At 36.6% G+C, this 71,354-nt stretch overlaps 5 protein-coding genes, 1 long non-coding RNA gene and 2 pseudogenes across 10 annotated transcripts; 5 read left to right on the top strand and 3 right to left on the bottom strand.

Moving 5' to 3' along the window:
• Positions 1-4,112: 4,112 nt before the first annotated feature.
• Positions 4,113-9,805, top strand: LOC113761686 (tRNA-specific adenosine deaminase TAD1-like). 5 transcript variants are annotated; one of them, XM_027304775.1, is made up of 11 exons: positions 4,113-4,369; positions 4,477-4,597; positions 5,105-5,295; positions 5,388-5,516; positions 6,446-6,559; positions 7,421-7,590; positions 7,671-7,747; positions 7,833-7,952; positions 8,224-8,311; positions 9,180-9,293; positions 9,568-9,805. In XM_027304775.1, exons 1-11 carry the CDS (start codon positions 4,141-4,143, stop codon positions 9,613-9,615), a joined length of 1,401 nt encoding a protein of 466 aa, XP_027160576.1. In that variant the 5' UTR covers positions 4,113-4,140; the 3' UTR covers positions 9,616-9,805. The 5 variants fall into 5 exon arrangements, with proteins under 5 accessions (XP_027160576.1, XP_027160577.1, XP_027160580.1 ...); XM_027304776.1 differs by having other exon boundaries at positions 7,421-7,581; XM_027304779.1 differs by having other exon boundaries at positions 6,461-6,559.
• Positions 9,806-12,007: 2,202 nt separating this feature from the next.
• On the top strand, positions 12,008-16,497 carry LOC113761685 (protein O-glucosyltransferase 1-like). Its single transcript, XM_027304774.1, has 6 exons — positions 12,008-12,711; positions 12,876-13,471; positions 13,856-14,048; positions 14,803-14,867; positions 15,401-15,611; positions 16,007-16,497. Exons 1-6 carry the CDS (start codon positions 12,526-12,528, stop codon positions 16,370-16,372), a joined length of 1,617 nt encoding a protein of 538 aa, XP_027160575.1. The 5' UTR covers positions 12,008-12,525; the 3' UTR covers positions 16,373-16,497.
• A 2,237-nt stretch (positions 16,498-18,734) lies between these two features.
• On the top strand, positions 18,735-26,739 carry LOC113760342 (annotated as a pseudogene).
• A 1,780-nt stretch (positions 26,740-28,519) lies between these two features.
• Positions 28,520-31,937, top strand: LOC113760343 (protein O-glucosyltransferase 1-like). The gene is made up of 6 exons (XM_027302894.1): positions 28,520-28,938; positions 29,077-29,269; positions 29,842-29,906; positions 29,991-30,201; positions 30,395-30,764; positions 31,264-31,937. Exons 1-5 carry the CDS (start codon positions 28,520-28,522, stop codon positions 30,743-30,745), a joined length of 1,239 nt encoding a protein of 412 aa, XP_027158695.1. The 3' UTR covers positions 30,746-30,764; positions 31,264-31,937.
• A 403-nt stretch (positions 31,938-32,340) lies between these two features.
• Positions 32,341-34,964, bottom strand: LOC113763254 (actin-depolymerizing factor 7-like). The gene is made up of 3 exons (XM_027307011.1): positions 34,913-34,964; positions 33,291-33,556; positions 32,341-32,785 (listed from the first exon to the last, which is right to left on the bottom strand). The coding sequence occupies exons 1-3, from the start codon at positions 34,913-34,915 to the stop codon at positions 32,635-32,637; spliced, it is 420 nt and encodes a 139-aa protein (XP_027162812.1). The 5' UTR covers positions 34,916-34,964; the 3' UTR covers positions 32,341-32,634.
• Positions 34,965-38,753: 3,789 nt separating this feature from the next.
• LOC113760663 (FT-interacting protein 7-like) lies at positions 38,754-44,053 on the top strand. The gene is made up of 2 exons (XM_027303336.1): positions 38,754-38,912; positions 40,505-44,053. Exon 2 carries the CDS (start codon positions 40,594-40,596, stop codon positions 43,606-43,608), a length of 3,015 nt encoding a protein of 1,004 aa, XP_027159137.1. The 5' UTR covers positions 38,754-38,912; positions 40,505-40,593; the 3' UTR covers positions 43,609-44,053.
• Positions 44,054-50,161: 6,108 nt separating this feature from the next.
• On the bottom strand, positions 50,162-59,283 carry LOC113760656. Its single transcript, XR_003467088.1, has 4 exons — positions 57,886-59,283; positions 57,604-57,693; positions 51,816-51,865; positions 50,162-50,507 (listed from the first exon to the last, which is right to left on the bottom strand). It is a non-coding gene; the product is annotated as an uncharacterized LOC113760656 (long non-coding RNA).
• A 9,010-nt stretch (positions 59,284-68,293) lies between these two features.
• Positions 68,294-71,354, bottom strand: part of LOC113760344 — a 3,754-nt pseudogene continuing 693 nt past the window's right edge.

Here is a 71,354-nt window from a genome sequence, read left to right on the forward strand (position 1 = left end):
TTACAGCCAAGTGGCTGTCTGACAGGTATGTAGAGAGGATAAGATCAAATAACAATCTGCCAACAAGAGAGTTAAGGTAAACAGTCCATGAAGACTACCAGGCAGAAGTATCTAAGCATGTTGCAGCTAAGGCCAAGACACTAGCTATAGAGAAGATCAAGGGGTCAGCTGAGTCACAATACAAGAAAATATGACAATATTGTGAAGAAATTAAAAGGACTCATCCTGGCAGTACAATGGAGGTTATGTTCACTCCATTTAGAGAACCTGGATGTAATCCAAGGTTCATGAGGATGTACTGCTGCCTTGGCCCACTGAAGAAAGGCTTTAAAGATGGGTGCAGACCTATTTTGTGTTTGGATGGATGTCATATTAAAGGTAGATACCCAGGCCAGCTGTTGACAGCTATTGCAGTGGATCCCAACAATGGCTTTTGGCCAGTTGCATGGGCAGCTGTTGAAAAGGAGGCCACGGAGCAATGGAGATGGTTCCTAACCCTCTTGAGTGGCGACCTGGAAATACAGAACCAGGGACATTATACTTTCATGTCTGACCAGCAGAAGGTAAAAGCTTAATGAGAGCTCTAAAACTTTTATTCTATGGTAAAAATAAGCCCCTTAACTTTGTATAGCAGAATTTAAGCCCCTTAACTTTTAGTGTAGGTAAAAACAAGCCCCTGAACTTTTAATATAGCATACTTGTTGCCCTCAAACTCACCACTTGGCTTGGATATCTAACTTATACCTGTTGTGATATTTTTTGTAGGGTCTGGACAGAGCACTCGCAGAGGTTCTACCAAATTCTGAACACAGATACTGTGTTCAACACATGTATAGGAATTTCAAGAAGAAACATCCAGGATTAGGTTTAAAGGATCGATTGTGGCATATAGCAAGCACCACAACAGTTGAACATTTCAACCAAGCCTTGGATGACCTTGAAGCCTATGACAAAGAAGCACATGCATGGGTGAAGAAGGGACCACACCCTCGACATTGGTGTAAGGCCTTTTTTTCCAAACATACACAGTGTGATATGTTGGTTAATAACCTGTGTGAATCATTTAATGCCCATATTTTAGAGGCTAGGGACCAGCCTATTATTTCTATGATGGAGGCTATTAGGGAATACCTGATGGAAAGGATCCAAAAGAGAAGGGCAGCAATGGAAAAATACAAGTTAGATGGTGGACCACTCATTAGAGAAATTGTGGAAGAAAGGGTCAAACGTGCAGCACAATGGGAAATAACATGGAATTCAGGCTCAGGTTATCAAGCAAAAGGGCCACGGGGAGCCCAATTTGCTGTTGACCTTGACAAAAATGAGTGCACCTGCAATTTGTGGGCCTTGAGTGGCATTCCATGTTCCCATGCAATTGCTGCTCTACATAGAGCTAAAAAGGATCCCTACAAAATGTTGGCTAAATGCTATCATAGGGAGGTATTTTTTACCATCTATGATAATGTGTTGCAGCCTATTAATGGAGATATTCAGTGGCCACAGTCAAACATGCTGGAGTTGGACCCACCAGCAAGTGTCACTCAACCTGGTAAGCTAAAGAAAGCTAGAAAGAGAGATGTTACAGAAGGAAAAGATCATGGCAAAAGGTTGCGAAAGAGGGTTGTAATCCACTGTAGAAAGTGTGGAGGGATTGGACATAATGCTAAAACTTGCAAGAATCCTCCTAAGTCATCTACTGAACAGCAACCTTCTCAACAACCACCACCTACTGGACAACCATGTAATCAGCAGCAGCACGAAGCACCAACAAAAAGACAACGTGTGCGTTTGCACTTCATTATAACTTTCAGCCTGTTTGTGACCTTTTTTTGTGATCTGAAATGCTTTCTTTAATATGTAGGTAAGCAAGAATCAGGGACAAAGAAATCAGCAAAAAACTCAGCAGCAGCCAACACATCAACCTCAGTCCCAGCCTTCTCAGCAGCCACCAACACATCAACCTCAGTCCCAGCAATCCACCTCAAGACCACCAGTTCATAGGCACAAGAGAAGTACATCAAAAAGGCCACTGACAGAAGCAGACAAAGGTTTTATTAATCTCAACTATGCTTATTTGGGTAAAGATCCACCTTTCAATGTTGGAAATTGGCAGGGAAGAGGTGGAGGAAGAGGAAGAGGCAGGGGAAGGGGAAGAGGAAAGGGTCCATCTGGAACAAGTGCTTGAAGTATTGCTGGACCTGCAAATATTTTTGTGTGATTTTGTTGACTGTAAATGAATGTAACTAGAATGTTGAAACTATAAATGATATTTTTTTGAATAGGCTTTTGTGGGGAATCAAAGCATGTGCATGTGCTTGGTATCTAGCAGTATGGACACATGTCACTGCTTTTTGTGTATTTGTTTGTTTCCTATGAAAGTGATTGTTGACTGTATTTACAAGCAAACATCATTGTAATTTCCTTTTGCTAATTATATTCTAATGTTATGCAGTTGCTATCTTATATTTGTATGGTTTGGTATAGCAGTTTTTGTTGACTAGATAAATCAAATACATCTAACAAAGCCCATGACATGCGAATTGGGATAAATAATTCTCATCACATTACTTGCCGAAAATTACAGTTAGCATTGATTGGGTTCAACCACGCTTTTACACTAATCTGTGGGTACAACAAAGACTTGTTTAAGCTAAACAATACAATATACTTCTCCCTAACCATCTGCATCATACACCATAGATCCATTTGCTCCATCCATGGTCCTCAAAACTGGCAGTACCGATGGCAATATGTTACACTTACACACTGCCCTTCATGTATCGTCTTCAATTTGCATAATCCCATTACATTTATTCCCAATTTGGAGCATCCCAAGAGAGACTCCACCTGCAATTTTTTTCTCTGTAAGCACCATTATTACAGCAACCAACCAACTTACCACAAAAACCCTTACAAGGAACTTATTCAACCATTTTTGCCACCGCAGCTGCTTCTCTGTTTCTCTCAATTTTGCCTTCAACTTGGCAGCTTTTGCCTCGGATCTCGCGGCTGCAGTTTCAAATTCGTCTTTTTGCTTTTCTGTTGCATTGATCCTCCTTAGAAGGCCTGGTATCAGCTCAATAGAACGACGGCACATCTCGTCGTCAATCCAATTCCAATACCCGCAGCCACCAACTTCTTCTGAGCAAACGGCGTACCTTTTTCCTGGATTTCTATCAGTCCAAGAAGTAATCATCTTCGTGACTTTACCACAACGACAAGTACGAAGCAGAGGACCGCGATATTTGCGCATTTTTTCCTTCCCTTCACAAAGCTTTTACCTTCTCCCCCCTTTTTTTTTCCTTTCAGACTTCTCTCTTGCTTCAATGTCGATGATTTTCCGGCCTGATTTGCCACTCCTTGTTGCTTCAATCTCGATGATACAGAAACCTGACAGTGCTGATTCTCTCTTGCTCTTCTCCCTCCGCAAAGATCCTTAAGGGAAGATGAAAATGGGTAAGGAAAATGTAGGAAAGATTTTCTCTTGCCACTCCATTGTTGCTTCCATTGTTGCTGTGAAGTTTCGACTAGCAGTTGGGTTGGGTTGGGTTCGAAAAATGGAAAGGAGGGAGGAGTTGTGCCCTTTTTGTTTAGAATATGCGGACAAAAATGCCCTTTGAAGAAGCACACTTGCATTCGTGTGAATTGGTCCTCCGGTTGCAAAACCGGAGAAACTGGCTAAAAGGGCCACGGTTTCCCACTTTTACAAGTTCAAGGGCTTAAAGTCATCAAAAAATAGATGAGGGGCTTAGGTTGTGTTTGGATTGCATTTTCCGTGATTTTTCATGGAAAAATTACTGTAGTGATTTGATGTATGTGAGGGAAAAAGGTAATAGGGAAATGTGATCACGGAAAACGACGTAATTTTTTGACGGAAACCGGCAATCCAAACAAGGCCTTAATTTTACCTAGACAAATAATTAAAGGGCCAATTGGATAATTTGCCCTTTAACTTTTATACACAACGTATATTCAGAAATCGAGATGAGAAGAAATAAAAAAACATAAAATGGTGGGAAATTTTTTGACTTTCTGTCTCACAAAGGTCAAAGGGTCGTTTGCGAGACAACAAACAAAAGGCTTTAACCGGCCAAAACGACAGCAGACCGAGTTCGCAATTCTGTCGTATCATCACTGCTGATGGATTCTGCTGGGCTGCAATTGATTCAACAACAGCTAACCTCCTCAACGACGTCGTCTTTGTCTCCGTCTCCTTCTTCTTCCCAATCCCAGCCCGAGGTGAAACAATGGGGTGAGAAAGTATCAGAAGCAGTATTATCTGCATATAATTCTCTTTCCAAAAAGGGCAAGCCTCAGGGTCGCGAAGTCACGGTCTTGGCCGCTTTTCTCATCTCTTCCCCGCTCAAAGGTCCCCTTGTTCAAAATTCCTCCTTTTTTCCCCTGTAATTCTGATTTTTATTCTGGCCCAACGAACGGTTTAAAAAATTTTAGCTAAAAGTTTTGTTTTTGATGTAGAATTGGGAGTGGTGGCGCTGGGAACGGGGACCAAGTGTATAGGGCGGTCTCGGCGGAGTTCAAAAGGTGACGTTGTCAATGATTCTCATGCTGAAGTTATAGCAAGAAGAGCTCTGTTGAGGTAATTGTATTTGGGAATTTCTTGATTTGTATATGTAAGTAATTGCTAAATTTGTTTAGAGAATTAATCTTTTTGCATTTTTAGTTAGTGTTCTGTTGATACAGCAGTTTGAAGTGGGGACAATGATATGATTAGTATGAAGATGGATTGTTTGGGGAAGGTGGTGGTTGAAGGAGACTAAAAAGTTTTTGCTGCCTCTGTTTTTTAAATTATGCTTCCGAGATTTATTATCCTGCCTTTTCGTACAATACTGTGTTTGTCTGTCGTGTTGTCGCGATGACTTCATCTAAAATGACTTTCCTTTGAGTGCTGTAAGTTCTTGAATCAAAAGTGTCGTCAAATCCTGTAATGTTCATCTAAAACAAACTTGCTTCGGGAAAGGATTGTGATTTTAGAACTTCCACTTGCATCCAGAGAAGCATAAAGGTAGATGGCATGATGCAAAACCTGTGAACTAGTTACTCTTTGTGATTGAGTTAATTGAGGTGTGAACCACAATCCTACCAGGTACTTTTATTCAGAAATAGAGAGTCTTACTGAGTTGTACAAGAAGTGTAGAGATAGTAGTGGAAGGATACCATTAGAAGGTGATGACATTGCGACGCCGCTTTCCTGTGTGGAGAAAAATGGATTTAGTCCCAAAAAATTCAAAATGAAGCAGGGCTGGAAATTGCATTTATACGTATCACAATCACCTTGTAGGTATTAGCATGCTTGGGATTCCTTCTATAATTGCTAGAAGTAGACTTTTTCACTTTTAACCATTTGGTTGCTCTGTGCTTCTTTGCAGGTGGAGAGGCCTCTGCCAGTTCTGAGACTTCGCAGGATACTATTTCAAGTGGAGAGATTTCATCATGCTTTTTTGGAAGAGTTAGTAATGTAATAGTGGGAGTGGATGAACCTAATGCAGGACATAATGGTAACATTAACTAATTATCGTTAGTTCTTGGAACTATATACTATGAGCCCATATAGTGATTTTGGCATTTTCTCATGGATATATTAGTCCTCTCTGCAATTTCTATAAGTTTGGAGCGCAAGTGGTTGGTTCTTTGATCTCCGTTTGGATTAGCTGTTTTTGGGGGTGTTTTTGAAATATTTTATTGTAGCAGTGTATATGAAAGACTTTTACTATAAATGTTTTTTGAAATATTTGATATATTGTATGGATGAGATTTTTTTGAGTTGTTTTTGTTTGTGTATTTCTGTAGCATTATATTTGAAAAACTTATTTTTGAAAAATAGGCCAATCCAAATGGTTATGTGTAACTGGTCAATGATCCATTAATATAATTGGCACCTGGTTATTAGGCAGTAATCATATCACCATTCATCAGAAAATCTTATAGTACTCTGCAAAAAAGATGTAGAAACTTTCTTTAAATAAGTAGCAAATGGAGAACGGGGAGCATGGCAATGATGAAATAGGGCGTTTTCAGGCTGTTTTAAAGCAAAAAAGCTATGGGTCAAACAGGAGAACTGGAACATTTGTTCAAGTTATGGTCCGTTGGAGATTCTTAATTATGTTATTTGACTTGTAAAGACAATAAATTTATATAATTTAGCTGTACCAACTAAGGCCACTTCCAAAGCGGGCCATTTGTACTATGAATTTAATTCCAAAAGGATTCTGATAGGGGAAACAACGGGCTTGCATAAAGAAAGGAAACTTCTATAGAGTATCAATGATTATGAACAAATTTGACTCAGGAGAAACAACATATTTGAACTACCTTGTCATCTCTGTTTTATTCACTATGATATCCTGTAATAGAAAAGCAGTTTTTGTATTTTTGCTTCTCTCTCTTTCCAGTCTTGACGGAGTATTTTCTTTGGTTTATCCTCCAGGTAATTTTTCTGAAGTTACAGGCACGGTTCAGAGGAAGCCTGGTCGTGGAGATGCAACGTTGTCGGTTAGCTGCTCTGATAAGATTGCCCGTTGGAATGTTGTGGGAGTTCAAGGTTTGTTTTTATCTTGTATTCAGCTTTAATTACCATGACAAAATTTTTAATTACCATAGAGGTTTATATTGTGACTGTGATTTACTTGGGTAATAATCAAAGAGCTTCCCTCTACTTCTCAAACACGTTCCTCTTGTTTCCTCAATACCTTGAAGAAGAGATTTGGCCTGATTTAATTTAACTTAATTTATATCTTTTGACTTAATTTAATTGTTTTATTGGTCAGTTATTGTAATTCCTGTAATTTATTTGCTATTATGTTTTGATAGCTGTATGGTAACTCATGATGTCCTGGCTTGATCTGACCTTATTCTCCTTTTCTTGTGGTCAAACACTTGTGAACTGGACCATTCATTCCTTGCTTGATGTATTTTTTATTATGGTTGTTTTCTGATGCTCCCCCAATGCTGGCACTCCCCTTTTGACACAGTTATTTTTGTATAATGAATGAAAATGTTATTTTATTTCATTCAAATTGAATTAAGCATTTTGATCTTATTCATCAGAAGGAAGATTTAAGAATTGAATAAATTCAAAAACCTTGTTTGGGGACTCTGGTTTTTCTGTTTCTTTGAGTTTGTGACTTGGTTTTATTCACTGTTGTAGGGTAAGGAATGGTGTTTGAATCTTGTTTCTTATTTTAGATGGTACTTTGGCTATTTTGTTGCAACAATAATGATGTAATTCAGCAACTATTTTCTTATTTGCTGTTTTACTTGATCTTAGATTAGGGGGACTTATATTCTTTAGGGATTAGTCTCTTTGGTTTTTTCTTTGATTGGATCTGGACGTTCTTTACAATCTATTAATTGGTTGCTGGTTTTAAGTTGTTCAGTACTTATGTCCTTATTGCTGCTGCAGGTTCTTTGCTTTCTTACTACATGGAACCAGTTTATGTATCTTCTATTACCATTGGCCTATCCCATGTAAATACTGAAATTTCTGTGATGGAAGATAACTTGAGAAGAGCTTTACATGAAAGGATCCTGCCATTGGCCGACAAGTTAATAGATCCATTTCAGGTAAACAAGGTATGTATTCAGCATCTAATCTCTCTCTTTTGTTACATATGGTTTTTTTCTGGTCAACTCAACCTTATTGTAATTGGCAGCCTGTATTTTGCATTGCTGGAGTGCCCCCTAGGGAGTTTCAGCATTCGGAGGCAGCTCTGAGCACTCTAACTTGCGGGTAACCTTGACTGGCGTCTTCCAATTCTTAGTCAATAGATCAATAAATAATTCAATTTTTTGATGTGTGTATTCCCGATTGGCAGATACTCAATATGTTGGAATAGGTCTGGCTTACATGAAGTCATACTTGGGACCACTGGAAGAAAGCAGGGCACATCTGCAAAAGGAGCAATATACCCTTCTACAGAGTCCAATTTATGCAAGTAAGAAACCATTAGTTACTTTCAGAAGTCGAGGAAAAAGTTGGAGCATCACTGCCAGTAGTTACCTTGTTCTGATGGAATTTGACATTAAAAATAGATCTGCATGTAAAAACAGTACTTAGTAGTTATAATGTGAGAGGCCCACATTATCTTTGCTTCCACCTCTTTGTGAAGCTAATATCTGTGCAGAATTGATAAGATATCGTGGTGCTAATAAGTTTTTTTTTTTTTTTGTATTTATTGCTCATAGGTTTGCTTAATGTCTTCTTAGGAAGCGCTTGTTGGACTCATTCTTGTCCCTAGCAGATCAGTGGGCTGCTGAATATGCAGTCAATAAGAAATCCTATCGAGAACTCAAGGTCAGTTGATTAAGTGCATTACTGAAGATTTTTCTTGATTGCTTTTGTTGCATTTCCCTACTAACACTTTTTATCGTATTCAAGGCATAGATGTCACCTTGTCTGTGTCACAAGGGAGAAGATGCCTCTCAAACTCCAATTTCTTTCCTTTCAAGTTGTAATCAAAGAAAACCTGCACAATTTTAGCAGGCAATTTATTGTTCCATAAGGTTTTGCTGCCATAACTGGTGCCTTGTACCATGAAGAATCTTTCTATAGAATTAATACTGACAACTCTTACTCTTTCTTTATTTGCTACACATTACTAAATTTTGAGCCCCTGTCACCTTCAGATTTATTTCCTGGTGTTTATCTGAAATAGTTTCCGGCGGTCCTTGAGATATCCAGATAGTTTTGCAGTTAGGAAATAATTCTTCCTCAATGTATTTTGCTGGCTATTCTACTCTCTGTATGCGGGATCTGTTTGCACAAACTCATGAACTGATGGCTAAGATCATCATTTCACAGCTTCAAGTTTTCACCTTCTCTGTTGAATATTAAGGACTCTTTTATCTTCTATTAACCCATTTGGTTAGTATTTCAGTGTTCTTTCCATTTTCAAAAATTTCAGGATTTTAGTGATCTGTTTAACTTGGTTGCCCATAGCCCACTGTAGTGCCATTGCTGCATGACTCTCTTTCCTTGTCCTGAGTCAGATGTAGTGACCTGACAAAATAAACATTTTCTTCTTGGAAGGTGACATTGTTAGAGCGTGTATGAACATATAAGACTATTAATTAGTACTTTTCTGTGGAAGCTTTTATGCATCTTATGGATTTATTATTGTTGATACTTATTCTTTTTTTTGTATTTTTTTTTTATTTTGCAGGATAGAGCTTCTGACTACAGTTTCACTTCGAAGATTTTTAAAGGAAGCCCCTATTTTTCAAACTGGTCTGTTAAACCTCGGGAGTTTGAGTCCTTCATAGTGCAGGATAACGAGGTTAGTTCATGAGACTGACTTTTTACCATCCACTTCTAAGGTTACACTTGGGAAATTGAACAAAAAACAAAAAAAAGATTTTACTACAAGGCCTTGTGGTGATGATGGAAGGGGATATGTGTAATTAAATATAATGTTGAGGGAAAATCTACATAGGTTAATTCAATTTTTTTTTTTTGGGGTGGAAGAAAAGGTATAATGTTGAGCTCAACTCAATTTCGCTTTGTTGATTTTGTTCGATTAGATCTTAGAGCTTTGATTTTTATTTCTACAGGGACCTACTAGTGAAGGAAAAAGTGGAATGGTGAAGAAGAAAAACTGAGGATCCCTTGTGGCTCAATTTTGTGTCATTCCTTCCATTTCTTCTGTCCAAAATTACATGTGAATGATTGAGAGCAAATTGGAATATGATTTATCAATTTTGAACCGTCTCTTCAATCATTAATGCTGTATTGAGGGGGAACTAATTATGGATGGACTCATTATAATCTGCTAGTCAATTTCACTAATAACCGAAGATTTTTTTTTTTTTTGGTTATTTAAAGCCTTTACTGCTTTACTTGAGCTCTATGTAAATGTGGTGCATTCACATGTATTATTCTTCTCTTCCACGGAAACACCACGATGATCATCAGGGGTCATTCTTTATTGTCCTGGTTAATGCAACTTTGGAAGTGACTTCCATTCCAGCCGTTAAAAGCCTTCTTCTGGATTATCCAAGGCCAGTAAAGTATCATAACTGGTCTCTTGTTTTTCCTCGCACACATGCGTGGGGTGCTTTTTAGTGGCGTAAACGAGTTTAATCAAGTTGAATACTACAATGTTCAAATTTGTTTAATTAATATAACGAATCTGAAAATTTGTTTAAATTTAACTTGTTTAGTTGTCAAATCGGATGTGAAATCAAATAAAGATATATTATATGCTATTCATACTGTTTAGGTGAAATCAGATAGATATGTACATGGATTTTTAAAAAAAAAGACTATTCGTACACATGGTCAATGAGAGATGAAAAAATTCATTTTGTGAAATGTGAGGGATAAAAACATTTATTTTGTGAAATGTGAGGGACGAAAAAATTCATTTTGTGAAATGTAAGGGATTATAGATGGATTATGTAAATTTTAATTCGATAATTTTGTCCCTAAATAATGCTCGCATGCAAGGCACGTAACGAATTTTGATAAAAAAAAAACTAGTCGAAAACCTAAGTAATGATCAAATTTGACCAACCTGAATTTATAAATGACATAAAATTATAATTTTAAAAGTGAGAGACAAAAAAAGTCATTTTACAAAAATGTGAGGAATGTTTCAAAAGATTTTTCCGAAAGTTTCAGCTCAGATAAGCTCCTATCAAATTGAGTTCGATTCGAGTATCGAATATCTTGATTCATCTTTTAATTCTAAAGTTTTGTTTTGATCACATTAGCGACTGAAACCATTTCTTCTTCTTCACCTCCCTAGTTTCTCAGTTATTCTATCAATTTGAGTTTCCAAAAGGGCTTTCCAAAAGTCAAGCCTCCACACCTTTTTAATGTTTATTTCTTATGTGTTGACGAGGTACACTATGGTCCTAAAAGGAATTTACATGCTGACGCTGATTTTGATTCGTTTGCACAAACTCTATGGTCCTGAGCTTGCGTATGTTGACCGCAACTCAAGACTAATCTGATAGGTGGTGAAACAATCAAATGCAACGGCTGCAAAATTTTAATGTTTCAGCTCCTAATACAATGCATAGGCTTCGGGTAACAAAGGAAATAAAACAGAACAAAAATAAACGTTAAAAAAAAAGAGATTGGTTGGTGTCAATCATTGATTTGGTGTTTTGAAAAGAAGATAAAGGAAAGAATAAGCATAATTTGGAAAACAATATTGAGTGTATTTGGATTGTCAATTATTTTACTTTATTTACATCTTATTTACACACACTGATTTGCTTGCATCATCAACACATTTTCCGATCACATTTTTATCTCATGTACATCATATCCAAAAGGTGCTACAATACTTTTTCACAAAATTATCTCAAATAATTTATAATCCCAAAAAAAAAAAAATAATACGTGTACATTTTAGTTTTTATTCAAGAAATCTAAGCATTAAATGCATAATCTGTCTCTTCAGCAAAAGAAAGGAGATTGGAGTCAAAATTTCATTTTTGGAAGGAAAACGAAAGAAATAGTACTAAATATCATGGATTGGACCACAATAGACGTGATGTTAACTCCACGGCTTATGGTGGATGAATCTTGATCGTCAAATGCATAATAGTAGTATAATACTACATCTCTTCAACGACTCCTTTCTCTGCCTTCATTTCACATCCCTGCCAACCTAATGAGAACCATAGGATTTCTTACCTTCAATTTTCGTTGAGACACCTAAATATACCCCTAGCATTTCTTTACTAAAAGAAATATTAGTGAGATGGGATGCACATGCTGAACACTATAATATTCCCCACCAAAAAAAGAGCACCAAGAGCATCAATTCGGGCTGTGAAATAATATAACCAAGAATATATACACAGAATTAATCTTATACACTGACACTGTATACGTCTACATGGTTAGATATATGTTATATGTGCAAATATCCGAAGTGTTAGTATATATACTATGAGCGTATACAATATTAATCTCTCTCTATATATATTGTATATATATATAGAGGGGGGGGGGGGGGGTTTGTAGACCTTAATTAGTAGTTTGTACGAGGAAAAAATCTCTTAAACCAGAGGAGGATATTTACTAGGATGCTGACACTGAAAGAAAAACTCTAGAACACTCCGATATTAACTATGACTAATTAAATTTCCCAGTCTCTATTGGATGAACGACTTTTGATCTATATTCTGGTCTTCAGTTCTGTGTCTAGCAGCTACGTTTTCCATGAGAAGAACGCTCATGCAGATTTTCGCCGCCAATTGTTGATACCAGAGGAAGCATTCCAACGTGAACTGAACTTGACTTTAGGGACAAGGGAAAGAAACCTCCTCTTCCTGTTCTAAGCCTCTTCAACTTCACATGATCCACCAATCTTTATTTCCGCCCCTGCCTGCGGGGACAGAAAACCTCATTTCTCTCCATAGTCAACTAGGGAGGAAATTTAAAGATTGTAATAGCAACCGATAATTAGAGGCTATCGAGAAAAATCTCCGGCCTACATAACTGGGCTTTCTAGGATTCTTCGGCTTGAAGCAGACAGACGCAGCAGGTCAAGCATGAAAGCTGAGGATGAGAAATTGATGAATATTTTCTGGCTCAGGCCTGCTTTTCAGAAAAACTCATGGAGAGCAGGAGGATGGTGCTCGTCGTCAAGCAAGACTTTGGCGTTGACAACCACTGTGCTTGTGCTCTTGATCGTATTAGTCGTTTCATCCTTAGCTTTCGCGGGTTGGATTGATCTAGTGAGTACATACCATATCCTTTCCTTTTTGCTCCAGGACCTCATTTCACGAGCCCCCCTCCTTTTGATTGGGTGTTTGATTTATTTATACCAAATTTACTAGCCTATTTTCATGCCATCATTTATAGCCAATTAATGAAGCCATGATTTATGAACTTTTTGCAGGGTAAATATTCTGGAATTTCCTATGAAAATGCCCTGAATTTGTTTGTCAGGACGCCCAGTTCTCCTCCTACTCTGCCACCGCCTCTGCCTCCGCCTCCTCCTCCGCCTCCTCTGGAGTTTCCTCTCAACTGCACTGCATGGAAGCAGAACAAGACATGCCCAAACAATTATCCCATCAACTATGAACCCACGAATCTCGACCCTTCATCGAACACGACGTGCCCTGATTATTTTCGATGGATTCACGAAGATTTAAGGCACTGGAAAGGGACGGGGATCACAAGGGAGATGTTGGAGGGAGCAAGAAGGCATGCTCACTTCAGGCTGGTGATCCTGGACGGGAAGGTCTATGCAGAGAAGTACAGGGAATCAATCCAGACCAGAGCTTTGTTCACCATGTGGGGGATCGTACAACTCGCGAGATGGTACCCTGGAAGATTGCCTGATCTCGAGCTGTTGTTTGACTGCAATGATCGGCCGGTAATTCCATCAAAGGCCTTTCGTGGACCCAACGCTGGTCCTCCACCTTTGTTCCGGTATTGTTCGGATTGGTCGAATTTGGATATTGTCTTCCCAGATTGGTCATTTTGGGGCTGGTAATTCTTGAATAGTCCATTCTCAGTTGCCATCTCAAATTCAAATGTGCTAATAATTTTCTTTGTTCTGTTTTCTTGACCTTAATTTTGTGTGAGTTGGAAATTAGACAATGTGACGTGGTCAGTTAGTGTAATGCTTAAGAAAACTAGAAAAGTCAAGCCGAATGACCCGCATTAATTGAATCAAGAAACAGTAGAACTTGCACCAAGTGTGTAGTAGTATTAAACTATATTATAAAACAAATTTCGAGTTATTTCAATCTTGGCTAAATAAATTAAATTAAATTTTTATTGTATACAGCTATTTTAATTGTATTTTTCTTTTCCATTGAGAGTAAAATTTTTGATCAGGCAGATTAATTGGGAATTTTGTTTTTGAGGTAGGGCTGAGACGCACATAAGGCCATGGAGAAGTTTGTTGAAGGACATAAGAGAAGGCAACAAGAGGATCAAGTGGAAGGATAGGGTACCCTATGCGTATTGGAAAGGGAACCCTCATGTGGCTCCATGGAGGGGTGACCTCATGAGATGTAACGTTACAGAAAAGGAAGATTGGAATGCTCGTCTGTATGTCCAGGTACCGAATTGTTACTCAGTCTGGTAGTGGCATTATGCAATGATTAAGGGTTTGATTAACTGAACTTGAATTTTTTTTGTCAATCTCTGGTACATATGTATATATAGGGTCAACTAGTGCAAGTGAACACTCGTCAAGGCAAGTTCATCATTGAGAATTATTCATGTGTTAATTGTTTTTTTTTTTGAAAACGTAGAAATTAAGTTGAAAAAAGTGTATAAATTGGAAGAGGAAGTATAATTGTGAATCTATATATTCACATAGTAGTACACTAGAGTATTAATTAGAAAAAAAATTAACCGTGTGTATGAATTGTAAGAGAAAGCATAATTATGAGTCTGTGTATACAGGATCAACGAGTGCAAATAGATACTCGCTAATACGAGTTCAACGTCTGGAATAAATTTAAAAACTGTATAAATTGTAAGAAAGAACATAATTATGAATGTATGTATTTGCATGGTAATATACTAAGGAGTGTTTAGCAAGCACCAAAAAGAAAAACGACCCATGTGTATATTTCCGATTCTATAGGCACTCTGAACTTTTTATTAAGGAAAATGGGAAAAAAAAAAAAAAAAAGAGAGAAAGGTTTCAAGTCAAACCAATCTCTTGTATCATTTCATGTCCTGTTCTGTTGTGTAATGCAGATTAATGAACAGAGGCAACCATTTGGGCTTTTCTAATGTAGAAAGAGGACAACCATTGACGTCCAAATCAATTTTCTAACCAAATTCTATATTGTTTCTCTCAGGACTGGATCAAAGAAGGACAAACGGGATATAACCAATCAAATCTTGAAGACCAATGCACTCACAGGTGAATCTCAAAATCCTGAACGTTGAACTCACTCTGCATTTTCTTAAGAGTCTGTCTCTATCGGATTGAATGTTAATTGATTCTTCATAAGTATGTTTTACTTCAATTTGTATTTTATGTTATATAGCATCTCACTCCTATGTTTCAACTACATCCGGCTCGTCTTTGACCGTCGTTTAAAAGTTGAATGGAACTTCCCATAGCTGTTAAAAAAAAAATGCAACTATATGACTTTTATTTATATATAAAAAAAAAGAGATTTTTGAAGTCTTTTTCCTTTTTCGAATGATTGTATTGGTGACGATTTATAAAAATCCCTGCAAGTAACTTCCCGTCTGCAGGGCATGATGTCTGCAGGGCATGATGTGCTTATTCATGGTGGTGATCGGAATCGAATCTATCCAAATTTTTTTCTGGAAAAAAAAAAGAATACGTTACATAGTGCTATTGTTGTAAGCTTCTTTTCTGCAAGTAGCTTAATTTATTAGGTCTAAACAATTGATAATGGGATTTTTTTTTTCCATGTAATGCAGATACAAAATTTATATAGAAGGATGGGCATGGTCCGTGAGTGAAAAATACATCTTCGCATGCGACTCACCGGTGATGCTAATAACTCCCCGTTTCTATGATTTCTTTATAAGGGGCATGGTGCCGCAGCGCCACTATTGGCCAGTTAGGGACAATGATAAATGTAGATCTCTTAAATTTGCTGTTGAGTATGGCAACAATCACGCAGAAAAGGTACACTTTTCCCCTCATAGTTTTGGAGATAGCTATTAATTACTACAATTAGAAGAAAATGAAAATGAAAATCTAATATGCCGCATAATCCCCTTTTAAGATCCACAAATAATATGAGTTAGGTAAGAGTTGAAAAGATTTTCATAAATATAGTAATAGAATAATTTTGTATTGTTAGTGTATATACTTAGAATTAGTTTTTTTTTTTTTAACACGAACAGTTGCCATGACTGTCGTCAGCAAAAGTTGTAATTCAGATTCAAATTTAGATTAATTTTTTATGCATATAAATTCGCTAGTGCATGTATTGTCGGTGTAAGAAATATCAATCCATATAATTAGGCTAATTTCTACACATGGAATATCAATTAACGCTTGGATGCATGCATATACAGGCAGAGGCCATTGGAGCAGCAGGAGCTCGCTTTATACACGAGGATATGAAGATGGAATACGTTTATGACTACATATTCCATTTACTCAATGAATATGCGAAGCTCTTGAAGTTTAAGCCTACCATTCCTCCAAATGCAATGGAACTTTGTGCAGAAGCCCTGGCATGCCCTGCAGATGGAAACTGGAGGAAGTTCATGGAAGAATCCTTGGAGAAATCTCCCAGTCTTCACACAAATCCTTGCACATTGCCTCCACCCTATAGCCCTGAAGCTCTAAAAGCTTTTAATGACGAAAAGTTTAAGTTAACCAAGGAAGTCGAGAACCGGGAAAATGAATACTGGGACAAGCTAACCAACCGTCAATGAGGTTTAGTTGTATGATTTGTCAGCTAATTTTTTGTTGATTTATATTTTTCTCCTGTTATTAATGACGATCAGATTAGTCATTCAATTATTTTGTACTAGTCTTAAATTATTTTTTGTATTTGCATAATCCAATCTGTCCTCCTCTCTTCTTTTCCTAATTTACTTCCAACTCTATCAATCTAGTCATCACATTAGGTTGTTCTAACATTGAAGCTAGTGAAGGTGCATGACGACCGAACTGTTAGGTTGTTCTTGAAAATTCGGGATTCGGTATTGACTTTTTGATGTCGCATTTACCTTTTTGCGACGTAGTATTCACTTGGAATAATTTACTTTTAATTTCCGTGAATAATTTGACTCGATAAATATTGAGACGCGTGGAAGTTTGGCATACTTCTAGATTTTGATCCAAGTAGGGCTGCCATTGAATCGAATCTAGTTCGAATGCTCGAGCTCAACTCAAGTAAAAATGCTCGAGTTCGAGCTCGTCAAATTCTATAAAGTTGAGTTCGAGTTCGAATTCGAACTTATTTTATCTTGAATTTGACTAAATCGAAATCAGTCGAGTTTAATCGAGATTAATAGTTAATTGAATTCAATCGAGTTTTCAACCTCAACTTTTTTTTTAGTAAATTTCATAATTTTACAGTAAATAAGTAAAAATTATATTATAGATACACTACTCAATGAAACTCAACAGGTACTAGAGTTTTGATTTTTGCCACTCGAACTCGACTCGATTATCTTATTAAGTAGATCAAACTTGATTCAAACTCGATTAACACCAAGTTTAAGTCGAACATTTGATCAAGTTACTTTGTGAACTCGAATCGAGTAGCATGATTAATTTACTCCCCTAGATCAAATTATCTTATATGATTTATGCAATACTTCTTCCATTCAATTGGAAAACTTATTTTACTCAAAAGGAGTTCTTAATGGCTTTCTCTTATTTGTTAATGGTATTTTCCTTGATAATTTATGTTAATTAGACAAAAATATCCTTCATTTCCGTAAATTTACAGCAACCCATTTAATGATATTGATTTTCATTCAAATGTGTTAAAGAAAAGGTCAATTATAGTGCCATTGACAAGCACCTTGTATCTTGGTTTCAAACCTTTCCTTTAAACTTATTCTAGATTTTCACTCTTTCTAAATGCTCATTAGAGTTAAACTACAATATTGCTCAATCAACCAATACATCATAGTATATACAAGTGCTCTGAATAAAAAGATTCAATTTGGATGCAATGTTGTATTGGTTCACAAAGAGTTGAACTCAAATAACTCCATTCACGATTACATTAATAAAAAGTAGGCAGTGAGAGCTGCTAGCGGACTGTCCTCCAATAAATTGTGATTGAATTTCTGGAGATTTTTGAAGAGTTTGCTTACCCTATAAGCCATAGTCCAGTACTACAATTTAGGGTATCACTCTAGACTACCCTATATATTATACAGCAAGGAAAGCAATTAATACTTCACCATATTCACCAACTTCCGTTCTATCAAGGACTTCCTCAACTGCAATTCATACACATTTTTTGTACGCATGCATGCACATCAAATTATCAATCGAGACCAGGGCTTTGTGATACTACATATCAGACACTTTTGTATCGGAATTACAGGGCTATAGGTTCACTAGAATTGTGGAATTCTTTCAAGTACAAGAAGCAGGAGGCTCGAGCATGAGTTTCCAGGATGAGAAGTTGAAGAATATCTTCTGGCTAAGGCCTGCATATCAAAGACACTCATGGGGAATAAAATTGCACCCGTTGAAAAATGGCTCTACTCTTACTCTGACCACCACTGCACTTCTTCTCCTCCTTTCTGTCTTAGTCGTCTCACTCTTAGGTTTGGCGGGTTGGATTCATCATTTTGTGAGTTTATACTTCTTCCCACTCAATTCCAACTTAACTAAAGTGTATAATTAAAAATCGTAATTTTATTTATGAAGTCTGCACCAATGACGGAAGTGTATCTTGCTCGTTGCAAAACTTATCTCATATACCTACATGATATATATATTTTTTCATTTTAGGTTTTAACTGTTCTAAAATTTTCATCATTTTCGAAAAGTCCACACTATAATTCTTATCAGCTTTCACTTGCATCATTACTTTGATTGTATATTTCGTGGTTTGAGGGTAGATTAATGAGGGATTGGATATATACTATTACAATCGGACGTACGTTTAATTATTGACTAAAATTTTCATGCATTTTTTGAAAAATTTTATTTACTTATGTGTTGATTAATTTTCAGGATGACTTTTCAAGCATTTCCTACGAAAATGCACTCAAATTGTTCGAGAAAACCACGAGATTCCATCCTCCTCCTCTTGAGCACCCTCTTGACTGCATTGCATGGGATCAGAAGAACAAGACGTGCTCAAGTAAATATCCCACCACTTACGAACCAATGAATGATCACTACCCTTCCTCAAATCCGACATGCCCAGATTATTTTCGATGGATTCATGAAGATCTAAAGCCCTGGAAGGGGACAGGAATCACTAGGGATATGGTGGAGAGAGCAAGAGAGCCTGCACACTTTAGACTGGTGATCCTAGACGGGAAGGTCTATGTAGAGAAGATTAAGGAATCAATGCCAACCAGAGAATCATTCACTATGTGGGGAATTTTGCAGCTTCTGAGGCTGTACCCCGGAAGACTGCCTGATCTTGAATTGATGTTTGACTGTGACGATCGGCCGGTCATCCCATCCAAGGACTATCGTGGACCCAATGCTGGTCCTCCGGCTTTGTTCCGGTATTGCTCCGATTCACAGAATCTGGATATTGTCTTCCCAGATTGGACGTTTTGGGGCTGGTAATTCATTTACTCCACATTGAATTAATCTCCATATTTTCTTGTTCCAAAATCTTATAATGATGGTAATTAGTACTAATTCAGAGGGCCGCCAAAATTTGATCACTATATCAATTAATGAAGGAAGGATTTCTTGTCTGCCCATATTGACAAATTTTTCTGGTATTCTATCTGAAAACGCTTGTACTAACAATAAAAGATTTTTTTTTTGGTTGTAAAATATTGCGAGTATAGGAAGCTATGCTTTAAAAACAGGATAGGTTAAAACAAAAAGTTTTTTCCAGTAATACATGCAACTAACATCCAGCTATCTTTCTTCAATTGTGTACTTAGCTTTAATTTTGATTTCTAAGATAACGAGAAGAAGACTTTGCATGATTTCATTTTGAGGCAAAGGCTTTGTTAGTCAATGGCTTTTAAGGCCAAATTCAATTAATACTGAGATTTGTCCTCTTGGTAGACCAAGACTTCTCAGTGATTATATTTCTGCCCTTCTAGAGTGTACAAGTATTGATGCAGTACTCATGCACATAAGGCATAACACAATCACTTGAAACTTTTTTCATTGAAGACTGGATCCTTATTCAGGTTTTAATCGAGCAGCATAACCCTCATTAATTCTATGTTTCAAAGAACGAAAATTCCAATTGTCATGTAGGGTAGGGTAGAACTAACTATGGAAAATCAAAGCCAAAGCATTAACTCCAATTGAGACATAGGGCTACTTGAAGTGTATAGGGTATCCAATTTTCCTTTTTCTCCAAGAGATCTTGGGGTTCAAAAAATGCGTGATTAAACAAATTCAAGTAAAAATTTCATCTTGGGTAGGCCTGAGACGAATATAAGGCCATGGAGAAATATCCTAAAGGACATTGAAGAAGGGAACAAGAAAATCAGATGGAAGGATAGAGAACCCTATGCTTATTGGAGAGGAAACCCGCATGTGGCTCCTTGGCGGGCCGAGCTTATGACATGCAACGTTACGGGCAAGGATGATTGGAATACTCGCTTATTTTTACAGGTAGGTACTTGCTTTTATTGAGGCATCTCATATTGAAAAAGTATAAGATTGAGAACAGATACTAAACACTATTTTTAGGTTGCATGACTATTTCAGTTTGGTTTGTTTGATGGAATGCTGTTTAAGTTGAGAACATTGCAGTACTTTTTTGGTCTTTCCTTTCCTCTTTTGGATCAAATGTGTACACCTATACTATTTATACACCATACTATGGGAGAAGAAGGATCTTAATGCGGCTGTATAAAAGAACTGGAGGTTGACCTCTCTAAACCAAATAAGCGCACTGTTGTACCCTTTTAAATTTGTAAAAGAAAAGAAACTAAGCTGAGAACGTTGGAATACAAACTTGCTGTAAATCACCATCACATTTTCGACACCCTAATTGTAAATTCAATCTTGTCAGAAGTAGTACTAGTATTTTCAAGCCAGGGGAAGGAATTTTGTCAATACAAGGATCAAAGAGTATGGGCAATCTACTAGGCTTTAAGAAATTATGAAAGTTCAATTGCACATTTTTCAGGATTAGTATTGGGCTTAGACTGATCATCTTGTAACCAATGCCTTGTTTTTCAGAACTGGGAGGAAGAGGCAAGAACAGGATTCAACCATTCAAATGTTGCAGAACAATGCACCTATAGGTGAATCCTTCAGCTTCAGATGTTAACTCGTTCATATATGACATTATTATTCTACATTCTCCTCATTTTTAACACTACCCAGAAATTATTTTGTGTAGTACTTACATTCTCTTTATGGTGCTGGAATTGCAGATACAAAATCTACATCGAAGGATATGGATGGTCAGTGAGCGAAAAGTGACAAGTTTTCTAGATCAAAGACCGAATGCCTCTTTTGTGCATCTTTTCCATTTAAATAGAAAAACTCTGTACCTTCTCTCCTCCGTCAGAATATCTACCTCCCTCATGTATTAATTACATATATGCTAATATACATCTAATATAGTAGACCATAATCAGCTCTCCTTGATTAGTGCAATTAGTAGACTAGATCCCATAAGCAGCTGTTCTTGTCTTTTGCTAGCAGATCAGATCTCATAATCAGTTGCTGCCCATGACTTCCATAAGCAGCTGTTCTTGACTTTTACTTTTGCTAGCAGGCTGTCCTTGACTTCCATAAGCAGCTGTTCTTGACTTTTGCATTTAGTAGACCAGATCTCATAATCAACTACTGCCCTTGATATCCCCCCTCAAATTGATGCTGGTGGATCAAAAAGCATCAATTTGTCAACCAGAAAATTGTGTCTATGACGGGAGAGAGCTTTAGTAAATATATCAGCAGTTTGGAGATCAGTGGTAATATGAGGAAGAGAAATAACATGATCATCATATGCTTCACGGATAGAGTGACAATCAACTTCAATATGTTTTGTACGCTCATGGAATACAGGATTAGCAGCAATGTGAATAGCGCTAGTATTATCGGCATGAAGGGGAGTAGGTGCAAGTTGGGGAAACCCAAGCTCACCTAAGAGGCCTCGAAGCCAAATGATCTCAGAACATCCAGAGGACATAGCACGATACTCTGACTCAGTAGAGGATTTAGACACCCTATCTTGCTTTTTGCTTTTCCAAGAAATAAGAGAATTTCCAAGAAACATGCACCAACCAGTAATTGATCGTCTAGTATCTGAACACCCTGCCCAGTCAGCGTCGCTATAGGCTACCAAATGAATAGGAGAATTTTTGGAGAAGAAAAGACCACGAGAGGAAGTGCCTAGTAAATAGCGAATAATGCGACGAACAGCAGCTAGATGGAGATGCCTAGGCGTCTGCATAAATTGACTAACTTGTTGAACAGCAAATGAAATATCAGGCCGAGTAATAGTTAAATAGTTAAGACTTCCCACCAATTGCCGATAGAGAGAGGGATCTGAGAGAAAATCACCCTCATCACGGCGATATTTAACATTTACTTCCAAGGGAGTATCAACAGACCGACCATCTTGAAGACCTGCCAAAGCAATTAATTCCTGGATGTATTTATGTTGATGTAAGAAAATACCAGCTGAGGTAGAGTGCACTTCTAGGCCCAAAAAATATTGTAGAGGACCTAAATCTTTCATATGAAAAGAACGTTGAAGATGCTCTTGAAGTTGAGAGATTAATGCAGAGTCATTTCCTGTGATAACAATATCATCAACATAAACCAGAAGTAAAACCAGTCCCTTATCAGTCTTGCGAAGAAACAAAGAGGAGTCATACTGGCTCTGAACAAATGAGAAGCTAATAAGGGTAGAACGGAACTTATCAAACCAAGCCCGTGGAGCTTGTTTTAAGCCATAGAGTGAACGTTTTAGCTTACAAACATCAGAAGAAGATGTAAAAAATAACCCTGATGGTGGAGTCATATAAATATCTTCTTGAAGATCGCCATGTAAAAAGGCATTCTTTACATCCATCTGTCGCAATGACCAGCCTGTAGAAGCAGCAATAGCTAGAACAAGTCTAACTGTTGTCATCTTTGCTACAGGAGCAAAGGTCTCCTCATAATGTATTCCATACTTTTGCCGATTACCAAGAGCTACTAATTGTGCCTTATACCTTTCAAGTGAGCCATCAGATCTCAATTTAACAGAAAACACCCATTTACAACCAATGGGTTTAACACCATCGGGACAAGGAACAAGATCCCAAGTATGATTCTCCTGAAGAGCTTGAAGTTCCTCATTCATAGCTTTCACCCAACATGCTTGTTTAGCTGCCTGTAAATAGGATGTAGGAACTGTAGTGTCAGTTATAGTGGCAGAAAAACCATACCGATCAGGCGGACGACTAAGACGTAGGGACCTTCGAAGAGTGGTTGGAGCAAGGACTGGATTAGTGTCAAGAAGAGGTTGTGATGAAGAAGCCTGTCGTCTCTGATAAACAATCCCAGGTTTAAATCGATCAACTAGTGGAGCAATATCATCAAAGTTAGGAAGAACAACACCTTCAGACGAGGAACCATGGTATGGAAAGTAGTGCTCATTTTCAAAGAAAATCACATTTCTAGAAATGTGTAGATGATTAGCAATAGCATCATAACACAAAAATCCTTTATGAGTTGTACTATAACCCATGAAAGCACATTTTACAGATTGAGCTGTAAGTTTGTGACGCTCATGAGGAGGTAAGTGAACAAAGCAAACACATCCGAATGTGTGTAGATTGCCATAATCAGGATGTACACCAAAAAGACGATAATAAGGAGAATCAAAATTCAATTGTTGAGAAGGTAGACGATTGATTAAATAAACTGCAGTGGATAAAGCTTCCACCCAAAATTTAGATGGAACCGAAGACTGCAAGAGTAAGGTTCGTACCATATCCAACAAATGGCGATGCTTACGTTCAGCCACCCCATTCTGTTGAGGGGTATAAGGACATGATCGTTGAGATAAAATACCTCTCTGTTGCAAAAATGCTTGAAAGGCATGTGACATATATTCCCCGCCATTGTCAGAGCGTAAAACTTTAATGCAAGTAGAAAATTGTGTTTCTACATAAGCTACAAATTTCTTAAAAACAGCAAATACTTCAGCTTTAGTACGCAAAAAATATACCCATGTGAAACGACTATAGTCATCAATGAATGTCACAAAATATTTATATTGTGCATGTGAAACAACAGGAGTAATACCCCAAACATCACTATGAATGATCTCAAAACTTGTATTAGCATGACCACCATGACTAGGAAAAGGTAATATTTTACTTTTCCCTAGTCTACAAGTAGAACAATCAAAAGACAATTTATGATTAAAACACTGATCCTTGCTCCCCAGAAAATCATGCTTTATTAAATGAGATAAAATGACATTATTTGGATGACCCAATCGTTGATGCCATACTTCAACTTTATTGTCAACAACCATAGAAGCCAAAGACAAACTACTTGGAACTGAAAATTGCAAAGGAAATAGTCTGCCCACTTTAGGCCCCTTCGCGATCACCTTCCCCGACACCTGGTCCTGCACAAGACAACCATCACGAGAGAACCGTACATCACAGTTATTATCCACCATCTGACCAACAGAAATCAAACTAGTAGACAACCCTGGAGAGACAAATACATGACGAAAAGAAGGTCCAATATCACCAATGGCTGTAATTGGAAGATTACTGCCGTTAGCAATCTGAATATTTTGTGTACCAGTATATTGCCGTAGATTATGTAGTGATGCAGATGAACCAGTCATATGATTTGATGCTCCAGAATCAACTAACCAAGGAGTAGAAACAATTTTACCTTGACCTTGAAGTCCAAGAGTAGAAAATGCTGAAAGAATCATTTGTTGAACCATTTCTGGAGTAAGTGTTGTGGCTGTGGATGTAGAACCAATAGTGTTAGAGTCTTGGACAGCACCTTGAAAGGCTTGGACTCTTCGATTCTCAGGGCGTGTAGGACAGTCCTTGATAATGTGTCCAGTTTGCTTACAATAATTGCAAAATTTCTTTCCACAATTGCGTGCAATATGCCCAAGTTCCTTGCAACTATAGCACTGTACTTGTCCCTTTCCGCGATTCTTCCCTTGAGCAGCATAGGCAATATTGACAACTTCAGATATCTCCTTTGATGTACCTATGATAGTTTGTGTAGCCATTCTCTGTTCTTCTCGCAACAAGTCACCAAGACATACGTCTAAAGAAGGAACTGGGTTTCTATTTAACAATCCAGCTCTAATCGCCTCAAATTCAGGCCTCAGTTTCATTAGAAACTGGTCACGCTTACTATCTTCGTGAACCGCTTGAATACCGGCTAAGGCTTCGCTTGGTACCTTAGAATAGATTATACCAGAGTATTCACTCCATAAATTAAGAAATCCAGAATAATACTGCTCAATAGAGAGATTACCTTGGCTACATGTACTAATTTCCAATTCAAGCTGAAATCTTCTTGCTGTATTATCTTGATGATATACACGCTTCAAATGATCCCACATCTCCTTTGCTGTATTAAAGGAGCGTAAATTGTTCACCATATGAGCTTCAATAGATGCTAGAATCCAAGAAATAATTCTAGCATCCTTTGCCTCCCATTGACTAATTTCCTTTCCATCTCTAGGTGCTGTAGAAGACCCGTCAATATGACTCCAAAGCTCTTTGCCTTTTAGAAACATCCTAAATTGAAATTCCCATGCCGCATAATTTTTTCCAGTGAACTTGATGGACAAAGATTCCGTATGTATTTTTCCCAAAGAGTTTTCCATAGACATTCTTTCAAAAAAAAACAAAGATCTGAATTACAAGAAAAGCTGCCAACCACAATATGATTGACCCAAAAGGATATCTTGAAACCAAATGATTGATCAAAATAATCAACCCAAGAAGGGTAACAACTCAGAAAGTTTGGAAAGGCTGAGAAATTCAAATAACTGGCTCTGATACCATGACAAGTTTTCTAGATCAAAGACCGAATGCCTCTTTTGTGCATCTTTTCCATTTAAATAGAAAAACTCTGTACCTTCTCTCCTCCGTCAGAATATCTACCTCCCTCATGTATTAATTACATATATGCTAATATACATCTAATATAGTAGACCATAATCAGCTCTCCTTGATTAGTGCAATTAGTAGACTAGATCCCATAAGCAGCTGTTCTTGTCTTTTGCTAGCAGATCAGATCTCATAATCAGTTGCTGCCCATGACTTCCATAAGCAGCTGTTCTTGACTTTTACTTTTGCTAGCAGGCTGTCCTTGACTTCCATAAGCAGCTGTTCTTGACTTTTGCATTTAATAAACCAGATCCCATAATCAACTACTGCCCTTGATAAAAAGTACATTTTTGCATGCGACTCTGCAGTCTTGCTGATGACTCCTCGTTTCCATATGACTTCTTCATCAGAGGCATGCTGCCACAGCGACATTATTGGCCCGTAAAGGACAATGACAAATGTAGATCTCTCAAGTTTGCGGTTGAGTACGGAAACAATCATACAGAAAAGGTACTAGCTGCCCTTCTTTCCAGGCCAAGAATATTTTTTGGACTTTTATCTTCAACTAGAAATGACATACTAATTTACTCAATCAAATAACAATGCTTGTCTGAAAAGCACTATATTCATACTGTATAAATTATAACGTACAAGGTCAAACATTTTGATGGAAAATTAACTCTGCCAAATGCATTCGGATGTTTATGCAGGCAGAGGCCATGGGAGCAGCAGGGAGCCGCTTTATCCATGAGGGTATGAAGATGGAATATGTTTATGACTACATATTCCACTTACTAAATGAATATGGCAAGCTTTTGAGGTTTAAACCTACCATTCCTCCAAATGCGATTGAACTTTGTCCAGAATCCATGGCATGTCCTGCAGATCAAAATTGGAGAAGGATCATGGAAGAATCTTTAGTAACATCTCCTAGCCATACGACTCCATGCACATTGCCTCCACCTTACGAGCTTGAAGCCCTTAAAGCTTTCAATGATCTGAAGTTTAAGTTAACCAAGGAAGTGGAGAAGTGGGAAACTGAATACTGGGAAAAACTAATCAAGAATGAATAAGGCCTTCTCATTAGTCTGTCGGTTTTCTTACTAATTTTTTGTTAGTTTGGATCTTTATATGTACACTCAGGAAGTAACAAATTTAGTGAAAATGACTTTAGTCAGCCAATTATTCTTTTATCTTTTTCTTGTGGTCGAACTTCAAATTACGTAAGATTGTCAACTTTTATTCCTGTCTCATTAAATTTTAAAAACACCCAACATGCAGTGTTTGCAATATGAGAGACCATTGAATTAAGGAGGAGGGAGTAACTATATGTTACAATGAACTTCATGCATGCATTAGTACTTCTACGACAAAATAAGGAAAAAGAAATACACTCTCATTCCTGTATTTGTTGGAAACTCGGTCAAGTTATTCACATCTCAGTATACAAACCCCCTATAAACCAGGACAACTATCAGATTTTTAAGCAAATGGATCTATGATTGACCTCTCAGGTAAAAGACCCAATCATCACTCTACTTGTTTCCAAAATCTATCTCCAATGAAGCCAACGACCTTTGATGAGAGCCACTTGATGACTCTCTTTTTTCAGGGGAAATTTTCGCAGTGAATCTTTTGCCCAACTTTCTATCTTAATTCTCACTCCCTGTGTCACCGTTGTATTACCATTTCTCTTGCACAGACTTCCTATTTTCAATTTTTTTGTTTCCTTAAATTTCCATAGCTTCTAACGGGGTAAAAAAAAAATGCAACAGGTTATAAAATCAATATATATATATATATAAAATAGTAGAAACATTGTATGGGATTGTGAGAGGATATGCCACATGGCATCCAATCCAATGATCTCGTAAAGTTAGTAGAGTATCTTGTCTCTTCCAAGAAAAAGAAGAAGCGGAGCTTATGTTCTTGTAGCTATCTATCACACCTCAAATCTTCAGGTGATTAGCACACTGAAGTTTCACCTTTGTTTACGGAAAGCATGTTACACTGGCCAATGGTCCATCAACTGTGACTGGAGTGCTTTAATCACAATTCGCACGCCACAACTCAATATACCAAAAGAAAAACCAAACAATTTGCATTGCCAACTTAGAGTCCAATCTTGCTGATGTCCCACATGTGGAAGAAGGATCAAAGAGGATGATAATCAGACAGATTTTCATAGGACTAAGTCATGGAAACTGAGTCCACCTCGTTATATCGCTAAGAAGGTCTTTCTGCTGTTTACGGTATTATGATCGCATGGGACTAGAATGAGTTCTGGGATGTTAAGAGTGACAGATCTGCAGAGGAAAGGTGGGATCCAAAGTATTGGAATTGTATTTATTACAATCCTAGTTTTCTCTGCCATAGCAACTAAACGAATCAAAATTGTAAGTCTCCTTGAAGAACTTCTTGTCTTCATTTTCTCTTTTGACTGATTGAATGTTGTGTTCTTTTTCCCTCGCTACTTGTTGAATGACTTGAAATGATCTTTTAATGCATCAAGAACGAAATTCTGATGATCAGGCCGAAAATGGTTCGGTAGTTCAGATTCTCCCCTCCAAACCTTTGACCAGTTATGATTCAGTATGTTGGACCTAAAATTTAGTATTTTGGATGCACCTCTATCAAAACTCTTTTGCATCCTGCAAGCTAGGAATGTGGCAAATATATCAATTCATTAAGTTATGATTAGCGAACAAAGTTGAATTGCTACACTTGACTAATAATGCTCATTTTCAGTCCATTAATGCAGGTTCTGTCCCAAAAGAAATTCAAGAGACTCAAACCTATGTAAAGTTTATAACAAAACCTGAATGCTTCCTGAATTGTTTGGAGAGTTTACCTATGGCACAAAATGCTAACCATTCGGGTGTTGAGGAGGAATGTCCAGAGTACTTTCAATGGATCCATGAAGATCTAAAACCATGGAGGGCCACTGGAATATCAAGGGAAATGGTAGAGAGAGGTAGAGTTCTAGCACATATAAGAGTAGTCATAGTTGGTGGGCGAGTGTATGTGGAGAACTACAAACGTGCCTTCCAAACAAGAGATGTCGTTACAGTGTGGGGTATATTGCAGCTTCTAAGGTTTTATCCTGGTAAATTACCAGACTTGGATCTAATGTTCGAGTGTGGTGACAAGCCAGTCATCCAAAAACAGGATTATGAAGGATCTGAGGCCACGATTCCACCACCAATGTTTCATTACTGTGGAGATAATCAGACTTTTGATATCGTTTTTCCTGACTGGTCCTTCTGGGGTTGGTAAACATTTTATCCTCTTTCAGTTAGTCTGATGAGAAACACAGAACATCAAATTTCAGTATGTCAAGCACCTAATTTTGCAGCTATAACGGGCATAGATATGTTTGTTAATTCTTGATATGTCCTTGGACTTTTCAGGTCAGAAGTCAATATAAAGCCATGGGAGCTCCTGAAGAAGGATTTAAAAGAAAGCAGTGACAAAATTAAGTGGATGGACAGAGAGCCTAACGCTTACTGGAAGGGCAACACATTACTAGGTCCACAGAGACGTGGTCTTGTGAAATGCAATGTCTCAAAGAATAAGGAATGGAATACTCAAATCTATGATCTGGTAGAAAATGCTCTCTCTGTTATAACAGACTCGCGATCTCCATAATTATGTGCTAGGAGATATTAGCAGGCAATTAGATGGTTAACATCAGAAAAATGTGAACGTCTGTCTCAGTATCTTTTTACCTCTTCGAGATGGAAAGGAAATAACTGCATAAATTTAAGGCAGAAAAAACCATAAGGAACCTCAAGAAGAAAAGAAATTAAGACTAATAAGGAAGCAGCATTCAGACCACACTGCAGTCTATTGCTGAAAAAATCTGTCATGTAGTGTTTCAATTGTGTCCACACATTCAAGGATTGGATATTACTGAATATGAATTGCCCTGGGAATTACATTCAGTATACCTTGCCATTTAACTACACCGCATGGCAGGTGACCAAAAAGGTTTAGGGGTCTCCCATCGTGGTTCTATAATGAAGGAAACGAGCATACTAAGTCCACTTTACCAAGAATCACCAGCAAGCACAAGTAGTTATTACTAGAGATGTGATCATGCTTCCTCTAGTCACAGAATTGTTCTTTTGAATAACTGTCTTTTACAATCTCTTAGGCATTTAAAATGATGGCAGGACTGGCGACGTGAGCGCAAAGAAGGCTTTAAAACTACAGATTTAGCAAGCCAATGTAGACACAGGTATTTGGTTTGCTAGCTTTTTTTAACATTCTCGTCCTAACTATTCTTCATTTTCATTTTGTTTACTTGAAATTGCCTATGCAGGTACAAAATATATGTTGAAGGACATGCATGGTCTGTTAGTCAAAAGTATATATTAGCATGTGATTCTATGAGTTTGGTCATAGATCCCCACTATTATGATTTCTACTCCAGGGGTTTGCTGCCCACAGTTCACTATTGGCCAATTAGTGAGAATGACATGTGTGGGTCTATTAACAATGCTGTAAAGTGGGGGAACAAACACGCAAAACAGGTAACTTTTTTTTCTAGCATTCCTTGTTGACTTCGTTGTTCATATGTTGATCCCTTGTGCCGGCCTCTGCCTGGTCGCCAGTAATTGAAAATATTTTTCCCATCCCATTGGTTCCAATGAATTCATTGATATATACGTAGTTTAATTAATTGCTCTAATTCTTAATTTAACTCCATATTTGGCTGATAATCAGGCACAAGAGATTGGAAAGGCAGGGAGCAGGTTTGTTCAGGAAAAGCTAATGATGAGACATGTTTATGACTATATGTTTCATGTCTTGTACCAATATGCAAAGCTCTTGAAATACCAGCCTACTGTTCCTAAAGGTGCAGTGGAAGTGTGCTCAGAGACATTGATCTGCAATTCGAAGGGATTAAGAAAGAAGTTTCGGTCATACTCCATGGTTACTAATCCTGCAGAGTCAAGCCCTTGCACCCTGCAACCTCACTTTGACCAGCAAAAAATTCAAGATCGTCTTAAAAGAAAAGAACATCTAAAGAAGCAAATTGAACCGTTTGAAGCTGGTGAAAATATCAGACGATAGTATTCTTGAACTGCTTAAGGTATTGTCTGGTAAAATTCTGAATATATATAAGCAGATCATTTTTTCCTCTTTTATGTCAAGACGTAGCAATTTATCTGCTGTTCAGATCTGTATGTATATCAAATGCAGCAATCTCATGCCTTTTTTAGAAGCAACCATCCATATTAATTGGCATGATGTTGCAAGCATACATTTAACAGAGTTGAATGGTGTCTGGGGAACTGTTCCTTTCTTGGTTCACTATAAGTAATGGCCTTTCATTATTTAAAGATGTTCCAACGTGCTCGTCTTCATAAAAGAAAAGAAAAGCCAGCCAGAGGGTGACCTTCAGCAAAGAATACAAATTGGAATTGAGAATCATATGTATTGCAATGATACAACCTTCTGGCCCGTTACATAATAATACACCTCTCCATATTACCTACTATATTTCAAGTTTCATCTAGATATGTTAGCTAATTTTGTTGATGGTGCAATATATTATCCATTTCTACTAAGTTTGAACTCTTCTTTGGCAGATATATTTTACTGCCAGTGAACTGCTACCAATACGCGGCATTTTGGGTGACGAGTTGTGTTTGGCAGATACTTCAGTAAACTATATGCACAAAGTTTTCATTTCGAATTCCATGGCCTGGAAGAAGAAAGAATGTAGTAGTTTTGTTTGCTTAAACTATTAGAAAGGGAACGAAAAAGAACTGAATTGTTTGAGTGGGAATGGGGGACAGATGTCTCCTTTCATTTGCATGGTCAAGAGGAGATATCTGCTGAGGAATTATTCAGCTCTTGTTCTTATTCTAGACAAGCGCAAGAAGCAAACTCTGTATTTGTTGGATGATCAATTAAAGAAGACCTCATAACATTGAAATAAAGCTTGCTTAGCTGCTTTGCAATTTTCTGAGACATGGTTTTGAAGGCTATTTGTGAATATTGGCTCATTCTCATATAGTCTTGTGCATTGAGAAGTAAGGAAACACCAAAGAATCTTCAAAGGAAAGTGTACGAGTCTTCGGTCATTATCAGGTTTCTAAAGCAGAAACATGCAAACTGTTTTTTGGTGGGTACTGTAAAAATCCAAAGTGCAGTATTGACAAAGAGGACGCCTCCTTTACTCGTAGGATTGATGAATGTGAAACATTCTTCCATTCTTTGATCATGACGAATTCCAAAGCATTGAATTTTACATTCTTTCTTCTAGACAGAAAGTTGAAAATGTAAAATCAGAAGACAGCTCTTCTTATTCTCATAACTTCTACCATCTCCATGCAGTTTATTCAAATTTCTGATTCGTCTCCGATTATGTGGTTTGCTTTATATTAGTCGCTGCTACATGATAATGTAACTCAATTCGTTTGAATGGCATTTTGTAGGTTGCGACACATTTCATTGATACTACACGCAAAAGGGCAGAGAAAAATCTTGCGAGAGAAGAGGCATAGCGTCTGAAATAATTACAGGTCGAGGCTATAATTCAAAATAAGAACATTAGGCAACATACTCGGTAGGACTGAAGTAAACTAAAGCAGCAGCAGAAAACAGAAATTTCTTGATTCACATTCATCACCATATTTTGTGACAGAGAAATGCACCAGTTATTCAGTTAACAACAATCAATGTCATGACTTATGAGCAATAAACACTCTACACATGTATATATCTAGTATCAAGTCAAAACAGATCAAGTTCCAACTAGTAGCTTACACAGCATACTCCACTAACACTAGATGTAATGTAACCTCTCTCAAGTCAGCCAAAACAAAAAGTAGCATTGTTGCTTCAGAGTTGAACTGAGGCTGAAGTCTAGTATTTCTTGCACCCCATCCAACAAACAAACAAGCGAATAGTAAATAGAAACTAAAATCGCGGTGCAAGTGAAATTGTTTGAGTATCTACAGAGCTCGTGATCTGATGACATCCAAGCTCATCTCACTAGGATCAGTAGCTTGCAACTCAACCTGAATACCATCTAATTCTCTCTTGAATCTATCTTTGGAGCTTGCGTAGACCATCTTAGCTCTGATCTTTGATGTGTCTGGAGACCTACAAAGTAAACAATTGCAGCAGTATGCGACTAAAATTGCATCCCAGTTATGAGAAACATAAGATGTGCAAAAGCATTATTCATGAGAACAATCACAGACTTCAGATAATAATTAGTCAACAAACCAGACCTACAATACTAAAATAAACACTTAAACAGATTACAATTCATTGACTCGTCAAGATTACAACTAGGCTTATAAATGGTAAGATAAACACTAACGTGATTTAGACTAATTAACCCACAACTTGTGAGACCTTGAACCTCGGATTTTGATTGTTTCACCACAAGGTCAAGGTCCCACTGGTGGCTAGTGTTTGATAGTGAGCACTATGAAACAGTATCGCAGATTGTAGGAGTTATTGATATCTTGGAAAATACTGAAACTCAATTTTGGTCGGCTTTGTTTGGATAAGGAGACGTGTAGCTGAAAATTCTAAGTAGTAGTTTAGATGCAATGAAAGAAGTCAAGCAAATAATAATGAGAAAGGAATATGCCACTACCATGCTATGAAGTAAATCTTGCTTTTATGGCAGTTTTCTTCCGTTGTGAAATCGTAATCGAAAACAGCATATCGACACTGATCAGCTGGTAAGCTGTTAGTGAAATCTTCATAGGTTTCATCATGACTCCCGAGCTTCTCTATTGCCACTTGCTTGGATATATCATCGATCTTGAACACAATATATCTGTAGTTCCTCTTTGCTTTTAGCTCCAGGAATTTCAGCTTGCATTCATCATGAACAGCAATACCAGAGACCGAATTTGCCTAGCCAACATATTTTTCACGGACGAAGCAGTCTCATAAAATTAGCACGCATTCATCATTCAAACTATTACCAGAGAGGGTAAGGAAAGGGAAAATGTGGAAAGAAATATAGACCAGCATCACATGAAATATGAACGCATAATATCTATCTGCATAAATTAACCTTCCAATGACAAATTTCAACTCCCTACATGATGTCTAACTCCGAGAACCTTTGGCCACCCCGTTTTCTTTAGAAATTATGTACACTTGACAATAACTGCTTTAGGGGTCTAGAGGGGCAAGAAGCTCAGTGCCATCGATTTACACAGCATTGCATACGTTGTATACATCAGTTGAATAACAGATTTTACAAAGAAATGCAAATTGTAACCCTACTTATTTACAAATTCTGAATCTTTAAACAGATAATGACCCTTAACCTTCCCATGTAATTACTTCTGGCAATCACTGAGCCCTCTGTCCTATCTTCAGCCAGAGGTACAAAAAAAGTAATGTACCCTGACAGTGCCAGAGGTGAAAAAATGGGACAAGGGGCACAAACGGTTGCAGTCCGTTTGTGGCGGTTTGTGCATTTTCCAACAGCGCGTAACATTTTTTGCACGTCGCGTAACTTTCTTTACACATGGAGTAACTTTAGAACAAATTTTTGTGGGCCCCATACATGGCGTGAAAATCGAGTTACATGCTGTAATCTGAGCCGCACAAATTTCTGAGGCCACATCGTGGCCGTGAACAACCGTTCCTGCCCCATTTCCGCAAAAATGTAATGCACCCAGACAGTACACCAAAACAACCAAACGTGACAAATAAGATTAAAAAAAATGCCTTTTTGTTTTTTAGTGTAAGTGAGAGATCTCGAATTGCTACCGTATAAAAACAAGACCTTTCATTTATACTTCTTCCCCCCATATCACTCAACTCATTCTTCCCCTAGAAAAAAAAACACCTTAATACCGTGCAGTGTAAACAGAACGAAAAAAAATGTCACGTCTTGTGTTCCACGCCAGAAAATAATACCTCCTTAGATGGTTATAAATAATTTAGGTCAAACATTTTGAACTCAATGATTTATGCTTAAAAAGTTATTTGACTAGCCTAGGGCCTGAAGTATTGGGAAAAAAAAAACCTCAATATCCTGTAGTTTAAGAAAAATTTAGAGAACCAGACAAAGTCCTACGGCTACAAGGTTTTTTTATCGTTAAGCAAGAGATTGTAAGGAGAACGGAGGATCAATCATGTCATTTGCACGTCTCACCATGCATATGCAATCAAAATTTGTTTCTACAATTTTAGAAAAGATGGAAAACATACTCACAATGGATGATGCATTTTGTAAATGTAGCAAGGGCTTACCATTTTGTTCTCTTCAATGTGAGATGAAGCTCCAATGAGAATGAACAAAGGCAAAGTGGAGAAGAGAGAAACAGGAAGATGTCAGAGGGAAACCAAGTATCTTGTCTTGGTCCTGGGGTGTATGCCTCATTTTGGATTTGCTCAGGTGTTACTTAGGAAGTATTCCAAGGGATGAGAGACATTTTAGGGGGTATACCGGAAAATTAAGGGTGTGTATCTCCTTGAAACTCTGGTCCTCATCTTTCAATTCAACATATTTGACAGCCACAAGTTTGAAACTAATTCACAAAACCCACTCTTGTATTTTACCTTAACCTGAAGGAAAATTTTTTGACAAAGAAAAAACTTAAGTAATCTCATAAACAAAAGAAATATGTAGAATTTGTAATTAATTACTCCTATAAGAATGAGAGGGATTTGGGTAAGGGGGCACTCATTAAAGCGTTATGTTTTAATTTTTTTTTTTAACAAAAATAAAGTTAATCCTGTCCAATGCAAGAAGTGCAATAGATGTGAATAGGGTAGTTCTAATACAAAAATGATAAAACTGCAACAGTCCTAATAATACAAAATACATAAAGCTAATGTTGCCGCAACGGGTTTTCTATTACACAATGGGTGTAACATCTATATTACACACTCGGTCACACTCTAATATATTGACATTTGTACTCTTTAAATTGTTATAGTTAGACCCCTAATTAAGTGGAACTGAATACGGGTTCAGTACATTGAGGAGATTAACAAGATAAATTTTGGTAGGATTAGTACATTTATTAGGAAATAGTAATATAATTTTGTGAATTCTTGAGAATCGCATATTGCTTCCCTACATCCAAATGGCTAGTAGAAATAGTATAAATTCAGACTTTTCTGAAAATATCGTTAGCAGGTGCGTAGGCATCCATTTGAACCGGTAATAGTTTAATTCCCTTCGGATTGTCCTTGGGTTTCTCCAGATCTCTTCTCTCCCTAGTATAAAGTAATGGAGGTCTATCGTATCTGATTAAAAAAAAAAATCCCCATCTTTTCTGTCTTCTTGATTAAACAATTCACCATTAAAATAGTTTATCAAGCAAAAAAAAAAATTTTTTTTTTCTGGGGTTGGTTTAGATACTTCCAAAAAGGTGGATCAGTCAAAGAATAGGACAGCATGTGAATTATGTGTATGACATCTCTATGCTAGTAGTACTTTATAGTTTCTGGTGAGTGAAGTAAATTAAATACACGTTTGGTTTCCTGAAATGGTTATCCTTTTTGCTTTGGTCCCCTTCTAAAGTTTTAAATTAATCAATGGTTCCCTTTCCAGCTCCTGTTAAATTAAATGTTAATGCCTTGAGATTGAATTCAAACCTGAACAGCTGAACCCCTCATCCTTCAGCTACCCTTCTTGTCACTAGAATTCTATACGTACCTGCAACTGTTCATCTTAGATTTCTGAATTCCAAACGAAGCAATTTAGTCAGAGTGACTCTTAATTTTACCAGATGACCAGATGATTCTTCGAAAGAATGCCTTTTAGGCAGTAGCACTTTGAAGAAGAAGAAGAATTATTCAGGGTTGTTTTCAGGACCTAACCTTTTCCAGGGCCTGGGACCGGTGAGACAGGTCAGGTCACTTTTGTACGACTAAAAATCTGCACTAGCAAGACTGGAAAATTCCATTGGTTCTCAAGCCAAGCCAAGCCAAGCCAAGGGGGGATGCATCATGTAAAGTAAAAATACAGGACGAGATTGAGAGAAAAATTGGAGGCCACATGACACTGATGAGCTTATCATTTAACAATTCAAAGTACCGACCAACACAAAGCTAAGTGTACATCTCTATTTGTCCACTTCTATTAATGACGGGAATGAAAATAAAAATAAAAGATACTTCGGTAACAAGTGTTCGTCACCTGATTTAACTTAATTGTCCAACCATTAATTTAATTTCTCGTTTGCTTTCGTAAAAGCCTATCCAAAAAATATTCATTGCAGAGCACTATGATCCACCTATAATTAGGTTGAACCGGCGCATTTTCTATTAGATATTTTTTCTGGTAGTATTAATCTTCTTGGCTAAGGGTCCGAACAAAAGTTTAAGAGCAGATATGATGGTAAATTGTTGAACCCATAAGTATACCTTAATTTTCTTTGCGTTCAAGTAACAAATAGGACTAAGGAGAGGAGAAACTCGTGCAAAAAATGGATCTTGATACTGACTATGATTGTCAACGGCTATTTGGTCTGTTGGTCATCATCAAAATTTTAAATCTTCTCCTCCCTCTTCTGGAATAGGATAAAGCAAGTTTTACAAATATTATCGTTATTGAAAAAAAAGACATTAAATATTATTATTATTATATGATCTTAAAGGGCTATAGTCCTGTGGAGAATGAAGTACCGAAGCATCCAAACGTGAAAAGGAGTAGGGATTATTACTTGATACATATAGGAGGAAAAAGAAATTATTGATTTCTGAAAAATAATATCGCAATCAAGCTCTGTGAGGAGTCTAATTATAGGAAAGAAGAAGATTGGTAATGTTACACCAACCATTAGACAAATAATTATCGTTGCCATAATAGTTCCCTCATACTTAATTCCTAAGTCATGCATTAACTTGTGTTCCTGCTAAATAAACTTGCATTTAATAAAAAATCATTAATGAGCTCCAGTATTTGATAACACACAAGACAATTAATATCTAAAAAATTAATATTCCTAAAATAATAATAAAAAATTATATTTATATATATGGCACTAGTTAAATTTCAATAATTGCACTTTTTTTTTTTAGATTAGGAGAGTATCTTGCTAATTTGACTTAATAATGGAAAAAAAATTAAAATTGTTATTAAAAAATTAAAATGTAAAAATATTTTAAAAATCTAAAAAATGACTGAGATATTGTTAGTTTTTCTTTTAAAATGTGTATATGGCTAAGCTTTTTTTTTTTTTTTAAGTAGCCATATTTTTTTTAGTAGCCATTTTTCTCTCTTTTTTTAGTAGCCAAATAAATTAAGAGAAAAATGATAGTAAACTGCAAAATAACTTTATCTTAAAGGGATTTACTGTAATTAACCCTTAGGGGTATCATTAATTAATGTCATTTTAACATTTTCATTACGCAATGTTAGCGTTAGACTAACAGTTTAGACTTTTAGAGAGTAAAGCGAAAAAAAATAACGTTAGAGGTAAAATGCAAAACTTAATAGTAAACCTCAAGGGAGCTTTTGTGATTTAAAAAAAAAAAAGAAAGAAAGAAAAGGAAACAGCAACAGCCATTTCTGTCTGCACCACAAATACTTATTTATGACTAGAATTTTGTTTAGTGTGGGCCACATGAAATAATACTAATCAACAATAGGAGTGACGTGATGTGATATATCCATTTCACACCACACGGTTAGACCAACCGCGTGCCGCGCGTGATATGTGTTCGTTTCTCAAGTGTTTTTTTTCTCTCTGTAACATTACACGTTAGACAGCAAAAATCAGTAGCGAGACGCCAGAAATAAAAACCAATAATGAGTTTCTTTTTTCCTCCCACCACCTACGTTAACGTGTCCTGCAGTACAAGACCTGGAGAGTGGACTTGGACCCTTCTTTCTTCACCTTTTTCATCTTCGTCTTTCTTCTCTTTTGTAAATTGTAACTTGTTTGTTTTCAAGTCTACTGCTTTTGGTAGTTGTTTTCCTGCGTAGGTTGTCGCTACTTGGGAGAGTAGTACATTGAAACGTCAAATCAATAAAAACCACACGTTCTTATTTCCCACGTCTCTGTTTCTTCTCGCTCTCTTTCTCTGAACCATCTCAGAAACCACTGACGTCAGAAAGTTTGTAACTTTTCTCCTCCTCCTTCAAATAGTGTAATACAGCCCACAAGACTACCAATATTTGTTGATATATATATTATATTCATCTGCTTCTCTTCATATATTTAGAGAAGGAGAAGCCCAACTAGAAAGAAAAAAGAAGGGAGCTGTTCGGCACAAATTCTAAAGCCTTATCAAGCAGGTATTAATTTTATTATTTCTCCCTTCTTTTTTTTTTTGTGGAATATTCCTTAATGCGTTTTTTGGGTATTTGAAATGTTTTTTTTTTCAATTTGTCTGTCTCTCTGCGTCTCTGTGTGTGTGTGTGTGTTTTTTTTTTCTTTGTGTCTAACTGTTGACTTCGTAAATGTTTGATCAATGAATGTGTGAAGGTTTTTTAGCTTGAATTGTTATAGCAAAATTGATTCTTTTTATGAATTTCAGAGCATGTAATCTTGTCACAAGTTTATTAATTTAAATAAGACTTCACGGAACTCAAAAGGGCATGCTGCTTATTCAAGCTTTGCCCCGGTTTTGGACTTGTTTTTTCCCTTTGAATTTGTTAATTACCAAAACCCTCTGCCTTTTGTGCGCCATTGGAAAACTGGGGTGAGTTTATCATGCAAAGAGTTACCTTGTTTGGCATAAACTGGCAGTTAGGTTCTTCATTTGAAGAATAAGTCTGAAATTTTGAAGCTCATGAAGGCTTTGTGTCTCTGGACACTTGAATAGGTTAAAGTTTCTGGCTTTTGCTGTAGATTCTCTGAAATCCATATGATTGTGTCAATTTACTGTCTTCTGTTTGATTTTTCATTTGGAAAGCTATTTCGAAGAGTGACAAAATGTTCTGGGATATTCTATTAACTTATTTAGCTTTTGCCTACGTATGGTCTTTGGGCCAAGTAGCATGTTAGTCTCTGCATATTCTCTACCTTTTCTGAAGAATCAGATGCAAAACCTTGTGTTTATATGTTTTTCTGATTTTTCCGACAAAAACTGATTGACTCAGTTGCAACATACTGGGTGGCATCTTTATCCCTTGGTCGTTGTTTACTCTGGCAGCTCATGTAAATATGATGATGTTCCTTTGGTGACTCTAGGCCCCCATCTTTTTGCACCTCAGAAAACATGTCTGATTTTGTTGGACTGCCTGCTTGGTTTTACTTCTTCAAATGTTTTATTCTTTTTCTTTCTAATTTTTGCTGATTCAGGGGTAGCATAAGCTCTGTTTTTGGTTAACGGGAGAGGAAAAAAAACTAGCCTGGGAAGTCATCCGCTTGACGTTGAAATTACTGGTCTCTGTCTGCTTTATTTGCCACATTTATCAAACAGGAAAACTGATTGACTAGTGTTATATCATCCTTAAGGATACTTTTAGAGGCTTTTCTGTTCTCGTTATAAACTTTTCTGTGATGTTTTTTCATGCTCTCAAAGGGTTATTCTTAACCGAGGCCTTGTATCACACTAGGATCCAAATTCCGAAGATTGTGGGAATTCATTTGATTAAAGGCACATCTTTGAATTTAAAGGCAGGTCTTGTATCACACTCATTGTGTTAATACATTAGAAGAGAGTAAATTTGGACTTTTTTCATCCAGGTGTGATTTTTATATCCATTCATTTTAGCATGCCTCTTCAATTCAATGGATATGTTTGAATCCATGAGATTATGGGAAGACATTATAGTCCTCAAAATATTTCATTCTGTTGTCTGTGTATGACTTTTCCTTAGTTACTTTGCTTCTGAGTTTCCGTGTGCCAGCACTTACAACAATATCCTCTATTCATCTCCAGGGGGATTCACTTTGACTACTCTCACCAGAAGATTCCAAGTTTTTGCATTATTCTCCATCACTGTTGCAAATTTATTGTTTTAGAACTCAATGAGCAATCTCAAGCTTGGTGTCGAAGTTGTGAGTGCACACAACCTCTTAGCTAAAGATGGCCAGGGCTCATCTAGTGCCTTTGTAGAGCTCAAGTTTGATGGTCAGAAATTTCGTACGACTGTCAAAGAAAATGATCTCAACCCTTATTGGAATGAGACCTTCTACTTCACCATATCAAATCCAGATGAACTGCTGAACCACACTCTTGAAGTCCATGTCTACAACAACAATAAGAATGGCCTATCCAAATCCTGTCTTGGCAAGGTACGAATCAGTGGTACAGCATTTGTACCCTATTCTGATGCTGTTGTCTTCCATTACCCACTGGAAAAAGTGTCCATTTTCTCACGTTCTAGGGGCGAGCTTGGCCTCAAAGTTTTTAGTACAGATGACCCTTATATAAGGTCCTCCAACCCACTTCCTGCAATGGATTCTTCTTCATACACAAAGTCACGTTCAACACAAGCCCAAGCTCCAGAAACACAAGCTGAGGGGTTGATTCCCGAGACAAAGTCAAATGGGAAAAAGGGTTCACGACGCACCTTTCACCACTTGCCAAATGCAAATTATCAGCAGCAGCTTGATTCTTCCATTGCTGCATCCCAGCAACCAATTAACTATGGGGTTGAACAGCTTAGACCTGAGCTTAACGCAGCACGTATGGTTCGCACGTTCTCAAATTTGTTTTCACAACCAGTTGAATATGCACTTAAAGAAACAAGCCCTGTCCTCGGAGGAGGACAAGTTGTTCAGGGTCGGGTTATACGAGCTGACAAGCCAGCCAGCATTTATGATCTTGTCGAGCCCATGCAGTTTCTATTTGTACGAGTTGTGAAAGCACGTGACCTTCCTTCCAAGGATGTTACAGGAAGCCTCGACCCTTATGTTGAAGTAAGAGTAGGGAACTATAGAGGAGTCACAAGTCACTTTGAGAAAAGGCAAAATCCAGAGTGGAATGCAGTGTTTGCCTTTGCAAAGGATAGGATACAGTCATCTTTTGTGGAAGTTGTAGTCAAGGACAAGGACATGTTAAAAGATGACTTTGTTGGGATGATTCGATTTGATCTTCAGGAAGTTCCCATGCGTGTGCCTCCAGATAGTCCATTAGCTCCGGAATGGTATCATCTCGAGTCTAAGAATGGGGAAAAGAAAAAGGGGGAACTAATGCTTGCTGTCTGGATGGGCACACAAGCTGATGAGGCTTATCCTGATGCTTGGCATTCAGATGCAGCTGGTCCTGTTGATTCCTCAGTGTTTTCCTCACTTACCCGCTCGAAAGTCTACCATTCCCCGAGGTTATGGTATGTCCGAGTCAATGTTATTGAGGCACAGGACTTGATTATATCTGAGAAGACTCGATTTCCAGATGTGTATGTCAAGGTCCAAGTAGGTAATCAGGTTCTTAGGACAAAGGCAGTCCAAACTCGAACTATGAATGTACTCTGGAATGAGGATCTGATGTTCGTTGCTGCTGAACCCTTAGAAGATTATCTAATTCTTTCAGTTGAAGATCGTGTTGGTCCCAATAAGGAAGATGTCTTTGGAAGGGTCATTATACCATTGAAGACTGTTGAAAGGCGTGCTGATGACCGTATTGTCCACTCAAAGTGGTTCAGCCTTCAAAAACCAGGTGCAACTGATGTGCATGAGACAAAGAAAGACAAGTTTGCTAGCAGGCTTCACCTTCGTGTCTGCCTTGATGGAGGGTACCATGTGCTGGATGAATCTACTCACTGCAGCAGCGATCTTCGGCCTACAGCAAAACAGCTCTGGAAGCCACCTATTGGTATCTTAGAATTAGGAGTTTTAAGTGCCGATGGCCTACACCCAATGAAGACAAGAGATGGAAGGGGTACGTCAGACACGTATTGTGTGGCTAAATATGGGCATAAGTGGGTTAGAACCCGGACAATCATTGACAGCATGAATCCCAAGTACAATGAGCAGTACACATGGGAAGTTTTTGACCCATCAACCGTTCTCACAGTTGGTGTTTTTGATAGCAGTGATGTTGGTCCAAATGGTAACAAGGATGTGAGAATTGGCAAGGTTCGTATTCGACTATCTACCCTTGAAACTGGTCGGGTATACACACATTCTTATCCGTTGCTAGTGCTTCACCCTTCGGGTGTTAAAAAAATGGGGGAGTTGCATTTGGCACTACGTTTCTCATGCACATCAATGGCGAACATGATGTTTCTTTACAGTAGGCCACCGTTACCAAAGATGCATTACGTCAGACCATTGAATATAATGCAGCAGGAGATGTTGCGCCACCAAGCTGTCAATATAGTGGCAGCTCGGCTAAGCCGAGCTGAGCCCCCTCTAAGAAAGGAAGTAGTGGAGTATATGACTGATGCAGATTCACACCTTTGGAGCATGAGACGAAGCAAAGCCAATTTTTTCCGCTTGATGTCTGTTTGTAATGGGTTATTTGCAGTTGGAAAATGGTTTGGGGAAGTCTGTATGTGGAAAAACCCAGTCACTACCTCTCTGGTGCATGTTCTTTTTGCGATGCTGATTTGTTTTCCAGAATTGATACTGCCGACAGTGTTTTTGTACATGTTCGTGATAGGGATTTGGAACTACCGCTACCGGCCAAAATATCCACCTCACATGAACACCAGAATATCCTATGCTGATGCTGTGCATCCTGATGAGCTTGATGAGGAATTTGACACATTTCCTACAACTAAAAGTTCAGACCTAGTTAGAATGAGGTATGATCGTTTAAGAAGTGTGGCTGGTCGAATACAGACTGTGGTGGGTGATTTGGCCACCCAAGGGGAGCGGATCCAAGCGCTTCTGAGTTGGCGAGACCCGCGTGCCACTGCCATTTTCGTGACCTTCTGCCTAGTTGCTGCCATTGTGCTGTATGTCACCCCTTTTCAGGCACTGGCTCTCATGGCTGGATTTTATGTGATGAGGCATCCCCGGTTCCGCCACAAGTTGCCACCAGTACCATTGAATTTCTTCCGTCGATTGCCAGCCAGGACTGACAGTATGCTATAGGTTGCTTGGTGTCGTTGCAGGGGTAATGTTTATTAATCCGTTCTATACTGCTAGTGGTTTCAGCGCTGTGGTCCAAAAAGTGTACAAAGATTAAAGATGTCGGAAATCGGAACTTGTATCTTAAGTTAATTCTGCAACATCTCATGCCTTTGAAGAGTGCTGATGGAGGAAAACAGTTTCAAAACGAGGAGGCATCTCTGCAGGCCAGTTGCAGAGTTTTTGTTCAACTTGCTCTTGAATAGCAACAGTATTACCTAACCAATGGCCCCTGGATGAAAAACGAAAGGTGTATGAGATTGTTCTGTTATGTAAATTAAGAAATTTCGGACTTGGGAAAGATTGTATTCCATACTTTTGTATAGTTTGTGTGTCTGTTTTCTTGAGAAACTCTTCTTTACATGCTGCAAAATTTTATTGGTACGCGTTTCGCGGAACTGCTGCTGAAGAAGTGATAGCTGAAAGTTTTTAAAAGATGCATGCAGTGACCAAAACAGGTCAAGCATGTACACTTTGCTTATGGTTAGAATTCTCAGTCCTGCAGTTGCTTTAGCAGTTTTACTGGTAAATTCGTAACTCTCATTAGAATCTGCAAAATAGATTTTCATCCAAAAGAATCAACTTGATGCTTCCATTAAAACCTGTAAAGAGTGAAATATGAATTTTCTTTCCTCCAGAATCGAGTTCATCTAAAATTCAATTGCCAGGAAGAGCCAAATTTTTTGTTGGCATTTTTTGGACAAATAGCACAAAAAATCCTCCAACTTTTCTATTGAGACATAGTTAGTCCTCTAATGTTACTTTGCCCCAATTTAGTCCTTTATCCTTTAATTTTTGGGTAAAATTCAATTTGGCTCTCCAGAGTAGATTAATGTATCAATCAATCCAGCCCTTGAAAGTTTTGTTCCAGACGAACCCTTTCGTCAACATACTTGGCCAATAGCGTTTGGCTAAGCTTTAGTGGTAAAAATAATATCCTACCAACTTTTTAGGGACTTCAAAACAAAGAATTTTTCACCAAAATTAGCAAAAAAGGATAAAATATATAGCTCTAATCTTCTAAAATGTTGCTATTTACAATTTTCAAAATCTGATTAAAATAGCACTATTTTGTCCTTTGGAGCTGATTTGTGTGGAAGATTTGGCATAACATTTCCAGTTTAGAATGTTAAATTGGAACTTGTTCATTTTCAAGAGCTGAATTGATACTTTATTTTATTTTGGAAGGCTACATCAAGATTTATCCTTAATTTTTTAGCCAATTTGATTGTTGAGGGATCTGGAGCATCCAATGCCGTTCCCATAGTATAAGTTGCGGCCCAAGTCGATGTGGCTCGATTTGGGCCATAAATTTCAATTTTATTTTATAAAAAGTATTTTCATGTTGAAAATTTAATTACTCAAATTTGGGTCACATCAGCTCGATCTAATTTAGGATTAATCGCACTTTATTCCCTTTACGTATGGGTCATTTCTCAATTTACCCCCTAACGTTTGTTTTTTCATAGTTTACCCCAAAGACTAACGGTCAACTTTAATGGAAATAAAACAGAATAATGAAAAGACAGTAATACCCTTAAGAAAATAATGAACAATCCAAAATACCCATATCTCTAGGTTTATGAAAGGGATAAAGAAAAATTTTCAAAATTACCCTGGAATAATAGAGGACGGAAATTTCCCTCCATCTGGCACATGGGACAAAAAAAAAAAGAAATTCGAATTACCTTTTGTCATTGTCGGTCATCTTTTCTCTCTCCTCTATCAACTTTTCCCCCCATCTTTTTTCTCTCCTCTATCTACCCATGAAAAGTGCCCACATACATGCCGATTCTGAATAAAAAAAAAAAATAGCTGTCTAAAACTCTTTTTGACTTATTCATGTATAAAGCAAAATTAAAGACAATAATGACAGATTATTAATGAAAAATTCTTACATTATAATTTGAGCAGCAACAAAATCTTCTTCCCGGATTTTCAAGTGTCCAAGAGGTGTACAATGGTGTCTCTTTACCACATCCACGCATTTTTTGGAGTGACCTTTCAATGTTATTTGAAGCACTTTGTAACATTTTTATGATACTTTTAGTTGACAAAGAAAAACTTTAGGAGCTGTTGGATCTGTTGAAATGAAAGAGAAAAATAGGCTGCTACTGAATGGAAGCATGAAAGAGAAAAAAATAGGCTAAAAAACATCAGACACCTCTTTTTATAACTCATTGAGGGACATTTTAGTCGGCCAAAACAAATGGCTCTCTTCCAATGGCAATTTCGGCATCTTGAAGTTTTTAACGGTGCAATTGTTTAGCTGAACTGACGGATGGGGTAAATTGTAGGAGTGGGCAAAAAATTCGATCCAATCCGATCCAAAACCCAACTAACCCGATCCGATCCGATCCAAAAAATAGGACATCCGATCCGATTTTTCTTAGCAGGGCAGATACGGGTCGGGTACCCATAAAAACGGATTCGAATACGGATCAGCAAAATAAAAACCCACGAGTACCCGACCCGCAGGGTATATTATATAAATATTTAAAAAATAAGGGTTCATTATATAATTTTATAATTTTTAATCATAAGTGTAAGTAAAGTGGTTCACAACCTCATATTTTAATCTCATATGATCCGCCTCTCCTCATCTTGTCTAAAAAAAGTGAATATTCTTGATGAAACCTGAACCAAATGAATAAAACAAAGAAAAATTTGTGAAATTCTATCATAAAAATTGTTCATTCCTTTCATCCTTTTTCATTTTTATTCTATTTCCATCGATCTTTTCTGCAAATTTTTCATCAATTCAATCAAAAATTTGTGTTTGGAGCTGCAATTTTCTGTTAGCTAGATAATTAAAACATTTGTGTCTTTTATTTATTTATTTATTTTATAACAATTGTGTCTCTTAAATTTGTCTCCTTTATTTTAGTGCAAGAAATTTATTTTTCTTTTTCATCACCTTTAATGCAACAAGGTCTATTCCAAAGATGTAAGAAAATTGGAGAAAATTTTTCAAGATTATTTTGGTTATACTTTCTTCAAAAATTATTAGCTCTGTTCAATTCTTTTCCGGACTTGATTCCACAATCGACTCATTATGATAATCATTGTGTTTGTTATACTTGGAAAAGTTGCCATATACTTATTATCATTGTGTTTGTTATGTTGTAGAAGGATGAAATGTGTGAGAATGATGATATACTCAAAATTATCATAAAATTTCGTTTTATCTATTAGATATTATAATTCTAATATGTACTAAATTTATGAAATCGGTTTGATTATTGGTTGAAATGTGTGAGAATGGCGATGCATGGATTTTGATTATAATATCTCTACCCATCCCTAACAAGATTTGGCTGACCCGACCCTAAAATATCGGATCAGTCATTTTGCGACCCTAATCTGCTCCTAATGTTTTCGGGTACCCGAAAAAAAGGAGCGGGTCATAGGGTATAAATTGTGAAAAAACAAACGTTGAGGAGTAAATTGAAAAATGACCCATACTTAAAGGGGATAAAGTGCGATTAACCCTAGAATAAATGGTAATCAACTTTTCCCCCATTTACAAGTGTACAAATGGATGGTGTTCAATTTCTTTTCATTTCTTTTTTTCTTTTTAATATGCTTCAGAACAAGAAAATTACACTAAATAATAATGATTCAAACAATCTAAAACATAGTACCCTACTAAATTAGGACGAAATTGGAAGCACGCATCAATAAATACAGACATGCCCATTTAAATTTACAAATTCACGGATAATTGATATTAGGTCAAAATTGGAAGCATAAAATGGATTAATCATTACAAGTATAGCAATTAGGATTGTAAACAAATCGAACCACTCGCGAACCGCTTGAGTCAAAGTTATCGAACTCGAGTTGAGCTCGAACTGGTCAAATTGAATTCGAGCTTGAATTCTAGTTCAAAAATATTAAACTCATTATTAGTTCACGAGTTGGCTTGCGAGTTCAAGTAAACTTATATATATATATCTCTAATATTTTATTATTTATTAAGAAAAAAATCATTTTATTTATTTTTTTAAAAAATAAAATAATTATTTTTTATTTTTTCGAGTTCGAACTCGACTCGAATTCGAGTCAAATTTGAGTTTGAACTTTAAATTGGCAGCTCGTGGAACTCGAGATCGAGTTCAAACTTGATAAAACTAAATCAAGACTCAGCTCGATTAGGCCAAATTGCAACTCAAATCGACTCATTTGCAACTCTAATAGCAACAAAGCTCAAAAATTGAAGAATCTCATGTCTACAAAAAAGAAAAAGTACATAAATAATACTCATCTAAAATTTTTCTCCTCGAAAAACCATCAGGATTGTAAGAAGTATTCATGGAAGAATCCCTTGGTCCTTCAATTTCTGATTTTTCTACTCTATCTCGCTCTCTTGCTTTCTAACCCTCACACCCCAACACAGACTTTTCTTCCTCTCTGTGTAAATAAAGCAAATCTTTTCCTATGAACCATGACGCAACATGCTTTGTTATAGAAAAGGTAACAAGAGAACCTCCAAATGAACCATGGCGCAACATACTTTCTTGTAATTCTTCAATCTAAGCTATACTTTCTAACTAAGGGTGCAAACAAGTCGAGTTTAATCGAGTAGCTTGCAAGTTTGCTCAGTCAAAACTCGAGCTTAATCGACCTTAACATATATATGTCATTTTTTAATTTTTTATTTATTAGTATGAAATGTCTATTTTGTCTTTTGTTTAAAATTATATAAAATATAAATTTATATTTTTTAAGTTCGATTAGGCTTTGATTGGATTTGCTAAGCATACACTCGAACTAGGGTAATGCAAAATAACATCGAGTTCTAGTTTGAGCTTAACTTTCACAAGCTCAAACTCGAGCTCAAGTCCAAGTTTTTTAATTCAAGTCGAGTTCGAGTAGTACACTATTTGAATTCGACTCGACTCAATTACACCCATATTTCTAACCACACCTTTTATATCTCCAATTTATTTGACCAGAATACCACTTATTCAACATAAGATTTGTTGACTGTCTTCCAATTTGTCTCAAGCCCAGATTAATTTCAAATCCTGGTAACTCACTCCAGGTACTCACCTGGATTAATTTCAAATCCTTAACACAATATGAGAATCCAACAAGATGCAAAATACTTTACAAGAGTCAAATTTTTACCAGCAAAGGGAAAAAACCCTGCATAATTCCACTTACCACTTACTAGGCTTGGTATATTCTGGCTATTCTTTGCCTTAAACCTTATAGACTGGTCAAAAACAGCCTCCAAATGAACTGTTGTGCAATATGCTTTTTTGTAATTCTTTAGGATTTCTAGAACCTGAATTCCAATTTTATTAACATTTTTTTTGTTTTTCCTGTTTATTTCACTAGAGCATAACTTATCTACCACCAATATTCAAAAACCATAACAAACCGAACCATAAATTCCAAGTAACTCACCTATATTAAGATAGAATCCAACAAAATCTCAGAAGCCAAAAAGATGTAATACATGGTTCATGGTGTCACCATCCGAATATACAACATAAAACCTGAAGTGCGACGTAACTAAGTCCAATATTTGGCTGCAAAGCAACTAAACTCTGCACAAATCTACTAATTTCATACTAAACTTTTATGTTCATGTCACTCATTGCCATACTATAAACCTTGGTGCAATATACTTTCTTGTAATTCCAGGGATATCTAGAACCTAAGTTTCAGTTTCTAATTGACATTTTCTCTTTTCTCCAAAAACATCACTAATCTACCAACATTCCAGATCTTTTACAAATCCAAATAGATTCCAAGTAACACACCTAGATTAATTAGAATCCAAACAAAGTATCAGAATTCAATAAGATGCGCATACACTCTCTGTTCCACCTGTCACCGATTTGAACACTCAAATCAAAAGTTAAATTGCATCCTCATTACAGAGTCCTCACTCTGCACAATTTGCTTAACTCTGGACAAAACAACATCCAAATGAACCTTGGCGTAATATGCTTTCTAGTAATTCTTGTGATTTGAAGAACCTAAGTTTCAGTTTCTAATTGACCTTTTTCTTTTCTCCAAAACACTACTTATCTACCGTTAAAGTCATTGGCAACATTCCAAATTTTTAACAAACTCAAATAGATTCCAAGCAACTAACCTAGATTAATTATAATCCAACAAGATCTCAAAATCCAATGCGCATATACTTTATTCCACCTGTCACCCATTCGAATACTACAATCAAATGCTAAAGTGCAATATCATTAAGTTTCAGTTTCTAATTGACCTCTTTCGTTTCTCTGAGACACTACTTGTCTACCACTAAAGTCATTGGCAACATTCCAGATTTTTAACAAAAATAGATTCCAAGCAACCAACCTAAATTAATTATAAATTTATAATGCAACAAAATCTCAAATCAAATGCGCATATACATTTTCCACCTGTCACCCATTTGAATACCACAAGTGCAATGTCATTAAGTAAGAGTCCAATAATTGCCTGCAAAGAACAAAACTCTGACAATTCACGTAACTTCTTACTAAGCCTAATATGTTCTGGTTACTCTAGCTTAAAACTTGTAGAATGGTAAAAAACAACCTCTCCAATGGACCTTGCTACAATGAGCTTTCTTGTAAATCTGGTATTTCTAGAAGCTTACTTTCAGATTCTAAAGACAATTTTTCTTTTCTACATTTATTTCACCATAATGCATCTTGCCTACCACCAAATAATTGGTAATACTCCAGATTTTAACAAGCCCATAGATAAAATCTCAAGTGACTCACCTAGATTAGATAGAATCCAAAAAAGATGCAATACTTAGTTCCTCGTGTCACCATCTAGACATTCAATTTAAATCCCAAAGTTCCTTGTGTCACCACCTTGTATATAAGTGCTCTAATTGCCTGCAAAGGAACCAAATTCTTCAGAACACCAGCAAAAACTACTAACTAAATAAAAAAAAAAACCAGAACACTACTAATTGATCATGAATTTTTCATCGGCAATACACCAGATATTTAACAATCGACAAACAAATTTCAAGCCACAAATCTAAATTAGAAAGAATCCCAAAATGGACAAACCTTTTTCCTTTTTCCTCATGTTACCATATGGACAATCAATCTAAATCCTGAAGTGAAATGTAGTTGTATATGAGTCTCTAAATGCTTGCAAAGGAACCAAACTCCACACAGCACCAGCAAACTCTAAACTTGGTACATTCCGGTTACTCTGTCTTAAGCCTTGTAGAGTGGTGAAAAACCACCACCAAATTGCCTTACTGCAATATTCTTTCTTGTAATATTTGGAATTTCTCAAACCTAAGTTTCTGTTCTAAATAAACTATCTTCTTTTCTCCATTTATTTTACCAGAACACTAGTAATCCATCATAAAGTTCATTGGCGATACTCCAGATATTTGACAACCTATTAGAATCTAACAAGATGCAAATATACATTATTGTTCTTCCTGTCACCATTTGAATATTCAATAGATACCTAAAGTGCAAAATCTTTACATAAGAGTCCTGTGTATGCCTACAAAGGGCAAACTCTAGACAAATCTAAATACTACTTATCTCAATACCAAGTTTTAGATTCTTAAACCTATTTTTGTAATCTCCATTTACTTCACCACAATAATACTTATTTACCATAAAATCAATGACAATGCTCGAAATGTGTACAAACACAGAAAAATCCCAAGTAATTCATCTAAATCAGATAGAATCCAAAAAGATGCAGTACTTAGTTACTCGTGTCACCATCTTGACAAACCACAAGAAACCCTACTCCTACCTTGAAGTAGACAAAAATCATGCACGTAGAACAAGAGAATGAAAGTGGACTTTTTAACAACAGAGCACCCCCAGATGAATTCCCATTTAAAGTATCAAAGATCAATTAGTAGCAAATGAAACAAAACCAAAGTACAATAATCAAGAAAGCAAGAATTCAAAAACAGAAAATCAAGAAACAAGTTTATCCAAAGAAACCTCAAGAAAGGAAAAATTGGGAGAAAATGGAGAACTCAACAATAAGGCTAGAATCTATATAAACATCTAAAAGCAAACTTGGAGAGAAAAGAGAGGCCAGTCATTTAAGATAGGCAGTAGGACTTTCATTCTAGAGTTCCTCATTCACTCTAGAGTTCCTCATTGAAGTACGGGAACTGGAAAAGAGAGTTGCAGTTTGTGGTAAGTTATTTTTACCTTAGGAGACAACTTCACTTTTTACAGTTTGCAACCCATCGAAAGAGTATCTGCACCTCAAAATGAAGGTAGATGGTATACAAAGAAACCAAAAGCGGGACATGTGCATTGTCCCAAGTAAAAAAAATCAAAGCCTAAGTGAGGGAAGCAACAATTTATTTCCATTTAACAACTAAAGAAATTATCATCAATTAATTCTAAGTCTTTAGCCACCGAGGCAAGTCCCTGCTTTGTTTTTGAGAATTTCCATCTAAGCATTAACATCAGTTAGGTATCATCCAAGATATAACAGAAAGGAATACCATCATTCAATAGGTAAAGTAATACAGAAGATGCATGGGCATAACTGAAACCAAGCAACATGTCTTTCAATAAGAATTTCCAGCATAACCAAGGACAGGTGATGCAAAAACAAGCAAGAAAAGACAAAATGTATAATCCAATAGCATAAATAGACCGCGTGACAGAAAATCTAAAGTAAACTAATCAATCTTTTAAAAGTAAGCAATATGTATTCACTAATATTTTTTGCCCTGGATAATCTAGTTGCATGACTCAAAAACTCCAAGTGGTTTAAACACATGCCTTCTATCCCTTTGCGACTTACAAAAAAAGGACCCATAACCCATCAAATGAATAGGCATACGAGCTGGTATGCCTACAGAAATACTCAAATGCATCAGGACAGTTGGTAAATTTTGAAAAAGCAGCTGTGTATTTCAGTAGGAATACCCCAATACATGTCAGGAAAGCAGTCTGTGAGGAACTTGGAAGCATGAAGGAAGCAGTAAATGGCAGGTACTTGGGATTACCAATGGCAATAGGATGATCAAAGAACCAAGTATTTGGTTACATCAAGAGCTCAGTGACAAACAAACTGAAAGGATGGAGAAACAAAATGCTGAGCTTAGCTGGGAAGGAAGTCCTGATAAAGTCAGTCATTTTGGCAATGCCAAATTATGTTATGGCCTGTTTTAAACTGCCTAAAGGACTACGCAAGGATATATGCAAGTGTATAGGAAATTTCTGGTGAAGAAGTAATCAGCAGGACAGGAAAATGCACTGGATAAGTTGGAGGAAATTATCTGAAGTCAAAGGGAAGGGGAGACTGGGTTTCAGAGACTTAGAAGCTTTTAATGAAGCTTTACTCGCTAAGCAACTTTGGCAAATCATCTCTTACCCAAATCTGCTAATGAGTAAAGTGATCAGAGCAAAGTACCTAAAGGACTCTAATGCTCTTGAAACCAATCCTCCTCAATAAGCTTCATGGACATGGAAAAGCATACATAGTGCATGGAGATTGTTACAAAGAGGCCTTAGGAAAAGAGTAGGAGAAGGAAGCCAGGTGAACATATGGAAGGACAGATGGGTAATGGGATAAAAAACAGGCAAAGTAACAACAAGATGCCCTCCAAACTACCAGTTGCAAACTGTGAATCAGCTAATAAAAGATGGAAGATGGAATATAGACATCCTGCAGGAAATCTCCAATCAAGAGGGCAGAGAGCAAATAGCCAGCATGCCACTCAGTTTGTTCAAAAGACAAGACAGGTTCTTCTGGAGCTTTTCAAAGTCTGGAGTTTACACAGTGAGGACAGGCAATGCAAATACAGTGCAGGAAAGGAGCGATGAAAGAAGAAGAGAAAGCATAGAAGAGGAAACAAGCTGGGAGATCAGAAAGCTCAGCATCTAGAAACAACTCTGGAAGCTAAATATCTTGAGGTGCTTGCAGAAATTAAGCTTCACTTAATTTGGCTTTAAGTAAGCAATTCTCTTCGCACAAACCTTTCTGCCCTCTCTCTCCCCCCTCTCTCACTTCTTTGAATTTTTGGAAATGGAGAATACAATTGCGAGGTTTATGTAGAGGCTACTGGGTGCTGGTAAATGGCTAATTTTCGCTCACTAGTGTGGTCCGAATACCAACGGTGCACTCAAAAAGGTTGGTTTGGATGAATTAGTCATCATAAATTGGTAACTTGGGTTGAATAGAAAATCACGCTGGAAAAGTTGAAATCCATTTGAGAGGTGTTTGTAGACAGTTGACATAGACTAATGAACTTTTTGAAATTAAGTCAGTAATGTAGACAGTAGTGAGGGCCAAAAAAATTGCAGAATTTTAGTTCCCAAAAAAAAGGAGATAGGCAAGAACAATTGGCTCTTCCAGTGCTGAAGATGGTGGCACGGATAGTAATACATAAAGTGCTTTCATTAGAACCAGATTTTCAATCTAAGAATCAAGAATGCAAATATGAAGTTGATGTTGTTTGGATCAAAAGAGTTCAGATTTATCAGTTTAGACTATTGGAAGGACTGCATAGGTCACTAACAATTTTCATATACAACTTTGTGAATTCTTGGCCTACTGATATGGATATGAAATCTTTGCAGGGGTACAAAAGTGTTTGTGATATGCTATTCCGTTCCAAAATAGGCCATGAATGAAGAAGTAGTGGGCCTTTCACCCTCTTTCTAGTGACTCGGGGAGCTGATCTGATAAATGCACTTCAAAGGGAAAAAAGCTAGGTTCCCGTGTTGGTATGGCCAGGCATAAAAGATTTTGAAGTTCAGAAATCAAGATGGAAACAGAGGAGTTGGCTGAGAAAGATATATCTCAATATGAGAGTAGGATCCATCATCATTCATTTTCTTTTTATTCTTTTCAGAACGAGTGTGTTCCTATCCAGTATTTTTTTACTCAATTTTGTTCTAGGATCATAAGGAACCGCTATAATGACCAGAGGTATAAATCTTTTCTTTTTCGGAATTTTGCTTTTTTGTCACCATCCAAATATTCAATTTATACCCTACAAGGCAACATCCTTACTACAAGAATCAAACTTTAACTTGCAAAGGGATAAAACTCTGCACAGTTCCACAAGATACTTACTAAGCTTGCTAGATTGGTCACCCTTTGCCTTAAACCTTGTAGATTGGTCAAAAACAAGCTCCAAACGAACCATTCTAAAATATGCTTTTTTGAATCAGGAACCTCAGTTTCAAATTTTATTAACATTTTTTCCTTTCCCAATTATTTCACTAGAGCACAACTTATCTACCAAAAAATCTATTGTCAATATTCAAAAACAAACTGACAGATAAATTTCAAGTCACTCAACTACATCAGATAGAATCCAACAAAATCTCAGAATCTAATCAGACATAATACATAGTTCATTGTGACACCATCTGAATACATAAACTCTAAAGTATGACATTAGAAAGAGTCCTATATTTGCCAGCAATGGAACTAAACTCGGCACAAATATATGAATTCCACACTAAACCTAGCATGTTCTTGTTACTTTTTGCCATTAACCTCATAGAATGGTAAAAACCAACCTATAAACCTTGGTGCAATATGCTTTCTTGTAATTCTTGGGATTTCCAGAACCTAAGTTTCAGTTTCTAATTAACCTTTTTATCTTTTCTCCAAAAGCACCACTTATTAAAGTCATGCACAACATTCCAGATTTTTTACAAACCCAAATAGATTCCATGGCATCCACAGGAATGCTAGGAGTTAATTGCATACGCATCTTCTCTTTTCTGGAGATTAAAATCCAGCATTTTTTTGTCCCTCACTACCCTAAGCATCACCCAATGCTTTCCATTAAGTTCATTAGTCTCTATTAACAATCTACAGCCATTTCTATATTAGAATCAAAATTTTCTAATATGATTTAGGATTATCTCTGTTGGGTTTCAATCTCTAATGATAAGTGGTATAGATAAAAAAATATAACTGAGCTCAACGACTGATTGTGCAGTTTTTTTCACTCTTCAGTCTCAAATGTCTAAAATCACTAGATGTATTAGTCAAAGTCTTTAATGTAGGCAACAAGTAAATCATTCACTTAAGAATTTTGGCCACAAATAGTGTACATGCATGATTAAAACTCCATATGGTACCATTTATCCCTTTTTGGCTTACAAAAAAAGAACCCATTCCCTATCTAATTTATAGGTTTATGAGTAGATAAAATAAGCCATATAGGGCCAACGCCACGTCGTTTAAACCATAAGAGGTCTTCAGTCATGCAATTACACTATTTGAAGCCAAAAAAGTTTAGTAAATAATGACTTGTAGCCTACTTTAAGCACTTTGACTAATATTTCTATTGAATTAATCATTTTCAAACTAAAGTATGAAATAAACTGCACAATCAGTCAACGTGCTCCCCATATATTTTTGAATTATGCCAATACCATATGAGAATGAAACCCAGTGGAAAGAATAGAAAATCACGCTAGAAAATTTGAAATCTAACTGTGAGGTGGTTGTAGAGAGTTGATATAGACTAATGAACTTACTGGAACTAAGTGGGAAATGCCTGCAGCAATAAGGGTCCAAAAAAATTGCAGGATTTTAAATCCCAGAAAAAAAAAAGATAGACATGCACAATTGGCTGCTCTAGCACTGAAGATGGTGCCATGGATGGTAATAACTAAAGGGCTTTCATTAGAACCAAATTTCAATTTAACAAATTTATGTGTTTAGACTATTGGAAGGACATCATAGGTCAACGAATAGTTTTTGTATACCACTTTGTGAATTCTTGGCATATTGACATGGATATGAAATCTCTTAAGGGGTACAAAAGTGCTTGTGAAATGCTATTCTACCCCATTCCATCTTTGGCAATTACTCATACCCCATGAAGTGGATAAATTACAAGAAGATAAGATACGCTATAAAAGGGAAAATGGAATAGCACCTAAACTGAGGGCTTTGCATAAGACATGTAGCCCAAAGACAAGAGCACAAGCAGAGTAATAATTCCATGAAAAATTGAAGAAAGGTGAAAAGGAAAATTAGACCAAAAGACAGGAAATGATGGATAGAAAGGTACATCCCTCCAGGGTGACAGGAAGCTGAAATTTCTTCCTAGAAAAATGACTTTAGAAGCTATATGAAAGAAAGTACGACAATGTCCAATAGTCTACATGAATTCCATAGAGAAACGTAAAAATATTTTGAAGCATCAATTATATTATGACACTGGTTGTCCCCCAAATTATCTTTTTAATGTAACTTCTTAAGGGATTATAAGTATCAAGGACACCTACTGGAGAGAATAGATAATCGTGCTAGTAATCTGAAAGTTTAGAAGGATGATGTTACCAGTAATAACTGTTTCATGCTATTTAACCCGTAGAGGAATAGTAATAAATCAACAACAGCAATTTAAAGGGGATTAGAAAATTTCTTTTTCATCTTTTACAATCATTTCAGCATAATCAGAATGTTTAGTGGATATCCATTTAAACAGGGGATTACAAGTACGACAATGTCCACTAGTCTACATGAGTTCCATAGAGAAATGTAAAAATATTTTGAAGCATCAAATTATATTATGATACTGGTTGTCCCCCAAATTATCTTTTTAATGTAACTTCTTAAGGGATTATAAGTATCAAGGACACCTACTGGAAAGAATAGATAATCGTGCTAGTAAGTTTAGAAGGATGCTGTTACCAGTAATAACTGTTTCATGCTATTTAACCCGTAGAGGAATATTAATAAATCAACTACAGCCATTTAAAGGGGATCAGGAAATTTCTTTTTCATCTTTTACAATCATTTCAGCATAATCAGAATGTTTAGTGGATATCCATTTAAACAGGGGAAAAAAACCTAACCCTATAAGAAGAGTTCTAAAATCATGTACTTCAAGGAGTATATCTTTCTATTTCAATTTCTAACATGTGAGGTGTTGATCACTGACAGTCGAATAAGACAAGGAAAAGCTGGAGAAAAAAAGAAAAACACATGAAGCGCTACTCCTACCTTGAGCTTGAAGTAGACGAAGATCATGCATAAAGAATCATAGAATGAGAATAGACTTTTTAACAACAATGCGTACCCAGATGACTTCCCCTGTAAAGTATCAAAGATCAAATTGCTAGCAGATGAAAAGAAACCAAAGTATAACAATCAAGAAAGCAAGAATTCAAAAACAGAAAATCAAGAAACAAGTTTATCCAAATAAACCTCATGAAAGGAAAAATTGGGAGAAAATGGAGAACTCAGCAATAAGGCTAGAATTTATATAAACATCTAAAAGCAAACCTGGAGGGAAAAGAAACCATTCGCTTAAGATAGGCAGGACTTTCATTCGGGAGTTCCTCATTGATAAAGGAGGGAAGACAAAAACAAGTAGAGACACTGTTGACTAGCAAATAGTATACTGCAAAACCAACAATGGGAAAAACCAATATGACGATGAAATGAAAGTGAAGTACGGGAATTGGACAAGAAAGTTGCAGTCTGGTAAGTTATTTTTGCCATAGGAGACAACTCGACCTCTTACAGTTAAACAATATATTTTCTGACTCTTGTAACTTACAAAAGAGTACCTGTACCTCAAACTGAAGGCTGATGGTATACAAAGAAACCAAAAGTGGGTCATGCATATTCTTACGAATGAAAAATCAAAGCCTAAATGAGGGAAAGCAACAATTTATTGCCATTCAACAACTAAAGAAACTATCGGTAATCAATGCTAAGTCTGTATTAACTGAGACAAGTCCATTTTCTTTTCTTTTTTTTTTTGAGAATTTCCATCTAAGTGAATACCATCATTCAATAGACAAATTACTACAGAGCATGCCTGGGCAGCATAACTGAAACTAAGCTAGATGTCTTTCAGTAAGTATTTCTAGCATAACTAAGGACAGCTAGTGCAAAAACAAGCAAGAAAAGATAAATTGTATAATTCAACAGTGTAAACAGACCGCACGACAGAAAATCTAAAGTAAACTAAATCAAAGTGCTAAAAGTAAGCAATTCACTAATACTTTTGCCCTGGATAATCTAGTTGCATGACTCAAAAACTCCATGTGGTTTAGACATATACCTTCTATCCCTTTGCGGCTTACAAAAAAAAGTACCCATAACCCATCGAATGAATAGGCATATGAGCAGATAAAATAAGCCATAAAGGACAGATGGAATAGTGTTCAAACTACCAGGAGTTTGTGATTCAATCACCTATATTATCTAAGGCCAAAATATCTAGTCAATCATCTACTGGCTTCTTTTCATTTTTTTTTTTTATCAGAGTAGGTTTCAAGCATGATATAAACATGTGCAAATAACTGGTAATCAATTTTATGCTATTTAACTTCTATAAAAATAACTGGTATTCGATGCCTTTTTGTCCTTATTTTTTGATTTTCAAAGTGCTTCAACATTAAACAAAGAATGTCTAGATCTCCCTTAAAATACAACAAAATAGAGAGGCAGACAGAAAAATTCTTAAGACCTTCAGTTTCTAACATGTAAAAAACAGCCTAAAAAAATTAAAGGAAACGACAATCTACACCATCGGAACTCAATTGGAAGCAAGAAGTATTCACTAATATTTTTTACCCTGGATAATCTAGCTGCATGACTCAAAAACTCCATGTGGTTTAAACATATACCTTCTGTCCCTTTGCAGCTTACAAAAAAAAAGTACCCATAACCCATCGAATGAATAGGCATACGAGCAGATAAAATAAGCCATAAAGGACAGATGGAATAGCATTCAAACTACGAGGAGTTTGTGATTCAATCACCTATATTATCTAAGGCCAAAATATCCAGTCAATCATCTACTGGCTTCTTTTCAATTTTTTTTCTTTATCAGAGTAGGTTTCAAGCATGATATAAACATGTGCAAATAACTGGTAATCAATTTTATGCTATTTAACTTCTATAAAAATAACTGGTATTCGATTCCTTTTTGTCTTTATTTTTTGATTTTCAAAGTGCTTCAACATAAAACAAAGAATGTCTAGATCTCCCTTAAAATACAACAAAATAGAGAGGCAGATAGAAAAATTCTTAAGACCTTCAATTTCTAACATGTAAAAAACAGCCTAAAAAAATTAAAGGAAACAACAGTCTACACCATTGGAACTCAATTGGAAGCAAGAAGTATTCACTAATATTTTTTGCCCTGGATAATCTAGCTGCATGACTCAAAAACTCCATGTGGTTTAAACATATACCTTCTGTCCCTTTGCAGCTTACAAAAAAAAGTACCCATAACCCATCGAATGAATAGGCATACGAGCAGATAAAATAAGCCATAAAGGACAGATGGAATAGTATTCAAACTACCAGGAGTTTGTGATTCAATCACCTATATTATCTGAGGCCAAAATATCTAGTCAATCATTCGCTGGCTTCTTTTCATATTTTTTCTTTATCAGAGTAGGTTTCAAGCATGATATAAACATGTGCAAATAACTGGTAATCAATTTTACGCCATTTAACTTCTATAAAAATAACTGGTATTCGATTCCTTTTTGTCTTTATTTTTTTATTTTCAAAGTACTTCAACATAAAACAAAGAATGTCTAGATCTCCCTTAAAATACAACAAAATAGAGAGGCAGACAGAAAAATTCTTAAGACCTTCAGTTTCTAACATGTAAAAACCAGCCTAAAAAAATTAAAGGAAACAACAATCCACACCATCGGGACTCGATTGGAAGCAAGAATCCATCAATCTAGGTCTTCATCCACTATATGCAAACCCATGCACAGGGCCAAATTCACACATAATTTGGCTTTAAGTCATAATTGAAAGCAAATAACAGATAAATCCGTTATATGCAACAAGAAAGCAGGGAACTTGAAGAAGATAAATCAGTTATATGCAACAAAAAAGCAAGGAACCTGAAGAATCTCATCCCCAAGAAGGGGGGAAAAACAAAGAAATAGTAAAGAAACAATACTCATCTGAAAGCGTTTCTCCTAAAAAATCTTTCTTCATCGCTGGAAAAGAAAGCAATTCTCTAAACAAAAATCAAATTCGTCCCCTAATTTTCTGATTTCTCTGCCCTTTCTCTCCCCCTCTCTCTGTTTTGAACTTTTGGAAAGTGAGAAGACAAGCGAATTGAGAAGACAAGCGCGAGCCCTATATATAAGCTGCTGGCTGCCGCCAAACGGCTATTTTTCGCTCGCTCGTGTGGTCCGAATACCAACGGTAAACTCCAACGGATGGATTAGTTACCATGAATTGGTAACGCAGGTTGGGTTGCTTGTAATTGGCATACATGACAGATGGGTTTCGTTTCAAATTTCATTTGTCTAACCGGGCTTGAGCACTCATTATGGGCCTCAGATTTTATATTCTTAAAAAAGAAGAAGAATATGTTAACCCAAAAAAAAGCGACAAAATATAAAGAAGTGATCAATCTATTTTTTAATTTTTTTAATATTTCTTAACATAATACAAAAATAAAAACTTGGTAGATGTGACTTAGATACATAGTGGTTAAGGCGCACCCAATATGTGTGCTACTAATAAAAAGATATTAAAAATAATTAGTATTATTTTTATTGAAAAATAGTAATTTAAATAATTAAAGTGTTGTAGTATTTTAAAAAAATGATAGTTTTTTGTTAGATGAGCAGTAGTTAATTCAGTAGATCTAGAATGGTTATAGGGAGATTCGCAGTTAAAATGATGTAATTCTCTTTAAAAGTAAGGGTTGCGAGAGTTCGAAAATTTTTATGTCTTATTTAAAAATTAGAGCATGTTACGTTTTTTCTTTGTTGTTGATTGATTTACATGTTCATTGCTCTTTTTAATAAACAAATGAATCGGTACACCTTAAGAGGAATTGTACCCTTTACACCATAAAACATTAGTATTAGTTAGAATCTATTGTGGTATTAGAAAAAAAAAAACGTGGAAAACACTTTTCCTAATGCATATAATACAAGAAGCAAAATGTTGCATCTTCCATTCTATTAGAAACCGAAAGAAACTACCAGTACTTGGTATTGTCTTCCATTAGAAAGCCGAAACTACTAATACTTGCCTTTGTCTGGCATTAGAATCGAGAATTGTATCATACCCAACCCAGAACAGAACAAGCTGCATTTTATCAGCATATTATTACAATCCAAACAGACTACAGAGCACAGGCATATAAAAGGTCTATTTAACGAACTCTGCAATCAAACCATCTAACGAGATGTAACTCCAAAAAAATGGATGAGGAAAAAAACAGTAAAAACCCAAAATATAAACAAGCGTCATATTACTGACCCAAAAAAAAAAAGAGATGATTACAAACAGAGAAGAATGAAAGCTAGAAGAGAGAGCAAACCCAAAAAAATAAGAAGAAATGTCAACAAATAGGGCAAAGAAAGAAAAATATATAAACAAGTATCATATTACTGGACCAAAAAAAAAAAAGGATGATTACAAACAGAGAATAATGAAAGCTAGAAGAGAGAGCAAACCCAAAAAATACAAAGAAATGTCAACAAACAGGGCAAAGAAAGGAAAATATATAAACAAGCGTCATATTACTGGACCCAAAAAAAAAAGAATGATTGCAAAAACAGAGAAGAATGAAAGCTAGAAGAGAGAGCAAACCCAAAAAAAATACGAAGAAATGTCAACAAACAGGGCAAAGAAAGAAAAATATATAAAACAAGCGTCATATTACTGGACCAAAAAAAAAAGGATGATTACAAACAGAGAAGAATGAAAGCTAGAAGAGAGAGCAAACCCAAAAAAATACGAAGAAATGTCAACAAACAGGGCAAAGAAAGAAAAATATATAAACAAGCGTCATATTACTGGACCCAAAAAAAAAAGGATGATTACAAACAGAGAAGAATGAAAGCTAGAAGAGAGAGTAAACCCAAAAAAATACGAAAAAATGTCAACAAACAGGCAAAGAAAGAAAAATATATAAACAAGCGTCATATTACTGGATCCAAAAAAAAAGGATGGTTACAAAACAGAGAAGAATGAAAGCTAGAAGAGAGAGCAAACCCAAAAAATACGAGAAATGTCAACAAACAGGACAAAAAAAGAAAATATATAAACAAGCGTCATATTACTGGACCCAAAAAAAAAAAGGATGATTACAAACAGAGAAGAATGAAAGCAAGAAGAGAGAGCAAAACCAAAAAAATACGAAGAAATGTCAACAAACAGGGCAAAGAAAGAAAAATATATAAACAAGCGTCATATTACTGGACCCAAAAAAAAAGGATGATTACAAACAAAGAAGAATGAAAGTTAGAAGAGAGAGCAAACCCAAAAAAATACGAAGAAATGCTAACAAACAGGGCAAAGAAAGAAAAATATATAAACAAGCGTCATATTACTGGATCCCAAAAAAAGGATGATTACAAACAGAAAAGAATGAAAGTTAGAAGAGAGAGCAAACCCAAAAAATTATGAAGAAATGTCAACAAACAAGGCAAAGAAAGAAAAAAACATCATACATCATATACACTTCAAAAAATTGATCAAATTCCGAGTCCCAACCTGGAGAAACCGCGAAATCAGAATAGCAGATTATCCTTTGAAATTTCACAGGAAAAAGGAAAAGAAAAATGTAAAATAATCAAACTAAAGAAAAAGACGAAGAGGTCTCTGAGGTGATGACTGATGAACTAGGAGGCAGAACTGGAGAATGGATGGGTGCCGCTGTTATGGAGGCTGGAGAGTACTGGTACCACTGGCACGAGCAGCTCCAGCTGACACACTATTTTTCGCCATAATTAATTACTTTTGGATTGGGAGCAGTGGTGAGAGGCGTTACGCGCTATAAAGCGAGTGACTATTTTAGAGCGGACACGTGGACATTCCTGTGCAGAGTGTTAACTTTGTGACCCTGTGATGAGAGTATTGGTGGAGATTGGATCTCCGATTTTGGAGGACGTGATGTGAGCTGCACAATCTTGGGCTTTAGTCGAATATGGGGTGAACGTCGGATCTTTGTGAGTAATTGCTACGTGGCCTTTGGTGTCGTCAAAGCAACTTCTGCACCAAGTTTCCTTCTTGTGCTTGCTTTAAATTTTTTTTTTTTTAAAAAAAAACCGTACATCCTGCCTTCTCTATCTTGTTTTTCTTTTTCCTTTCTAGTTTTCTTAACCAAGAAAATTACACTACTAATCCATCATCTTCAATGAGGTTAGTATTATTTTCATGGTTATGTTTTTTTCTGCCTTTTTAGCGAACAGAATTGAAGTGTAGGAAATTAACCAGCAAACAATACCCATGAAAGTCATAAACATCCAATTTGTCCTGCAGGAAAGTTTGTTTGGATAGTGGGTTATTTCCCCAAATATATTTGCTTACATCACCATTATAATTTTCAATACAGTTTTTTATCTTTCCAATTACCTTTTTTATCTCACATACATCACATCACAAAAAGTGCTAAGTAAAAATATCTCAAATAATTTACAATCCAAACAAACCTGATATTATAAGTTTAATACAGTTTCTCCTGGAATTAATGCCAACTCTGTTTCTGTTTCTAATTTCTATAATGCAACCGGTACCAAGATATTATAAATGAATACATTAAAGAATTTACTGCTCCATCCATCCCATTATGATAGTCTTGATTTTTTTCACACAATTTAAGAAAAATAAAAATTAGTAAACTTTACTAGAAGAATAAATCTAACATACTATTTTCTTAAAATACGCTTACATTAATATTGTAATTTCTCCAATACAATCAAGAAATTAAAGTCCCTCAAGCAACCCACACACATGTGATACATTTGTCCATTATCTTAGAGTTCATATTTATCAATTCGATTGTGACGCGACCTGGTCCGACCGGTGGATTATCACATAACCCATCCAAGAATACAGAACAGTGCTTTGTTCTGGCCCTGGTTTAAGGTTATGCGCTACTATGTGAAATTACTATTTCATTATGCCTAACAGCTGTGACCAACCTTGCGGAAGATTTTTTTTTTTTTTATTAGGATTGCGTTGGAGCGATTGACGGAACACACGTTTCGGCCTGGTGTACAGCCGAAGACAGGGAACGTTACCGGAACAGGCATGGAAGCTTATCACAAAACGTTCTAGCCGTGTGTGATCACAACATGAGATTTACTTATGTCAGGGTAGAGTGGGAGGGTAGCGCACACGATTCTAGAATCTTACAAGAAGTCATACAAGATCTTAATTATGCCTTTCCGTGGCCACCAGCAGGTTAGTCCAGATTAAATCACATAATTCCTTTCCTCATTCCGTCGAATTGATTTTTAAATATAATTTCATTATGCCAGGGAAGTATTACGCGGTGGACGCGGCTTACCAGAATATGAGTGGATTTATGGCTCCATTTAAAGGTGCACGGGGAACCGCGCAAGAGCCAGTGAGGACACTCTTCAACAAACGGCATGCATCGTTAAGAAACATTATAGAACGCACGTTTGGCGTCTTGAAGAAACGGTTTCCAATACTTTAAGACCCTATGCAAAATTATATGATGGCTACTCAAAATAATATAGTCCTGGCTTGTTGTGCCTTGCACAACTTCATGCGCGAGTATGTTCCAAATGACGCATATTTTGTTGAAGAAGAAGCAGATATAGCATTGGCAGATAACATAAACCCCTTCAACCCAATGCCCGCAGCACAAGCTCCAGATATGTCGGCTGCAGGAATTGCTGAATGGAATGAAAGTAGGAGAGCAATAGCCGATATGATGTACTATCATCAACACCAATAGAACATCTCCCTGTAATTATTTGTTCAGATAGTACGCCCAATAAATTGTACACTTATGTCTCGTCTATGTATTAAAAAATTGATAATTGTTTAAGTGCAAATGGCATTCAGTATTTCAAACCTAGAGGGAAAAATTCGTGGAACAGGTTCCAAAATTCAGTTCCAAAAAAATTAAATGTTGTTTTTAAAAAACAGTGAATCCATACACGCTTGTTTTTAAAAAACACTCTGTTTTTTAAAAACAACTAATCCAAACAACATTGAGTGTTTTCCAAAAAATGAATAGTGCTGTTTTTGTAAAACAACCCAAAAAACAGCATATCCAAACGGAGCCTAGGTGAATCTACAAAGGAAGAAACACGAAAGGAAATCATTCGTCGCACTTTGACATTCTTTTAGATAGCGTAGACTAATGCGGACAAAATAGGCAATTAATACAAGAAGCAAAATGTTGCATCTTCCATTCTATTAGAAACCGAAAGAAACTACCAGTACTTGGTATTGTCCTCCACTTGGGATCCTCGGTGACATATTTCCAATGCCAATCCAATGCCACCTATAACATTACGCCAAGTGTCTTATTATTATTTACACTTTAATTTTCTAATAATTCAAATTGGTTTGGTTTAACACAAATTTTCTTAACCCTCTAAACCTTTGAACCAAAATTAACCACCGGTCTAATTCATCTACCAATACTTTATCAATTGCCTTCAAACCTTTCAAACTCTTCAATCCACTCCGATGAGGTCCACACTTCATTGCCGATTCCTTCTTCCTCCGATGAGATCCTTTTGATTGGCTCATCTTCACTGCCGATTGGCTCACCGTCAAAGGCACCTGCGGCTACGGAGGCTACAGCGTAGGCACCACCACCACCGCCAGAGGTGCAGCAACCTGCGCTGTCTCAAATCCCACAAAAAACCCAGAAGGAAAAGGCTGCCATGGCTGAGAAAGACGTGGAAATGATGAGACTGAAGCTAGACAAAGCTTTCTCCGGCAGCATGGACCGCCGCTCTGGTTTTGATCTCGTGGATCAAATGCCTTTTCTTTACGTTCTTTGCTCGAGAAAGCACCCTAGCAACCACCAATCGTTACAATTAAATTTGTCTTGCTTGTCTGGATGAATTCTTTGAACTGGTTTCTTGGGGGAAGCTAGAATATCATGCTTTTTTTTTTCTTTGACTTTGTTCAAAGCAATCAACGATGAAAAGGTTTGGACACTCTCCGGCAACGGTGCGGCAGGGTTATCTTTTTCTTTTTCCCCAGTGGTTGCCCTACAAAAGGAACCCAAGTGAAATTAGACCGGTTGGTTAAATTTTGGTTCAAAGTTGTAGAGGTAGAGAAAAATTTTGTTAAATCAAACCAATTTGAATTATTAAAAAATAAAATACAAATAATAACAGGACACTTGGCGAAATACTATATGTGGCATTGAATTGGCATTGGAAATATGTCACCGAGGATCCCAAGTGATTGTCCTCCATTAGAAAACCGAAACTACTAGTACTTGCCTTTGTCTGGCATTAGAATCGAGAATTGTATCATGCATTACTATTGCTAAAATTTTACTAGTTGACAAGGGATATTTTTGGAAAGAAAAATTTGTAACCTACATACAACAGAATTCGGAGTTCGATATAATGGGTAGCAAACTTTGGGTTTGTTTGGATTGTGAATTATTAGAGATATTTTTACTGTAGCACTTTTTGTAATGTGATGTATGTGAGATAAAAAGGTAATTGTAATGATGATGTAAACAAATATATTTTGGCAAATAAACCGCAATCCAAACAAACCCTTTGATACTTTGGCACAATCAATAATGGTAGCCTTAGCCAACATGGCCTAGCCTAGAATAGCATATATATATATATATATATATATAAGTAGGCATAATATTAAAGCCTTATTTTTTGTTGTTTTAGATTTTACAAAATCTAATTATAAAAATTGATCACAAAATAATCAGAATCAACAAAAATTAATCATTGGGTGATTATAAATTTTAGCCTTTTGATCACTAAAAAAATCTATGATCAGAATACAAAAGCAATAAAAAATATCACATAAATTAATTATTCAAAATCAAAATTTATAATCAATAAAAATAATCAACCGAAAATAAGCCCTACACCTACGGCGAAAAAGTGTCATTTCATTTTGAGTCCGACATATTTGACAAGGAAGTTTGATACATTGGCACAGGCAGAAATGTAATTAGCTTTAGCCTTGGCCTAGTCAAATTTGCTAATGTCATAATTATTTAAAGTCACAATTTAGAACAGGAAAATGTTATTTGCAGATCTCTTTTTGTTAATCATACTCCCACTATCATTTTATTCATATAATTTTCATTTGTTACACTATATGATAAAACAAATGGTAAGAGACTGATGAATAATCTTTGTGATGCAGCGCAGGGAAGAGATCAAGAAAGGCCAAATCAGATCCTTGATTCATATCTGTGTTACTTGGGAACTAAAATCTCCAGAAATTATTCACGTACAGAATCATAGTTGGTAGGGACTCATTTCCCCTGAATAAGTCGTCTAAGCAAAAGAGAAACCAGCTAGCAATTGCATGCCAGAGATTGGCTTATATTCCAGAGTCCACATTACACAAATGAATCAAGAATCAGACCAGTATACGTCCACAGTTCCCCGTTTACTTTTTGGCATTCTCCGAGCCTCCCAAACTGCTCTAGAAGCATCAATAATGTTGTCATCACATCGAGGCTGGAAATCGTGGTCTTTATCCCAACCCATTGTAGAGTCACATTCATCAACCGCCATGGCCTGTACACTCCTTCCATTACCATAAATGGTAGTATTCTTGATGCATCTCTTTTGATGCTAGAACTTGAACCAACCCGTGCTCTGATGGCCGGCCATCACCGTGCTTCTGAAAAGTGAAAAGTGAAAGCTGCTCAGGGTCAAAACAGCCTTTGTCTGGCCAGTCACCGGTGGCGAGCACTTTAGTATAATAGTATTGTCTCTGTGCTGCACGCACGCTCCTCCGGGTGGTGTTTTGCCTTGAGCCTACTGTTTGGTTCGCAGGACTTAGCATCAGACCATAGCATCTAACTCTCCCCACTGATTTTGGGGCACTCCTAGAGCCTTCCAAACTGCTTTGGAGGCGTCAACAATATTATTCGGGCAGGGAGGCTGGTAATCGTGCTCAGCATCGCATCCTTTGGTGGAATCGCACTCACCAACCACCATTGCATCAACCCTTCTCCCACTCCAGTAGATGGTGATGTTGTTCAAGCACCTACTCCGCTGGTTGAACCATCCACTCGACAGCGCCACCACCGGAGTGTCGTCCGAATGGTACTCGATATCGCACTTCGACGCCATCGCCGCCTTTCTGGAAACTGTTGATTGTCATGGCTGCCTTTGTACGTTTTGAAACTCCGGGTGAACATTTGTACGTTGTGTAAGTCTGGCATGTGACAGTTTGAGTAATACTGGTATATCCTTCCGTTGTCTCTTATTGTTGTTGCCGTGGTAATTAAAATTGTGGCAACTTCTCCTAAAAAAATTGCTCCTAGTTCAGATTAAGTGATGGACGTAACTGATCAACTGATCAGGAGTTGGGCTATTCATTCGTCATTATTCAACACATGGGATTGACTAAGTACTGTTGAGTAAATTGTTTCACTTTTTTTTTGTGAGGAAAACTCCTAATTTTCATGGATTCACGTTCGTGAATGAATGTGATCGTGACATTGATCGATTTACATTGGACAATAGGATAGGTGAGTTTGGATTTTGTCCGATTATGTTTAGATTTATGTAGTTTTTATTAAATTTGATATTATGTGCTTAAATTTTTGGATAAATTATATTTTACCTCTTGTGGTTTAACGCCTTTTTATATAACTTTTCTATAGTTTCAAAAGCTTATATAACTCTTTGATGATTTAGACTAAAGTATCAAAATGATAGAATTTGCATCTGATAATAGTGTTAACTAAAATGTCAAAAGTACCCTTATATAAAGTTAAAAATTATTTTTTAATCATGGAGGGTTATGTATATATTTTGAAAATCATATGAGAGTTATGTGATAAAACACTAAATCATAAGAGAGTTATGTAGTAAAATACAAAACTACAACGGGTTAAATTGTCATGCATGTTAGGTTTACATATTTTAGTCATTGAAGTCATTTTAATTTCTAAATTAAGGTAATATCGATATTTTTGTGAATTTCATTACAGAGGATCATTTCTATTACTTTTGCATTTTAGTCCAAACTATATATGTTGGGATTATGTATAGTTTTTAAAACTACGAAAGGTTACGTGGAAAATCGCTAAACCATAGGAGGGGGGGGGGGTAAAATGTATATGGTACATATTAACCCAATAATCGTGCAAATTAATCCAATACGTGAGAATAACAATTTACATGAGAACCAGAACTTGTAAGAAATATACCAAATAGATGTACCAAGACAAGATTGGCCCTATCTTAACCTGTCCGTCCAGATTTACATCCGATTGCTCGACATTTTTTGATGATGAATGCGTAGATCTGCTTAACAAAGAGAAATAAAAAAAGATTGCTTTTACAACCAGTGAATACGTTAGCAAGATCAGTATGAAACAAAATACTAGTAAACTAAAAATTGCTATAGAAGATCCCTAGCCTGACTACATATGGTAGCATAGGTCACCCTTAAAACTCCAAGCCTGGAATTAGATCTTCTAGCTGGAATTAATAGATCAGATGATGAGGAATTTTAGCTCAGTATCATGCCTTCTCATAATATTGCTTTTTCTTTTTACTCATTCCTCAGATGGTAAACTCCAAGCCTGTAAGCCAAATGGTAAAGTTAAAGGTACAAAGTCACCAACTGGGCTATGCAAACAAGAATACTACACTGATTTTCTGCAGTGAAGGAAAGTTTTATCCCACTTAATTACCAGTGCTGCCTGGCCTCCGGTATCTAAAAACAGCAAGGCGGTTCTGACTTAATTTGAACAGTTCTGAGAGTGATGAGTTGAAGCCAACACCTACGGACCATCTAGCTGCGATGGCAAGTTCCATACTGATGAAATGCTCATCGTGGCGCTTTCGTCGGGGTGGTTTAACCATGGGGAGAGAGGTGTCTCAACACATTTGATGCTAAACTCGAAGTGATTCTTCTAAACAAATTTTGATGGCTCATAAAATAGCATCTGTTGATAGCTTAGGACCACATGGAATAATTTCGTAAAATTTCACTGGATACTAGTAAGAAAGGCGCACATGCAACGTTAGGGGAAAAAACATCGATAAGAAAAACTGCATGGAAGATTATATTGATGGAGTAGTAATTAGTCACAGATAAACGGGTTACTGTGATATTTCTTGGTATTGGTATCTATCACTACTCGTGTTAGATGATAAACAGAAACACAAATGTAGAATGTAAAATATGGTGATATTCTTCAAGCATCATGCTCTGTGGATGTGGAACCAACGAGTCGACAGTGCCAATACCGGAGTGAGTGCTGTATGAACGCAACTTGCCATCACATTTCAATGCCCCTCCGCCGTCACCACCATTTCCAAAACCATTTAGAGTCAATATTGCCTTCGTACGTACGCCGTGAAACTCTAGGTGAACAGTCGAATATGGCGAACATTTGACCTTGTGTGCAGCATTCGGAGTTGTTATCTATCCGTGTTGCATTGGCCTGGTGGAGGCTTTTGGCCCAGTAATTTTCTACTGGGTTCGCAGGACTGAGCTTTGGTACTGCTTGAAAGGAATGCGAGAAGAAGAAGAAGAAGAAAGAAAATAACCAGACAAGTGGAAGGGATCGATGCTTGATCCAAATTGTTTCCTCATTTTTCTTTCTTTCATTTTCCTCATTGTGAGGCATACTTTGATGTGAAGCGACTAAACCTGGTGCAAAAAGTATATATAGGGGTATGGTGACTTGTAATTAGATAGTGAGATGTTGACTTGGGTATTGGAATGGAATCTGTTACACTCCCTATTAGTACATACATGTTTTTGGTGAATTTGAATGATGAGCAAAAGAT

Source organism: Coffea eugenioides, chromosome 2 (genome assembly GCF_003713205.1).
Source record: "Coffea eugenioides isolate CCC68of chromosome 2, Ceug_1.0, whole genome shotgun sequence".
NCBI lineage: Eukaryota > Viridiplantae > Streptophyta > Magnoliopsida > Gentianales > Rubiaceae > Coffea > Coffea eugenioides.

What these genes read in the sequence shown, in the direction of transcription:
- LOC113761686 (XM_027304775.1), top strand. Translation starts at nt 4,141, where the DNA reads ATGGATTCTGCTGGGCTGCAATTGATTCAACAACAGCTAACCTCCTCA. An exon ending in ATACGTATCACAATCACCTT is followed by an intron (nt 5,296 to 5,387) that starts GTAGGTATTAGC and finishes GCTTCTTTGCAG; the next exon opens with GTGGAGAGGCCTCTGCCAGT. An exon ending in CTGAGCACTCTAACTTGCGG is followed by an intron (nt 7,748 to 7,832) that starts GTAACCTTGACT and finishes CCCGATTGGCAG; the next exon opens with ATACTCAATATGTTGGAATA.
- LOC113761685 (XM_027304774.1), top strand. Translation starts at nt 12,526, where the DNA reads ATGAAAGCTGAGGATGAGAAATTGATGAATATTTTCTGGCTCAGGCCT. An exon ending in GATTGGTCATTTTGGGGCTG is followed by an intron (nt 13,472 to 13,855) that starts GTAATTCTTGAA and finishes TTTTTGAGGTAG; the next exon opens with GGCTGAGACGCACATAAGGC. An exon ending in ATGCTCGTCTGTATGTCCAG is followed by an intron (nt 14,049 to 14,802) that starts GTACCGAATTGT and finishes TGTTTCTCTCAG; the next exon opens with GACTGGATCAAAGAAGGACA.
- LOC113760343 (XM_027302894.1), top strand. Translation starts at nt 28,520, where the DNA reads ATGGCACAAAATGCTAACCATTCGGGTGTTGAGGAGGAATGTCCAGAG. An exon ending in GACTGGTCCTTCTGGGGTTG is followed by an intron (nt 28,939 to 29,076) that starts GTAAACATTTTA and finishes TGGACTTTTCAG; the next exon opens with GTCAGAAGTCAATATAAAGC. An exon ending in GGAACAAACACGCAAAACAG is followed by an intron (nt 30,202 to 30,394) that starts GTAACTTTTTTT and finishes GCTGATAATCAG; the next exon opens with GCACAAGAGATTGGAAAGGC.
- LOC113763254 (XM_027307011.1), bottom strand. An exon ending in AAGATTTACTTCATAGCATG is followed by an intron (nt 32,786 to 33,290) that starts GTAGTGGCATAT and finishes TTTACTTTGTAG; the next exon opens with GTCTCCAGACACATCAAAGA.
- LOC113760663 (XM_027303336.1), top strand. Translation starts at nt 40,594, where the DNA reads ATGAGCAATCTCAAGCTTGGTGTCGAAGTTGTGAGTGCACACAACCTC.